The sequence below is a fragment of the Mytilus trossulus genome, chromosome 3, assembly GCF_036588685.1.
Source record: "Mytilus trossulus isolate FHL-02 chromosome 3, PNRI_Mtr1.1.1.hap1, whole genome shotgun sequence".
Classification (NCBI taxonomy): domain Eukaryota; kingdom Metazoa; phylum Mollusca; class Bivalvia; order Mytilida; family Mytilidae; genus Mytilus; species Mytilus trossulus.
The window spans coordinates 31,486,043-31,558,131 of NC_086375.1; the positions used below are offsets into that span (position 1 = coordinate 31,486,043).

At 31.4% G+C, this 72,089-nt stretch overlaps 1 protein-coding gene across 1 annotated transcript; it reads right to left on the reverse strand.

Annotated features, from left to right (window-relative positions):
• Positions 1-46,324: 46,324 nt before the first annotated feature.
• On the reverse strand, positions 46,325-57,581 carry LOC134710666 (dehydrogenase/reductase SDR family member 7-like). Its single transcript, XM_063571052.1, has 8 exons — positions 57,464-57,581; positions 55,072-55,224; positions 53,407-53,504; positions 52,494-52,668; positions 52,109-52,155; positions 51,093-51,212; positions 48,817-48,983; positions 46,325-46,531 (listed from the first exon to the last, which is right to left on the reverse strand). Exons 1-8 carry the CDS (start codon positions 57,579-57,581, stop codon positions 46,465-46,467), a joined length of 945 nt encoding a protein of 314 aa, XP_063427122.1. The 3' UTR covers positions 46,325-46,464.
• Between the last annotated feature and the right edge of the window lie 14,508 nt (positions 57,582-72,089).

Genomic DNA, 72,089 nt, shown 5'->3' on the forward strand with positions numbered 1-72,089 from the left:
TAAAACTTTTGTAAGTTTTTTTGTACCATTGAATAAATACGTTCGCTTATGTTTTCTGTGTGGTTTATTTACTAGAAACTTAAAATTTAGTCTAAGAAAAATTCGTCACTCTTTGATTGACTTAGTAAAAATTATCTTTTAAATGGATAAAAATACATGTGTCACATCCAAAAACTACTTGTGATGTTGTTTAAATGCAATACTGCAACTAAATTTCAATCTGTTCAATATGTATATTTATATATATATAATACAATAAATAAAAAAAATGATTTACGACATTTTAGCATTGTTCCTCGTAATTAAATTAACGGTACCAATTTTCTTGCACCAGATGCGCATTTCGACAATACATGTCTCTTCAGTGATGCTCGTGGCCAAAATATTTGAAATCCAAAGCTTATATAAAAGATGAAGAGCTTTAATACAAAAGGTCCAAAAAGTAAAGCTTACATATCAAAAAGGCCTTCATTTAACCCTCATCATCTTCCAGTTTTTCTTTTTTCCCTGAAAACAGGGAAAATATATAATTAGGAACAATGTTGAAAATTTGGTTTGAAATCAACTGTTAATAGTTTTTTTTCAAATATTGTTTACATTCAACGGATTCAAATCATATTATTGCCCACTGACTTTTAACACATCCTTACACAAAACAAAATGATTTGTAGGTATTCACAAATTTAAGTTGACACTCGTCGAAAGGTGAAATTGCTAATACAAAATAATTACTCATATACTTCTTTAAAACCTTGTGCACATTTTTCATCCTAATTGCAATTGCCATGGGCGCTTCCCGGAATGTTTCCAGATTATTTCAAGGACGTTGATAAAATAGATATAAAATAGAAAATTTGGTATAATTGCCAATGAAACAACTCTCTGCAAGACACAAACTGACAGAGAAATTAACAACTATTGGTCACAGTACGGTCTTCAACAATTTTCCAAGCCCATACTGCATAGTTAGCTATAACAAGTCCCGAAATGACAAATGTAAAACAATCCAAACGAGAAAACTAACAGCCTTATTTATGAATAAAACAGTGAACAAAAAATAGATATATAACACAGCAACAAATGACAACCACTGAATTAAAGGCAGAATCCTGGTTTGAGACAGGCATATTTAGAATGTGGCGGGATTAAACTAGTTTAAAGGCGCCAAGCGGGCCCCTTTCGAACCTGGGTCAGTGGTGAAACAGTTAAACAATAGAAACAACTACAAAAACTAGTTGAAAAAGGTTCAAAGTCATCAGATGGATACAAATAGAAATACATAATAGAGTTTATATCAAAGCTATAATGAGTAACATGACGAATCAAGATATCTGAACGGGAAAATATTTGAACCTTTTTTTACATTTTTACCTATTGTGTCTGTTTGTTTTGTTCACACATCGTACTCAATACAATTTAATTATATGCGACTGTCATAAAAGTTACAGGTTTAGTTAGTTGTGAAACCAGGTTGAATCAACTATTGTTTACTTAAGAAAATGTCTGTATCAAGTAAGGAATATCACAGTTGTTATCCTTTCGTTTGATGCTATTGATCTTTTGATTTTTGCCATTTGATTAGGGACGGTCCGTTTTGAAATTTTTCCTCGGAGTTTAGTATTTTTATGATTTTAATTTTAGGTATTTACATTTTTCCACTTCCTATTGGCTTGAAGCTACATATTCATTCGTGAAACAGTAAATAAACTCAATTGAAAAACAACCTCATTAAACTTTGAAAGAGTAAACCTGTTTTCATGAAAGTGATTCGTAATCAGTTAAACTTAAAGTTTATTAATGAATAAAAAAAATATTTAACACGAAGAAAGAATTTTTCATGCAAACAACCAATGACTCATTTTAAAAATGCAGTTGTAGTTTAGTTTAAACATATTTTATTTGCTCAAACCAAAAAAGGATCAGACACAAGTAGTTGTAGACCAGAACTGTCGTGACTAACACTCATTCATATAGTTTATCATCAAGACATTGGCTATTATTACAACACTGAAATTATATTGATGGATATTGAAAATCCTATGAGAATCTCCAAAAGCAATAAAATATGTATAAAACCGCATTCGCGTCTGGCCGAAATCCGATGACCGATTCGGTCTCTCGAATAAAAAAACCTCACAACTCTATTTTCGGCGTTTCCATGTGATCTGTTGCTAAACATATGTTTGGTCTTATTCATTTAGGCTTAAAATATGTGTTTGTTACTACAAGTCAAGGCGTTGAAAAAAGAGAAGAGACTAAAAAAAATGTTTCAGAGTATAAATAAATGCGGAATTTTATAATGCTATATCGTTATAGGCAAACAGATTTGCCTGGATTTGTCATAATGAGGCCGAACTATTCGCTGATTAGTTATTGACTTGTTAGTCAATAATTCAATCTGATCTGCATCTGTATTCATGTGACCTTCAACTGAACCAATTAGTTGGAGAAGGGTTACGTATGTAGTAGGCATAGTCAACTATTTTAATGAAATGAATGTCAACATTGAAAGTAAAACTAGGTTGAAACATTTTGTTGACTGATTCGATCCACAAGAAAAATAATTCTTATACAGGTAAAGATGATGATTAACATATTCATATAACTAACAGCATGAAATCAAACAGACCACAGACCTCGAAATTCAACTGCACGCTATCTGTTTATATCTATATTTATGTTTATATCGGGTCATATGACCGTCGGCAGTGCATGGAGACCACATTGGTGGTTAGTACGATTACTTATAGAGTAAAATACACAAGAAGTACTGATAATTTATCACGCCAATTTATGTTTTTCATTAAGAAAGTACACTGTGATAACGCTTAATGGATGTGTAGACTACAATTGATTTGTTTACTGTTTTTGCGAGTTAAACAATTTATGAAATTCCATTGATTACTTCACACTTGATGTTTATTGGGGCATTTACTTCACATGGTTCAACTTTCTTTTTCTTTATTTATCAGTTCCTTAGCTTCTTTCCATTCAATGAAAAATGTATGCGTAATACGAATTTTCTTGTATTAGAATGGAGTTATTCAAGGAGAATAAGTTAATTTTAGAAGGTTTCACAATGCACGCACGTTATATTAATGAAACTCTACAAGTTCTCGGCAGTTTTCTTTACTGGTTGAGTTGAATTACTATTTGTGTTGTGGTTTTTTTTTTATCTTTTATTACTTATTACGTTATTCCCAAAACTAACGTGTAACAGAGAAAACAAATAATACGAACAAAAACATATTTAAATAACAGCTATGCCCACAAGTGAAATATATACTTACTTCGATTGATTACGTGTTTGTGTTCAATAATGTTTGCTACCGATAAAACCAACTTAATGACGTAATTTCATGTTTACGACGCTAAGACTTATTTTCTTCAATAGAATCACGATTATAGTTAGGTTCTAAATAAATCCTTATACAGTTTCTATAACAAATAAACTCATCATAGATACAATCGACTCTTTGTTTAGCTAAATTCAGAAAGACGCTTTTATTTAATTTTGCTAATCTCCTGATAAGGTATAAACTGAAAACGGAATAAGGCTGCGCCTGTGTAACATTTTAACAAATAAAAGAAATCAAAGATTAGATTTCTCCTACACATCTATGTAAAAAGTTATCAAAGGTACCAGGATTATTATTTAGTACGCCATACGCGAGTTTCGTCTACATAAGACTCATCAGTGACGCTCAAATCAAAAATATTCATAAACCCAAACAAGTACAAAGTTGAAGAGCATTGAGGATCCAAAATTCCAAAAAGTTGTGCCAAATACGGCTAAGGTAATCTATGCCTGGGATAAGAAAATCCTTAGTTTTTCAAAAAGTTCAAAGTTTTGTATACAGGAAATTTATAAAAAGACCTCATTATTGATATTCATGTCAACACCGAAGTATTGACTACTGGGCTGGTGATACCCTCGGGGACAAAACGTCCACCAGCAGTGGCATCGACCCAGTGGTGTAAATAGTTATCAAAGGTACCAGGATTATAATTAAGCACGCCATACGCGCGTTTCGTCTACATAAGACTCATCAGTGACGCTCAAATCAAAAATATTCATAAACCCAAACAAGTACAAAGTTGAAGAGCATTGAGGATCCAAAATTCCAAAAAGTTGTGCCAAATACGGCTAAGGTAATCTATGCCTGGGATAAGAAAATCCTTAGTTTTTCAAAAAGTTCAAAGTATTGTATACAGAGATCAATTACACATGAAAATCAAACAAGAAGTTACTAGTACATTGTAGTTTAAAAAAACTACATACCAGTTTTTGAATACTTTTCAGACTAACGTCAAGCGAAGGTAAAGAAGTATGAACTGTTATTGAAACCGACATCCCCGTCCATGAAATAGCTCAAACTTATTTACTATACTAGCTAATCTCGTTAATTTTTAAGTTTGGTGAATCCTTGAATTACTATTTCACTTAATATTAGGGTGTCAGATTGGTTTTAACTAACTTCTCCTTTAGACTTATCAGATGATCATAAGACAGCTCATATGAATTCAAATGCAAAGCATATGGTTTTGTATGTGAGCTTTATATATTCTCAATTCACAAGCTTTGCTAACGATGATCTGACAACATTTCGTTTAGCTTTTTTCCCTTTTCGGGTAAACATTTCATAAGCAAATGAAAAATCAGCTTTCAAATTTTTGAAGGTGTATATTATTATTATGACAAAACTAGAGTACCTCGATGTGATATAAAAGAGAAAATGAAATAGACCGTTTTAAGATAATTGTAAGCAAAGGTTGTACAAAGGATCTGCATTTAAGATTGCAAAACAAATATGAAAACATACAAAGCTATAGCCAAAGTGTAGCACCAACTGTGAAGGTAACATTTTCTTGCAGTTGTTGAACATTAGATTATCAGAAATAAAAAAAAAATGAGAATAGTAATGGAGGTAGAAAGTATTTATGTTTCAGCCAAGTAGATGTTTTGGTCCAGAACTCTCTTCAACTTCGTACTTTGTTTGGCCTTTTAAACTTTTTTCGATTCGAGCGTCACTCATGAGTCTTTTGTAGACGAAACGCACGTCTGGCGTAAATACAAAATTTAATCCTAGTATCTCCGAACAGCGGTATACTACTGTTGCCTTTTTTTCTTTGCTATTTGTTTACCTAGACACACTCACATCTAAATGCCATCAGTAAAACCCTCGCGAGTTTTCAGTAAGTGCTCCTAACTCTCATATCAAGTCATATTGAAATAAAAGAACTTTAAATTCAAGCATATCTGTTTCTCTCTGGACTAATTTAATGAAATTAACGCTTGTTGAGAAATCCAATACCGGATACATGAAAAACATTGTGTTTTGTCACAATTTTCATATCATGGCCTTTAATAGCTGCCTGTACAATATGGGTTTTTATATGTTGAAGGCCACACGGTTGCCTATTATAACTGTCAAACAGTTTATTTTTGTTCTTCGATGGATAGATGTCTCTAGGTAAACATTTCACATCTCCTCATTTTTATGTATATGGAATGTATGACGCTAGTTTGTAAAGGAGTATTTCGTATACACATTAAGTAGGGATTGTTTATTTATGAAAGCTTAAAGTATCGTATCTTTGTGCTCATTAGATTTTGGAAGAGGTTTTTGCGGAAGTTAATGTTCCGAATAATGTGCTATTGTCAGATAAAACGTTTATTGAATTCGTTTTCAAAGTATAAATGTTTGTTTTTTTCTCTTTGCGTAAATGCCGTTTAAATTAAACACCCTTTATTATTAGTCTAAAAAAGACAGTTAATTGTCAGAAATTATAGTAAATTCCTTTCAATTATACCATTCGAACTTAAATTCTTCCTTTGGTAAATAGAGCAACCATGGATTTCATGCAATCATCTCATATTTATATAGAACTATTTCACTTATTTTATTTTCAACAACGGTTAAAACTCAATTAAACTCCAAATTGAAGGGTTCAAGTCTAAACCTCATAATTACATCTGCACAATTGCAACATATTGTTAAGATTGTTCACTACGTTAACACATCCTGAACACTGTCAACTATAATTCCCTACGCAAAGTGTTGGTCACAGGCGAAGTATCGTGTACATAAATCAGTAAATTAAGGACATAATTATACAATCTTTATGGATTCTGTCAAAGATTAAGACATTCACTATTCCTACTATATAACGACAGTGGGATCGTTGTTTCAAAAAATCTACGGGAGATAACAATTAAATATGATTCGGATAGAGAGACATACATACAAAAACAAAAAGAGAAATAACATTGAACAAAACAAAAGACATAAAAACAAAAACAAAATGACAAACAAGATCTCCATGAAAAGTGGGATGGATTCAGTTTTTCAAGAGTGGTAAGAAGTTAATGTTTCCGTCGTGGCGTCCATCTTGTCATTAATTACATAAAACTACCGGTTATAAGTTGACTTTCATAATGTCATTAACGAATAAGATAAAAACAAGATTGTGGTACGCAAAATGGTATATAGCCGTAGACATATATTATCTATGATACTGTAATGTAATGAAAATTGAATAAACACAAAAGAGGGATATGAACACTTCTGCAATATATTTTATCAAATATACTTAAATACTATCAGACACTTGATGTTCCTCCAGTACAAAAAAAAATGTTGCGCAGAAGGTTGAAGAATATCTTTTGTGTAAATAAAGGCAAAAGAAGTGTACCGTTATACAATAGAAATCACCATTATATATGCAAATTCTGACGAAGGATTTTTTATATTTGAAATTTATGAAAGAAGCCAACATCACCATATACCTCAAACGATACCTAATAAAAGTCCAACATGAATATTCAGAGCTTTTCAATTATTTGTTTGTTTTTATTTTTTTTAGAGGGGGGATATTTTAATAAAAAGAAGTGGGGGAAATCATGTGTGTTGACACCTAAATCAATAATCATACAATCAATATCATAATATTATCAGATTATTACATGGCATTTTTCATATCGCATGTATTATCAGCCCTAGGTTCAATATCAGCCCAAGAGCCGCATGGCTCGAGGGCTGATATTGACCGAGGGCTGATAATACATGCGATATGAAAAATGACATGTTATGATCTTTTTATCATATGCTTCAACAGTAGAGAAAAAAACCAGATTCATATATTGATCCTTTTACGTTAAAAAGAAGTTCAAAGAGTGAAAAGTTCACGGACATCGGACCCAAAATTTGATACATTCGATATGAAATCTTTCTATCATATGCCTCAACAGAGAAAAAAAAACATTTTGATATGGACGAATCGACAAAAAAATAATTCAACAATATACATAATGAACATTGTTACGAATTTTTTTTTAAAGTAACTTTCTTAATTATGTTTCAGTGAAACTTTAAAAAAAAATGCATTTATTTAATCATTTGTTCGGGTTCTTTTACCCTTTTTTTTAAATTGTTTTTTACAATATACTTTCCAGTATTCAAATAATTGTTTTGTACACTACTTAGTAATTGTTTTTTCACTGAAAACGTAGCATTGAGGTGTATTTTCCGGAATTTGCCGAGTATCACCAGAATGCCATGTGATAACGTTACGGAAAGGCATGTGATAACAATCGAAGCATGTGATAATCTTTTCATATCAGCCCGCTAAGCACCAATCCGAAAAATATCGATTGTACGTTGATTTAATGCTGTTATCATACGGTAAAAATCATATGTTATTTAGTCTAAGTATATGATAATAACGGTTATGCACTTGTATTAAAGAAATAGAAGAAACACTCTTTTATAAATATTTAACATCTCGGCAATTAGCAATCGAAATCGAAAAATCAAAATAACTGTACATACTCTATTTCTTATGGGATCTAGAATTGAATTATAAGAATCTAATAAATGAATAATTTAACTATCTCTTATTAACAAATAACACTCCTGCATCCCATTCAAACAGATTACTTACCGCCCAACTAAAATAATATTAAAAAGCTTGTATTTTATATTTCAACTGTCTAACAAGTTGGCGGTTTAGCTATCTATACAACCAGGTTAAACTCTTTATTTTCTGAAGAAAATGTCTGTTTCAAGACCAGATTATGTAGGGATTTTCCATTTTTGAATATTTTTATATAAAGATAATGCTATCAAGGAACCTACTAAACAAATTTTTTAACTAATGACAACACGACTCACTGTCCTGGAAATATTTTTTACAGATTGAATGCTGATATGTTCCATTCTCGTAGCTAAACACCCACACTTCAAAAGTCAAAAAGTCTGAAAAGACCAGTTTTTGTCTGAATTTGCATGAATTTTTACTTGACATTCTTAATTTGTCTGCATAGTTTAAAAAATTCTTGACATAGTGTTAGTTTGTCTAAGAAGGTTCTTGATTTTTCTTGACAAGTGTCTTGACAGTATTAACATTGTCTTAAAATTTCTCAACACTTCCTGTATCATCTGATAAGAGTCTGGGTTAGTCTCGATCAATTCTTGACTGTCTTAAATTTGTCTCGATCTGTCTTGACATATTCTTGACTTTTTTAATAATGTCTGAATATGTCTTGACATATTCTTGGCATTCTAAGTAATGTCTGAATATGTCTTGACACATTCTTGACAGTATTAAATATGTCTTGACACTATCTCAACAGTATAAATTTTGCCTGAAATGTGTACAGACTTATTGTGCACGGTTTATGACATCTTTTGGGTTTAAGTGGCTAAAAAAAGAGGAGGGGGGCTTTCGTGGTGGTAAAAGAATTTGTTCTCATCTGGATTCAAACTCTATTTTTTTTTAGAACAACCCAAACACATTTTTTATTCAAATTTGGGTGTTGAATTTTAAATTTTTTTATCAACAAAAATTTGTGATAACTCCTTCCTGAAAAGAGAAAAATGTTTAGAGATCTATATTATGTATGTATGTTTGAGACCAATGAAATCATTGATTAAAAATTATAAAATTCAACACTCAAGTTTGAATAAAAAATAGAAATCATTGATGGGACCCATTATAATTACTTTTTTTTATTATTATTCCTGGAGTAGATACTAGTTTTCCTTTAATCTTCGAAATCATTATGGCAGGTCAACTGATAAGTTGTACGGCTGCGTACATGTAAATCAGTAATTTCTATATGACAGTTGCGTGTATTTTTGGGTGTGTAATACCTTAATTTTATGGGGAACATACTGTCTATGTGTAATACTTTATACATATTCCAACAGATGATATTACACCAATTTTTCTTCTGTTAAATGACTGATTTTTATATCATCATAATCTGCTATTTATATAAACCACATTTTGTACAATAACTATTTACCATATTAACATTGGATACTATGAATGTAGAGTGAAATATGTCTACCGTATGATTGGTTTTAATCATTTAATTAATAAGATTAAGGAATCAAAATTTGTAACTTTTTTAAAAACCCACATTTAAATTGTTTTATTTCAACACACCCTCATTTTAATTGTTTTATTTTAACACACCCTCATTTAAATTGTTTTATTTCAACACATCCTCATTTAAATTGTTTTATTTCAACACACCCTCATTTAAATTATTTTATGCATTAGATTTCATAGCCATATTTGCATTTGTGAAACTATTTAAATACCCAAATTTTCAATTATTTTACATGCCCGACTTTCATATTTATTGTAAGAAGTGTAACTTGAAACAACAGTATATTATGTAAAAATAAATAAAGATTAAAGTTATATTATGAATATTGGTCATGATTTTCAAAACTCAGAACTGTCAAGTAAATTTAAAACACAATTTAAAATGTTCAGAGTATATCAAGCCATACTGAGAAAGAATACGAATACCGAGAATATGTCGAGAAATTTCAAGACAGTATTCAAATGTCAAGAATTTGTCAAGAAATTTTAAGACCATATTCAGAATGTCAAGAATATGTCGAGTAAATTTCATACAAATTTGATATAAATGAGAATTGTCAAGAAAAAATAAGACACGAGTCATACTTTGGTGGAATGTCAATTAAAAGTTCATGCAAATCAAGACAAAAACTGGTCTTTTCAGACTTTTTGACTTTTGTAGTGCCAGTTACTTTACCCCAAAAAAATTATCACTAGAAACACGACTTCCAGAGTACTGGAATAAGAACAGTTTATCCATATACTAGTATACGTAATTTCAAGTTTTGGCAAGGGTTGTAATGTTTGAGTTATGTTAAGTAGGCTATTACTTGTCTTTTCTCCCGTTTTGGTTAAGCCATGATTTTTCTCAAATCTAACTTTGATGTTTAATTGCAGTAATTACTTTTTCTAGTTTCGTAATAGTTTTATTTTTAGAAATTGAAAATTGAAAAATAAGTTAATATTTATGGTAAAGTGTTCTTCAGAAAACCTAGAATTGCTAAAAGAGTGTAATGATACTTGAATCATTATAGGTTATATGCAAACACACAATTACGAATTTGGTGAGATAATTAGACATACTATGATTTCCTTTGCGAGTGTTATCTTAAACAGACTGGACAAATTTCCTGAATACAATTGTTTCACTAATTGATTAGTTATCATATTTTCAGTAATTCCAGACTATACAAAATCAAATTATCTTAAAAGAATATACAGTACGTTTAGTTTACAGAAACAAAATGAATATATAGAAAAAGATTGAGAGTGTAATTATGATAAACTCATCATAGATATCAGGCTTAAATTTTGAAGCCTAGATGCACGATTCGTCTACAAGTAGCAAACACTCATCAGTGACGCCCGAATAAAAAAAATTAAAAGGCTTAATAAAGTGCGAATTTTGAAATCATGTGTGACCTCCGATTCCAAAATGTTTTTCCGGATACAGCTAATGCTACATTTGCTCACCTCAATTTGCGAATTTATCGATTCTCTAATAATATTAAATATGGATCTAGTTTGTATAATTCCAACATTTTTTTCTTTTAATTTTTGTTTTAACTTTGTATTGATCTCAGACAGTTTGAATATATTAGGAATAATACCCCATTGATTTTCCCTTATTAGTCTTTCTTAAATTTGCACTTTCAAAAAAAAAAATGCACAATTTATCTTTGTTTCAAATAAAGAAATACTTGCCCTTGGCATGAAAAAAGGTTTATCCTGTCCAGTATTATAGAAAAAAAAATCACATAACATTTCATTGCATTTAAGAAAAAAAACATCACTGGAAGTTAACAAATCGAAATTCTCTCCTTATTTAATCTGTGTACAAGGTTTAGCAACCATGCAACCTCAAGTTTATAAAATATTCTAAAGAAATCCCCAATAAAAAAAATGGTGCTTTGAAATAACCAAGACATATGTGTGTGACATAGTGATCTTTTATTGCAATAAAATGTAGGATAAATTACCTACAACTGTCAAATTCAACGGAATATTTTTGTAGACCTATTTTCGTATACAATCGGATGTGACATACCATGTTTTGGTGGTATTACACCTATAAGTGGAACAATTTGACACTTATATACCTTGCATCATTTAAGCATTGCTTAAAATGACAGATTAATACAAAATTTATGAAAAAGCAATTAATTTGATTTGCCAAATCTGAGAGCAAATGAGTTTTTTCGACATCAAACTATAGAATAGTGGCCTTTTTATCTATAGAATCCTTGTGACAAAACATCATTTGGCGCCAATGAAAGATATTAAGATAAACAATTGTCTGGTGTAAAATTATTGAAACAAACTGATTTTCTGAGATCCTCTACAGAACCACAGTTGTTATGAATGTAAAACGTGAAAGTAATAACTCATAGATCGTATCGAAATATCACATTATGTTTAAAGGAATGTTATGCATATTCTTCAATATTGATCAAAGTATGATCAATTCAATTGCAGTTTAAGTTTCTTGATAGTTTTTATTTTATTTGTTGAAAATTAGACAAAAATGGTATAATTGATAAAAACTATCAAGAAACTTAATCTGCAATTAAATGATCTGATAAATCCAAGAAAACGACAGTAAAACAATACACCAGTCATTCTTATTCTATTTCTTATGATAAAAATATAGGAACGTCAAATCGAAGGTATCCATATAATTGAAAAGTTGTCCCTTTTTATCTGTTCTTTAAAGACGTAATGAGAATAATTTTGGTGATGTTGAAAGTAAAAATGAGGAAGAAACTGTACATATGTTTTACGTTCCCAATCACGCATAAGTTGATCAATGTGATGCGTCGGTGCCCAACTCTTTTGCGACAGGTTTTCTATTGTTAAATATCAATACATTCGACGTCGTCTGGTCTAAATTGAGCCGATTGTTTATATTCCGTATCACGACACTTCTGAATGAGTTCTCACCATGTTTTTTAATATTATTATGTATGTCTTTGTATTTCTGTATACCATTGTATCAACATAGGTTCTTCAGAATAAAATATATATAATGAGTGAATTCGCATATCAAGTGACGTTGACGCTTTTGACGCACCAGTATGGCTTCGTTTTAGAGTTCGGATGATTCACTCAGTTTTTGTTTGTTACCTTAAAACTCTTTGTGATCGATTTAAGATATTTGAACATCGGATGACTTTGTGTTCGAAATTTACAATCTTTTATTATAAAATAAACTCTTGTGTTCATATTTAATGAAATATACTTTTACAATATCTCCCCATAAAGATACTTTGTAAATCGAATATTTCGAAACAAAGATGAGAATAGATCAATTCTTTGAACAGTTATGATAGCTAGATTATTTCATAAAGTTAAATGGGAAAGTCTTGTTAATCCTTTCCGTAGAAATCATTAATAATTTCTTACCCGATTGATTTTAAAAAAAATGATCAGGTTTATTGCTTATCGAAATATTTTGAATTTGCTTTCTTTTATTTAATATGTTTGGAAATACATTGCTTTTTAATAAAACCCAAAACATCTTTTAATTGCAAAATAAAATTCTATGGAAAATATTTTTACTTCATTCAAGGTCGTAACGCTTTCTTTATTACTGAGTTTTCTTTTTATTAACAGCCAAATGCATTTAAAACATGAACGAATTAGATGCTTGTGAATGCAACACATCCTGTCATATCAAGTTGTTAAAGATCTTCTCCTCTTTCTTCATAAATTAATATCCAGAACAATACCACTTAAATGCTAATTCGAACTAATATGTCGTCTGACGAGTTGTTTTTCATACAACTGCATGCCATTATTTGATATTGTGCATCACGTTGGGTTTGATTTCATCTGAAATATATAATTGACATACTATAATTGAACAATTTTTAGCTGACATGATGCTTATTTACGCAGAAATTTATGCTGACTGTACGCTGACGTCTTGAAAGAAAACAAAATCAGTGAAACTCAACAAACTGACATTTCATTTCAAACCCAAAACCTTATGTTGAATATTATGATACAATAACCAAAGACATGTAATTAATATATTTATATATCAGTTTTGTCAACGAAACAAACACTCAGATGGAAGTCTCATTAAGACAAAATGCGTGTCTGGCGAACCCTTAATACTATTATAGCAACAAATGTTAATACCGTTTGACGTGTCAATTCACTTCACATAAACGGTTTATTCGATTATCTTTATGAAATATTATCAATGTTAATGTGGATTAAATTTGTCATATAAAGAGTTCTCATCCTTAATCTGTCATCGCTGAATGGTGCTCAATGTCAATTAGAATTTTCATCTGAACATACGAAATAGACTTTTAAAGTTTCTAAATTAGACAGGAAACCCATTAAAAAAAATTGGAACAAAAACCAATATTTCACTGTAAATCAATAAATCTGTCCCAAATTAACAAAAAAACAACTGACTAAATGACTGAATGTCAGGTTTCCAACTAAAATCATAAAAATGAAAAATTTAAATCGACTAAATGCCAAAGGAGGATATTAACCACTTAAACAAATATAGGTAGCTAACTATCTTAAGCAATATTAATATTCTGCAATGACATGCATTCCAATCTTTCACAGGAAGGTATTGAAATAATCAATGAACAAGCTATGTTGTCCTTTGCCTATTCAGTCCAAATAGAGATATAGATTCCATAACTGCAACAAGTCTACTACGATATTTCTCCACTCGAGACAGTTAAATTTTAATATTATAAGCGAGAACAGATTTTTTACCAGTGAGGAGAAATATTTTCTCACACCAGTCAGGAAATATTAAAATAGCACAAAAATTAGAGAAATAATAATCATGATTTCACAGTCAAGAATCAGTAAAATTCGTTATGTATTAGATAAATGTGCCCCTTAATGGGTCTTTTCCTAACTAAACGGCTTAATATGGAATATATATTGGTTGTATTTATATGTCGTTAAAATATTATTGAAACATGGCTTTTTTATCAGCTGAATGCCAATAATAGTTATCAAAGGTACCAGGATTATAATTTAATACGACAGACGCACGTTTCGTCTAGATAAGACTCACCAGTGACGCTCAGATTAAAATAGTTATAAAGCCAAAGTGCTGACTACTGGGCTGGTGATACCCTTGGGGACGAAACGTCCACCAGTTGTGGCATCGACCCAGTGGTGAAAATAGTTATCAAAGGTACCAGGATTATAATTTACATTTGCTTGAACGGAACGTATAAATTCACCAGTAAATAATTGAATTAACTATTTTATTAATCAATCAATCAATCAGTTTATCAATCAATTTATCAATCAACCAATCAATAAATTTTAATGAATGTTCCATTTGTGTCACTTTATCACACCTTGATTTTTGATATGATACCTTAGTTTTAAGTTTAAAATTATAATTGCTATTTACTTATTGATGCGACGTTGAATTTGTATATTTTTGTCAAATTCGTTTTGATAAAAGAAGAGAGAATGATTACTTATGTACGATATAATTGTTTTTCAGAAAACGATAAAATAGAATAAGGAGAAATAAATGCACATTCTAATACAAAATAAGAAAAAAAAATATACAAAAGTTTACAAAGTCAGTTTGCTTAGTGGGTTATGCAAGCAAAGCAGGAGATGCTTTCTACTTGTATTTTTGATTTATCAATACTTAAAATCTCATCTGTTTTCAAATACAAAGATGTTTAGTTGCACAAACAACTTTAATCTAATTAAAGAAATACAGACCTTGAAATAATTCTAAATTTAAACATTAAAACAGTTATAAATAGGATCATTCATATCTTTCAAGATAAGTGCCTGTGTTTGTTTGAAAGAAGGGCATACATTTATAAAGAAATCAATGCTTTTTAAGCTGATTTGATAAGATAATATAACTTTTTTATTAACAATGAGAAAACTGCAAATATGCATAATTGATTCTAATGTTTTATTTCTCATATGAAGTGATAAACTTCATCCATTGATATTTCACTAGTACTACTGAAACTAATCGGATGCCATGTAAATCTCAAGGAAAACAAATAACGTTTACAATATCAATAGATAACATATAGGAAATAAAAAGAACACGGCTCTTGTTTACACTGAAAACATAAGTGACAGTATTCATTGATCTGATGGAAAATAAACACAAGATCAGAGTAAAGAGTAGTATACCAATGATAAGATCCCGCAAATCGATAAGAAAAAAACAAAACAACATTACACAACTCACTCAAACTGAGGGAAAGCAAATTTACAGATCTAACATTGTTGGGTTGATGTTTAGACGAGTTGTATATACATTATGTACACAGCCATGTATCACCATCATTGATGGCGATCCGATGGATACATCTGTTGTAGGGTTGTCACTGACTCAGACGTACTTATGAATATAATTATTTTCTGTGACTGTATCTTACATTAATTTGAAGGATCCTTTACTATAGATAATTTAGCTGATCTGTAACAATAACATCTTCACTCCTTATATATCATGTACTGTAGTACGCCGCTAGATTAAAACTGACGTGGAAAGGTAACACATGTCCACCGAGGGCTCTTTTTTTGAGAGCCCAGGTGGTCGTCTGGTCTAGCGGGACGGCTGCAGTGCTGGCGATTTGGTGTCACGATATCACAGTAGCATGGGTTCGAATCCCGGCGAGGGAAGAACCAAAAATTTGCGAAAGCAAATTTACAGATCTAACATTGTTGGGTTGATGTTTAGACGAGTTGTATATACATTATGTACACAGCCATGTATCACTCTGTTGTAGGGTTGTCACTGACTCAGACGTACTTATATATATACTGTAATATACATTGATGATAGTCAGTAAAGGTATTAGGCTTATAATTTGACATACTAGACGCGCCTTTTTGTCTTAACTGTGCTAAATTAATAAAACTAATACAATTTCTTTCAGTGTGCTTTGATTTAACAGAACAGAGGATTATCAACAGCGAAAAATTCAAGGAGAATTCCAGAAGTATGCAAGATTCAGAAGATTACAAGGTACACGATCACAAATTTTCTGAGAGTAAAGACCCTCAACGAAATATGCAGATAAATGATTTATTCAGCAATATAATAGACAAATTTAAGCTAGCTTTACAGGAACCAATGTATAAACACATAAACCGAAATGAGAGGTCAGTAGAAATTCAGCAAAACAATACAAATGCTACCAACATTAATAATTCTTCAGCAAGTGACTTTACATTAATAACAACAACAACAACAGGTATCAGACAAATTGTTGTTAAAGCAATTACGTCATATCCGTCGAAAGGAACCAGTTATATTGCTTCGGTAACACAAAATAAAAAAGTAAGAAGAAATGTGACAATGCAGCAGCGTGTTTGTATTCTTACGTGTCTTAGTTTGCGGGAATTGTAATGTTTGATTCACATATATTCTGCCGAAACACCATATTTATTAGCTAACGTTAACTCGCTTATAAAAATAAGGGACATTCATCACTTTAAACGTTGTGGGTATAGTTAAAAAGTTTGAGTCCAAACTGAACTTTAAATGAATGTCTTCACGTACCGCATACGAGAAAAATCCTTGGAAATCCAAAAGACATAAACCTTTTGAAACTTTTTACTTCAAAGCAGATGGAATTTAAAGAACATGTTTCAATATAAGATGGACAGATGGAAGTAAACTATTGGAAGTCTTAACAAGGGGGTAATTGACTGATCATTCTTATGCACTTGCAATTACTGACCAAGCCACGACATATCTTATACAATAGTTATCAAATGTTCTAGGATTATAATTTAGTACGCCAGACGCGCGTTTCGTCTACATAAGACTCATCAGTGACGCTCATGTCAAAATATTTATAAAAATGATGTGTTAGATGAAAACACAACCAACAGATGCTAAATGACCGCTTCAGATTTTTCAATGTCAGAATATGAAATCGAAGGTCAGCAACGAACACGGAGAAGCAATATAATACCACAATGAATCTTATATAGTTCAGAACCAATCCCGAACCTACAATTGACGACAACATTCAATAGAATAGAAGATACATTATTTACGTTCTAGTTTTTAGTAACAATGATTTTAACATTTTTCAAAGTCAATGTAGTTATTAACATTCAAATTCCATTAAAATGGATTGATTAACAATGGTGTATGAGTATGTCTTTTGTCTATATGGTTCAATAGCACAATATAAGAAGATCAGATTGCTTTTTTCTATTTCTAATCGAATCCTTTAATTCTCTTCCGGAACATATTTTACAAGAGTTATCCTGGTAAGGCGTATTACGTCATATTTTCTCTTCGTCGGATATTAAGACAGATGCCACATAAAAAATTGAATCTGTACATTATGTCATTTTGATCGAGTTGAACTGAACAACATGTCATACTGCATGTTTTTTACATCTAGATGAAATCAGTGTTTTCAATCATTAGAAATATATAAAATCAAGTTATAAAAAAAAAATAGAGTTGGATTATATAACTTTTAATTCGATGTGAATTTTTAAATCAATATCAATGTGAATACCCAAAATCAAGTTCGAACATTTAGAAAAAAAAACAATGGACTGATATCTAATATATATAATTTTTGAAATACATACTTCTTATTTAATAATGAGTAAGCTTGAAATGCAGGAGACACCGATCTTACCAAAACATCCAGTTTATCTTCTTTTTTGAGGCAATTTCGTCAGTGTTTGTTTGTCTGTTATTGTTTCTCTTCTTAATCCATTTAAAAAATTTAAACACCAATATAGTACTGTCGCCTTGATATATTGCTGACTAAATATTTTTTTAAATTTGAAATCGGTATGAGAAAATTAATTGTTTCTTTTTCCACTAGTGCATTTTTAGAAACCCCAAATGTATGCAATTTTAGCCTTCGGTGACGAATACTGGTCTTAGTTTGTACAAAATTTAAGGTAATAATTGGACTATATATATTAAATAGTCTTTTCATGATTATACCATGAAAGGGTGAATCATATTAAAAAGACACTTACTCGTTATTTTTCAAAATGATTCAACTATGGTATTTAAGATGTACAGCTCTTTAAACAATTGTGCATAATCATTTCTCGAATTTCATTTAAGAAAGGAGTAGGTCCAGTAAGAAATCAATCATACTTTTCTCCTTATTGTATTGACATAACAATAGTGCAACCACAACTAATCAGATTCCGTGTAAATCTAAGCCTGACAAATGCGGTATATAAATATCAATATGTCAGTTGTACTTTGTTTTTATATTGTTCCATTAAAAATATACCATCTTTAAAAAAGGTAATGCGAAAAGCAAACTGATGTTATTGAATCAAATCATTGAGGGGAACTTATTTGAATTTCTCTGTCAATAACACTGAAGTTCTCGTAAGAGAGGGACGAAAGCTACTAGAGGGACAGTCAAACTCATAAATCGAAAATAAACTGACAACGTCATGGCTAAAACTGAAAAGGACAAACAGACAACAATAGTACACATGACACAACATATAAAACTAAAGAATAAACAACACAAACACCACTAAAAACTAGGAGTCATCTCAGGTGCTCCTTGTTTACTTAATTTCAACATTTTACCGGGGAAAAGAAAGTCTTGATTAAGTCTGGATTTTGTTAAACAATTTTTTCTCATGTTTGTTCGTTTCTTTTAATAGAATTAGAAAAGCAAATGTGAGCTCGCGATGACTGTTATTGATAGATAAGATGATTGAAAGCCCCAGTCTAGTTAACCCTGCAAATATAACTTGATAGTTATCACGGTTGAATGAATAAAACAAATATGAGTCTTTTGCCTGATTTATCTCTCTGACATCGTTGCTAAATGATCAAATATATAAATATATAAATCGGAACTCAAGTCATTTCATTCATGGTATACAGATCTTTTTATTAGGTTCGTTAAGCTATTAATTATAAAATCTTTTCTCTAAATAGTTTATTGGCCTCATTTCATATTCTGAAGTAGTATGAAAGACCAAAACAGGTAATAAATATCATTGTGTTGTAAAACAATGCATTTTATAGACCGAAATACTGACTAACTACTGAGCTGATGATACGACCAGTAGCTGTATGGACCCAGTGATATGAAAAAATAAAAACAACACTTTACGAATATCATGCATCAGAAGCGCTTGTCTGGATTTACTTTCATCAGGAATTAAAGCCGAATATTTGAAAACCAATGTTGTCTAATAATAGAAACAGTTGAAGAGTTTTATAACTATAAAGGACATGAAAATATAGTCAAATCAATCTAAGATCAACTTTGTCTTGTGCACCTTTATTTGTCAGTTTGACTTTTTTCTTTTTTAGCCATGGTGTTGTCAGTGTATTTTGGATCTATGAGTACACATCGTTTAAAATGCTCTGTATTTTTTGTATGAAATGTGTATATATAAAAAAAAATATAAAGACTATGAGAATATGAGTTAAGATATTACGCCAATTCATGCGTCTAATATGAAAAATAAATTGCGATAGCTCTAAATGAATTTGTAGACTAAAAAAATGTTTATTGTTTTATATTATATGATTCCATTGATTGGTTTCTTAATATTTGATATTTATTGGAGCATGTTTTTCACATGGTTTAACTTTCGTTTTATTGAGTAATACGAATTAATGTTCAAGTTATGATAGGATAGTGAGTTTATTTTAGAAGTTTTTCTGAAGAATTAAGAGCAGTTCTCTGTAACCACCAAAGAAATTCTGATAGGGTCTGGCACACATGATCTCAGATTTTGATGAAACTTTTACATAATAGCCAGTACCATACCTAAAAGGCAATAACAGGCAACAGTTTGTTCCGGAATATTCCGGTTGCCATGGAAACAACAGAGGTTGATTTTAGCAATAAAAGGGCATATTTTAACTCTTGAAAAAGAGAAAAAAAAACACATTTTGCACTCTTTGGTACTTGATTTATGTATAACATAACCTTTTCTCTTAATAACATAATATAATTTTCTTTAAGCTGTTTGAAATTCACATATGTTTTACATTTACCATGATCAATAATTCTGCTACCAGCTAGTAAAGATATGGTAAAATGACAAATTTGGATTTCAGTGAAAAATGCGTAAATACAGGATACTCAAGTGGATTTTTTTCTGAAATGCAGCATCTCCCAGTTAAATGTGAGGTATATTTAGAAAGAACCTACAAAGGGCTTTCAAATTATAAAATAAAATCAGTTGGCAAATAATTGCAAAAAAATATTTTTTATGAATGAAAAACACAAGATTTTCAAATTCCGTAAATTGTATTATCTACAAATCAACAAAAATCCAAATAATTTACAAATTTACACAATACAAACATGACATTAAATTCCTTACAATATGACAAAATTGGTAAGTAAAATTATTGTTTTATTTGTTTTTTGTAGTTTTTTCCTTTTTTTATTTTATACCGAGTGGAAATCGAGAACGTGCGTGCATGAGAGAAAAAATAAATGAACAAACAGATTTTTTCGTTAATAAAAGCAAACCCTCTAATGGAAATATTCTTACTCAGTTAAGTTGATATGAGTGTGATCAATGATGTTCGGTTGTTTTACACTTACACTTACGAAGCCTATACTTATTTTCTTTACAAGAATCATGATTAACTAGGTTTTGAACTTAATTCCAGTTAAATTCTTATATAGTTTCTTTTACAAACGACTATTTGTTAAGTTTTTTTTTAGTATGAAGCTATCTATTCATTTTGCCATTTTTGAGCTAAGAAAAAACGGAAGAAGGCGGTGCCTTTTTAAGAGTTAAACAATAACATAATATAAAGGAACAATTTCTCCTACGCGTCTATGTAAATAAAAGATCAAATCGACTTACTGTTAAGCTTTTTTTAGAGTGACGCTTGTTATTGTACAATCTTGAGATAAGGTAAAAAAAGAGAGGGAAAACGGCAGAAGGCTGCGGCTTTTTAATAATTTGACAATTACATGATAAATATACCTTGTTTAATTCCTACAAGAAGGTAACACCTCAATTAACGAAGCTTATTTTTATAAGCTAGAGTAAGAAGAGGGGGTAAGGTCTCTGCACAATGCTAGGCGGTATTGTCGTGGAAGTTACAAACAAAAAGTACATGTTCCAGCCCCGGCGCCGGGAAGGAAGTTACGAATCAAATCTACTCTAGCATCGTTAGGTTGATTTTCTAGGCACTTTATATATGTCATTGTCAAATCTACACGTCTATATAAATAAACTCATCATAAATACTAGGATAAAATAAAATTGAGAATGGAAATGGGGAATGTGTCAAAGAGACAACAACCCGACCAAATAAAAAAACAACAGCAGAAGGTCACCAACAGGTCTTCAATGTAGCGAGAAATTCCCGAACCCGGAGGCGTCCTTCAGCTGCCCCCTAAACAAATATATACTAGTTCAGTGATAATGAACGCCATACTAATTTCCAAATTGTACACAAGAAACTAAAATTTAAATAATACAAGACTAACAAAGGCCAGAGGCTCCTGACTTGGGACAGGCGCAAAAATGCGGCGGGGTTAAACATGTTTGTGAGATCTCAACCCTCCCCTATACCTCTAACCAATGTAGAAAAGTAAAAGAATAACAATACGCACATTAAAATTCAGTTCAAGAGAAGTCCGAGTCTGATGTCAGAAGATGTAAAGGATAAAATGTATATTTACGCCAGACGCGCGTTTCGTCTACAAAAGACTCATCAGTGACGCTCGAATCAAATAAATAAACGTTTAAATACAAATTAAAAGCAAACAGAAATTTACTAGTGCTTTGTACCACATACCAGTGTTTAAAAACTTTCAAGACTAAGTCATCTTTTGGTATATTGTTAACATAAAAAAAAGAGAGTATTGTAATGTGTTCCTTGATATCATCAAATTACAAAAAGACGTATGTATGACGCTGGGATCTTTATAGGTTGTGCGCAGACAAAAAATTGTGAATTTGTTGAGACAATTACGAATATAACAATAACAATTTGTAAGTGTAATCTTAAAACCGCCTATACTAATGAATGTTTCATAATATATATATTCTTATTGAATGTTTCCATTTGGTATGTTTTTCTCTGGTGATTAGTTTCTGAACAAAATCACTTATTAATGATTTATATGGAAGACAATGTTTCCCACTTGGTAAGAAACCTTTTCATAAAGATTGCAGAATCTAGCCATATTGCCTAACTAAAAAAAAAATGACGTGTTTTTATGAATGAATGCATTTGAAGTATTGAACTTCTTATGTTGTCATGATTTCCCACATATGTTCGTGAACTGGTCTAAACATGTGCGTCAATGAAACAACAACACACTAATGACAACTCATCCAGAACGATACATATAGATTACTAGTACAGTCTGTTATTAAGGTATTATACTGATGTCCAATATAACTCTCATAAGATCAAATTTAAAACAGAAAAATATCGGAATGAATATAAAAGAAATGTAATATATTCACCCTGAGCGGAAGCTATGTATTGACAGAATAATCAAGTCCTGCTATTCATATATTACACATCACACATCCCGTAGTCACATTGAGTAGTAAATGTCTCGATAAGAACGTTAAAAAAAATGATATTGCGAACCAAATGAAACTTTTCCAAATATTTATCTCCTGTTGGTCAATCTATTTAAACTTTTAAAATCTCTTTTGTCCCATTGATTAAGTACAATAGCTATTGTTTTCTATGTACTAGTATTTTTTTGTCCACTGGAAACTTTAAAAAATTTATTAGAGAAATTCGTTTTGATTAATTGACCTAAGTAAAAATATCTTCTCGTTTCCAGTTTTTATTTGTCAAAACACAAAAAAGAGAAAAACAGGAACAATGTGAAGTTTTTTGTCAGATATCAACTCTTAAATAATTTGTTGAATCACTGTTTACATTCAACAGATTGGAAGCATATTATTGCCCACCGATTTTCAATGAGACAACTCTTTACAAGAGACCACAAGACACAGGAATTAACAAATATGGATCACCATGCGGCCTTCAATATTGAGCAAAACCCATACCGCATAGTCAGCTATAAAATGCCCTGAAATGACAAATGTAAAACAATTCAAACGAGAAAACCAATGGCATGATTAATTTACAAATAATAAACGAAAAAGAAATATATGACACAGCAATAAAATAAAACCATTGAATGACAGGCTCCAGATTTGGGACAAGCACATACAGAATATGGCGGGGTTAAACTATTTGGAAGGCGCCAAGATATCCCTCCCCATTTTAACCTGGGATAGTGTTGTATCCGTACACCATTAGAAAGAACTACAAAAATCAGTTGAAAAAGGCTTAAGTCATCAGATGGATACAAATAAAAAAATATAATAGAGTCTATATCAAATAGTTATCAAAAGTACCAGGATTATAATTTTATACGCCAGACGCGCGTTTCGTCTACATAAGACTCATCAGTGACGCTCAGATCAAAATAGTTAAAAAGCCAAACAAATACAAAGTTGAAGAGCATTGAGGACCCAAAATTCCAAAAAAGTTTTGCCAAATACGGCTAAGGTTATCTACTCCTGGGGTAAGAAAATCCTTAGTTTTTCGAAAAATTCAAAGTTTTATAAACAGAAAATTTATAATATGACCATATAATTGATATTCATGTCAACACCGAAGTGCTGACTACTGGGCTGGTGATACCCTCGGGGACGAAACGTCCACCAGCAGTGGCATCGACCCAGTGGTGTAAATAGTTATCAAAAGTACCAGGATTATAATTTTATACGCCAGACGCGCGTTTCGTCTACATAAGACTCATCAGTGACGCTCAGATCAAAATAGTTAAAAAGCCAAACAAATACAAAGTTGAAGAGCATTGAGGACCCAAAATTCCAAAAAAGTTTTGCCAAATACGGCTAAGGTAATCTACTCCTGGGGTAAGAAAATCCTTAGTTTTTCGAAAAATTCAAAGTTTTATAAACAGAAAATTTATAATATGACCATATAATTGATATTCATGTCAACACCAAAGTGCTGACTACTGGGCTGGTGATACCCTCGGGGACGAAACGTCCACCAGCAGTGGCATCGACCCAGTGGTATAAATAGTTATCAAAAGTACCAGGATTATAATTTTATACGCCAGACGCGCGTTTCGTCTACATAAGACTCATCAGTGACGCTCAGATCAAAATAGTTAAAAAGCCAAACAAATACAAAGTTGAAGAGCATTGAGGACCCAAAATTCCAAAAAAGTTTTGCCAAATACGGCTAAGGTAATCTACTCCTGGGGTAAGAAAATCCTTAGTTTTTCGAAAAATTCAAAGTTTTATAAACAGAAAATTTATAATATGACCATATAATTGATATTCATGTCAACACCGAAGTGCTGACTACTGGGCTGGTGATACCCTCGGGGACGAAACGTCCACCAGCAGTGGCATCGACGAATCACGACGAATCAATATATCTGAACGGGAAAATATTGTACCATTTAGATATTCATATATTTTTCTTCTAAATTGTTTTTGAAGCTATAGTTTCATCCAACCGACAGTAAAAATCACAACTGAAAGATGACATAAACAAACGGATAAATCTGTTTTCAGGAAATTGATTCTAAATCAAATAAAGTAACTTAAATTGATTAATAAACAAAAATAAAAGTAAACTCATTTTCATATTGAAACTTTTTTAAAAAGACATTACTCAACTGTTTCAAATCGTTTAAAAGAATTTGTCATGCGAACAACCAATGACTCATTAAAAAATTCAGTTGTAGACCAGAATTGTCGTGACTAACAATCATTCATATGGTTTATCGTCCAGCCATTGGCTATTATTATATCAGTGAAATGTTATTGATGGATATACAAAATCCTATGATAAGCTCCAAAAGCAATAAAAGATGTATAAATCAGTATTCGCGTCTGGCCGAAATCCGATGACCGCTTCGTTCTCTCCCTGATGAAGTAACCTTAAACTTTTTTAGGGTGTCCCGAGATGATCTGTTGCAAGTCAAATGTTTGTCCTTGTCAATTTTAGCACGAAATATGTTTTAATACACGTAAAGGTGTAATACCACCATTGATTTTCCCTATTTGTTTTTGTTAAATTTGCACTTTTCAAAAAAATTTGCAGAATTTATCTTTGTTTCAAATTAAGAAATAAAGTTTTATCCTGTCCAGTACAAAAGAAAAAAAATCACATATTATTTCATTGAATATAAGAAAATAACCATCATTGGAAGTTAACCAATTTTTGGGAAATACCCAAGACATATGTTTATGACACAGAAATGTTTTACTGCAATAAAATGTAGGATTAATTACCTTCAACTGTCAAATTCAAGGAAATTTTTTTTTCGACCTACTTTCGTATACAACCGGATGTGACGTACCATGATTTGGTGGTATTACACTTAAAGCCGTATACATGTAGAAAATTGGAATACAGTGAGAGCAATTTCCAGGATATCAACTACTGTTATTTTCATTAACACATTAAATAAGCTCCTATTGAGACAAATTTTGAATACGATTATTATGATTTCAATCATTGATAAAAGAGAAATTTTAAAATGATATGCAAACAGTCTTGCCAGAATTTGTCAAAATAAGGCTAAATTACTCGCTAATGATTTGTTGACTTGTAAATCAAAAAATCAATCTGGTTTAAATCTGTATTCATGTGACCTTCAAATCAATCCTCTAGTTTGAGATGGGTTACGTATGTACTAGACCCGTTCGAGTATCATAAGGACAAAAACAAATCCCCTTGAAAGCGTAACTTAATTGAGCCATTTACCTTCATTAGTTCCAACCACAAAAATAAGATCATTTGTAGACAGGTAAACACGATGATTAACATACAATTTTAAATTATAACATGAAACCAAACAGACCTAGAACAATCCAATAGTACTTGCTTACTATCTATTTGTATCTATTTTCATTAGTGTTGTCAAATCGTACATTTACTCGGATAATTGTTCGACCGATTAACCGGTTAACCGGTAGTTCAAGTTGGTGTTTGAAAGCCTTATCAATAGTACCCTACACATAGATATAAGATGTGGTATGAGTGTCAATTTGACAATCTTTCATCCAAGTCATAAATTTACATTTTTTTAATTGAAGTTTGTCCTTTGGCGTTTTAAGGTTTGTCTGTGATGAGTCTTGGCGAAGTTTGACTTTTTATTTAAGAATTGAATGCTTCTTTTTGTAACTTCATTGGGGTGTAAAAGCGTTGACCGAAGTACATTTTGTATGAAGCGCGGAAGCGCTTTATTCTAAAAATGTGCGCACGGTCAACGCTTTTACAACCCTATGAAGTTACAAAAAGAAGCATTCAATACTTATAATTACATTTTTTTAGCTATGATCATGAAAACACGCATTTTATAATTGTTTTATTTAATTCACCTGTGCACTTTATTGTGGGACCTCGTGTCATCATGAATGAAAAGTTTTATTGAGTAATGCAATTGCTTAAGGAATAACACGTGATGTGCAGTTAGCCAATCAGAATAAAGTATTATGATGAAACATACATCTAATGTAATTATAATCAAATACACCGTATCAACCAAAACGTTTGTATCAATTTCAGATTGAAAAATAAAAAAAAACACAATATTGATTTCGTAGAATGAGTATGTCTGAAACCGATCATTCCTTCCTTTTCTCTTGTTATCTCCGAAAATAATGTGGATTGTTTCAATTTAAAATGACTAATCATAAAAATAAGAAGATATGGTATGATTGTCAATGAGACAATTCTCCACAAGAGACCAAAATGACACAGAAATTAACAACTATAGGTCACTGTACGGCATGTTTCTTTACTTTTTGCTTGTTTCTTTAATCATGTTACTCGTACTATCACGTATACATTGAATTCATTCACATTGGTTTGCAATTCACAATTTTTGAGTTAGCATTACTCTTAAAGTAAGATTAAGCCTTGCACGACGGAGGTTGCACAGTTAGGTTTACACAATATTAGAACAAAACGAATAAATGAAGTAAATCGTAAAATTTAATCGCATTACTGATTTAAAGTTACTGTTGAAAAAACATTTATACTAATTATGTTTCTTTAAGTTCCTGCCCCGAGCTGAGAGACAAGTTCTTATTAATTCTATGTTTTTTTGGATTAACAATGGCAATCAATATACTGAAAAAATTTATCTGTCAAATTAATTACCACGACGACATTTTTTAATAAAACATAAATATTTAATCATTTCAATACAAAATTGAAAAAAGTCCGGTTACGCAAAAAGTGCTCCAACAAAGTTATGAGGAGGACAGATTAAAATTGACCCTCCGTAAATTTTATGGACACCATCACGAATTGGGGGATCCTTACGATGTGTCTTTGACCAAACTAGCTAAGGACATTTTTACCACATGGTAGATTGTGGTTTGTCATTATGTCGTCTAATCTTTTAATTACCAAACGTGACTTATTCCCAATTGTAACTGTTTTGCTGAGTGTGAATTCGCATTACTATAAGACGTGTTACGGTACTTGTCTATCCCAAATTCATGTATTTGGTTTAAATGTTTAATGTTTTATTTGTAATTCTCATCGGATTTTGTCAAATGTGTTGACGTCTTTTTTATTATATTTATGTGTTATGGAAAGAAAAATTAATCACAGTCTTCATTTATTAGATTTAATTTTGTTCAACGTAATCTGTTCCATAATTTACGTTTGAAGTTGGATTCATAACAAACTGGACATATATATATTATAGTTAATTGCTATTAATAAGTATTGCAATATGCATTGTGTTTAAATGTAATATCAGTATTTAGTTCTAATATAATCTTAAATCAATCTTAATTCTATCTTACTTTTGAGATATAGTTTTTCATATGTGACGTCATTTTTGTGCTGTTTCATAAATTTCATAAATTCAAATGTGACGTAATTTTTGTGCCTTTTCACCATCGTATGTGACGTCATTTTTATGATTTATTGCGTTGAGGCCTGGACTGAGTCTGGTGTGTCTATTCTGTGTTGGTCTTTGCATTATGTATTCGGGTTTTGTTTTCTGTAATTATTTAATACTTCAGTTTCATTATGTATATCTTTTATATTTTTATTTGATAAAATTTACTGTTTGCTATAGCATTAATTGTTCTAAATAATAAGGATGTTCTTATCCCAAGCATAAAAACATAGCCGTATTTGACACAACCTTTTTCAACTTTTGATCTTCAGTGCTGTACAACTTTGTACTTTTTTTCACTTTCGATCTTTTATATCTGGGCGTTACTGGTGAGTCTTGTGTGGACGAGGCGCGTTTTTGGCGTATTGAATTTTAAACCTGATGCTTTTTGTTATTTATTAATCATGTGTTTCTTTGTCTAATACGTTCTCCTATTTATTTGTATTGTAGTCCTGTAATATTATGTTGTCATTTCAATGTTATATTTAACATTGCCATTAAAGTGCGAGGTTTGGCATGCCACAAAACCAGGTTCAATCCACCATTTTTTTCTTTTAAAATGTCCTGTACCAAGTCAGGAATATGGCCATTGTTATATTATTGTTCGTTTCTGTGTTACATTTTAACGTTGCGTCGTTTGTTTTCTCTTATTTTTTAGTGTAAATTCACATTGCAATAAGACGTGTCACGGTACTTGTCTATCCCAAATTCTTGTATTTGGTTTTGATATTATATTTGTTATTCTTGTGGGATTTTGTCTGATGCTTGGTCCGTTTCTGTGTGTGTTACATTTTAGTGTTGTGTCGTTGTTCTCCTCTTATATTTGATGTGTTTCCCTCGGTTTTAGTTTGTTACCCCGATTTTATTTTTTGTCAATGGATTTGAGTTTTGAACAGCGGTATACTACTGTTGCCTTTATTATTTGACCGATTAGCGTTTTTGGTATTCGGTATTCGGTCGTTCGACCGGTTGACCGGTTAACCAGTTAACCGTTGACAACACTAATGTTTATGTTTAAATCGGGTTATATGAACGTTGGTTGTCAGAGATCACCTCGATGGTTGATTAGATTGTGTCTTGAGTAAAATACACGCAAATTCTAATATATATTATCAAGTCAATGTATAGTTAACTGTTATTTAAAATCTTTTGCAATTTATATATCTTTATTTCTTAACAAACAAATTACATTTGTATAGAGATACACACAATACATATTTCATAATGTATATGTACATTACATACAAAAGTTATTTGGATATATAATTAAGTACGTTGAAAAACAAACAAATATGAGAATTTGAGTAAAATCGATAAACATAGTTTTGACAGATAATGACCCTTTAGACAATGAGAACGTTTACGTTATTAGAATTATAAACACGTACAAAAATTGAAAAATTAAAATGAAGATCAATGTCCAAAGCATCTTGATCTTAAAAAACAATATCTGTTAAGGTATTACGTCAACTCATGTATTTATAAGGAAAGAACATTTGATGTTTATTAGGGCATCTCTTTCACATGGTTTAACCTTCTTTTTCGTAACCAATCATTCCATTGACTACTTCCCATTTAATTAAAACAAAATATGCGTAATACGAATTTCTTGTCTTAGAATGAAGTTATGCATGGGGAATGAGTTTATTCTACAATGTTTTACAAATGCACGCATGCTATTTAATTGTAGATCCACAAAAGTATTCTAAAGTATTATTTATTGATTGTTTTAAATTACTTTTTGTTTTCTTTCTACATTAATTGTAAATAGGGTAATTCCAAATACTTATGCTTAACAGTGAAAAGGATAAAGCAAGCAAACAAAACGAACGCAGCAAGTTTAAATAAAAGCTACGCCTAACAAGGAAATATATACTTAGTTAAAGGTTGATTGTGTGCATGTATTTCAAAGAATATTTTATCTTTTTGACTTCTTCTGGTAAAACCATCCTGTTGACGTAATTTCATATTTACGAAGCGTTGGTTTATTTTCTTTAAAAGATTCATGATAAGCCTGGTTCTAAAATTAAACCTGGTTAAAGCCTTAAATAATTTCTATCACAGTCGACTCTTTGTTTAGCTCCTTTTAGAATGAGTTTTTTTTTATCTATATTCCAAATCTAGATAAGGAAAAAACGGAAAAACGGAAGAAAACTTCGCCTTTCTAACATCTAACAATAATTTGATATTGTACTTTACGTGTATGTAAATAAAAGATCAAATACACATTAAAACAAACATCAATTTACAAGTCCTTTGTAGTTTGAAAAAAACCCACAAACCAGTGTTTGAATAACACCGAGGAAAATACTTAAAGGAAAGTCTCTAAGCAAATAGTAAAAATCAAAATCTTAAACACATTAGAGGAATGGATAACAATTTTCATATTCATGACTGGCTAATAACTCGTTTCTGTGTGTGTTGGCGTATGTTTTGTTCCACTTTGGTGTCCCTATTGTTCCTGTTGTTCCTTTGTTTTCCTCTTATAGTTATTGTATTTCTCTTAATCGATTGATGACTTTTAAACACCGGTATACTACTGTTGTCTTGACTTGGTACAGATATGTATTTTATGTAGAAAATGTTGGATTGAACCTGGTTATATAGCTAGCATAACCTCTTACTTGCATGACAGTCGCATAAACTTTTGCGAGTTTAAACAAGTATGTGAACAGTTTCCTTGAAATAGCCCAAATTTATTTACCGCCTATAATACACTGGCTCTTTAACTGTTTAAAAACTAGTTTGTTTTGATAAACCCATGAAGGGCTGTTTCACTTTTTTATTATATTTGCAGGTTGTTTTACCAAAGCCTCTTTTACTCCTATCAGTTGATCTAAAAACAGCTTCAAATACATTGCATGCCATTTTGGTTTATAGATTCACTAAATGAATGTCCAATGCGCAAGCCTAGCTTACAATGATCTGACAACACAGTTCAGCTTTTTTCTGGTAAACATTACATCTGTGAGTACTATATCGTGTTTCAAGTGATGTTGAAATTAGGGAAATTTTAAAGAAAAGCCTGTCTATTTTATGGGTGGAATTAATAAAATTAAAACTTATCAGCTTATGAAATCTCGGATCTATGACAAACCTTGAATTGTTTCACATGTTCCATGTTGGGGCTTGTAATAGCCGACTAAACGATCCCATATGCAATGTATGACGTAGGTAAATAAAAGAGTATTTCGTATACAAAGTCAGTAGTGATCGGGTTTTTTTATGAAAGCTTAAAGTATCGTTACTTTCCTTATCTTATTTTCAAAGAGGTTTTGCGAAAAGTAATGTAACGATTGATGGTCTATTGTCAGAGATTACGTTTATTAAAATTCATTTCGAAAGAATAAATCGATATTTTTTATCTCATTGCTTAAATGCAGTTTAAACTAAACACACTCCATTATGAATCTGAATAACCAAGTTAAGTGTCATTATTATTAAAGCGATTTCCTTCAAATTATACCAGTGAAACCGAAACTCCTCCCCTCCAAACAGGGCAACCATGAACTCCTGCAACCATCTCAGATTTATATACAAATATTTCATTACGTTTTTTTCAACAACGTGTAAAACTCCAAATGGTAGAATTCAAGTCCAACCCTCATTATTGCATCTGCACAAAAATTCAATATTTTGTAACGATTGATCAACACGTTAACCCATCCTTAACCCTGTCAATAAAAGTTCCATATGAAGAGTGTCAAAGGCGAAATATCATGTACATAAATAAGTAAATAAAGGACATACTTATACAATCTTTATGGCTTGTGTCAAAGATTACGGGAGTCAATATATACTATTCCTAATGCATTCATACTGTAAGGTCGTTGATGCAAAAGTATAAGAGAAAAAAGCAATGCAATCATGATTCAGATAGAGAAACATCACCATGACTTAAACGAAAAGAAAAATAGCATTTAACAAAACAAAATACATAGATAAAAAAAAAAGATTCACATGAAAAGTGGGATGGATTAAAGTGCTCAAGAGAAGTAAGAAGTTCCTGTTTCGTTCTTGTCATCCATATTGTCAGTCATTTCATAAAACTTCCGGTTATATGGCAACTTCGGAAATTTCATAAACGATTAGAATAAAAATAGGATTGTGGTACGACAATTTGCACATAGCCGTAGACATCTATAATCTGTGATAAGATAATGTAAATAAAGAAGAATATGAACACTCTTCATCCCTTCGTACATTTTACGAACGCTATCACTAGTTGGTTGACTGTCATAGAATATCCGTTTTACAGATGATATCGGATATGTTCCGTATGTCGTAACTACAATACCCTTCCCTTTTCACGATTACCTACCAAATTAGACTTTTAACCGGATTTGTTATAGCATAAGCAAATTGACGGGAGCCACATGTGGAGCAGGATCTGCTGACCATTCCGGAGCACCTGAAATCACCCCAAGTTTTTGGTGGGGTTCGTGTTGCTTAGTCTTTAGTTTTCTATGTTTTGTCTTCTGTAATATTATTTGGATGTTTGTCTTTATATTTTTAGCCATGGCGTTGTCGGTTTATTTCAAATCTATGAGTTTGACTGTCCCTCTAGTATCTTTCGTTCCTCTTTTGCAACATCTTTTATCCCATATACTTAGATACTATTAGACACTTGTTGTTCCTTGAATATAAAAAGATTGTCGTGCAGATTAAGGCAACAGTAGTATACCGATGTTCAAAAGAATTCAAAATTTTGATACACGATTATGATGTTTGAATTTTATGTTAGAACATATTATATACATAAACCTCAAACTATACTTTATAAAAAGTCAAATATGAATTAGTAAATGTTTTCATTTTCACTTTTTTTGGGGGGAGGGGAGTTTTATCAAAACAAAAATAAGAAAAACGTATTTCTTTACACTAAAGTTAATGTTAAACATATAAAGCAACCAGCCATCAAAATCGTGCATCAAAGTAACTGTGAATTTACCTACTTTAATTTCGCTGTGATACTTGTCAAAATCTAAAAAAAAAAAGTATCAGTTAAGTTGTCTCTTATTATCACGCAACATTCCAGCAGCAAATTCATACAGTTTTTGTTACTGCCAGACTATAATAATATGAAAGAGCATAATTTTCTTCAGAAATTGCTGTACCAAGTCAAAATTATGGCAGTTGGGTTTTACTAGTTCTGTTCATATATTTCGTTCATTTTTGTCAGGTTTTTAGGATTTTACCTTTTTTTTTAATATTTGCCTTGGGATTCCAATAATTGTTTTATTTATTTTTTCATGAAAGGATTTTTTAAAGAACGTTAAATCTTCGGAACTTAGTTTAACAATGCCAGCGCGACTTGGTTAATTGTCATGGAAAACAGTATTTATAAAATAAATGCTGATTTGTTCCATTCTCGTAGCCAAATACCTGTTTCCCTTTTCCTCCAGAATAAATTATCCCTTGAAACACGACGTCATCAATACTTTAAGAAGAACGTTTATCCATATACAATTAATTTCATGGCGAGGTTTGTGATAAATCAGATTTAAATGATGTGAGCTATTGCTTGTCTTCTCGTCCTCTTTGTGTTAACCATGGTTGTCTAAATCGAATTCGACTATGCTTATTCATTGCAATTGTTAACTTTTCTAGTTTCGTTTTAGTTTTTTGTAAGCTATTCTTAAATTGAAAAATAAAATGATATGATAATTTGTTCTTCAGAAAACCTAGAATTACTAAAAGAATGGAGAATCGTTACGTATGTAGTTATACTGGAATCGTGATAGGTTACGTACCAAAAAAAAATACGAATTTGTTGAGATAATTAGTCATACTATGATTTCCTTTGCGAGTGTAATCTTGAACAGACTAGACAAACGCAAATTTCCTATATATACAATTGTTTCACTAATTGATCAGTTATGTTATAATATTTTCCAGTGATTCCAGACTATACTCAATCAAATTATCTTATCAAAATATCTAGTGCGCTAAGTTAAGAATGCTCCTGATATTTGTTATACGAAATGAATATATATATAAAAATTGAGAGTGTAATAATGAACAAATCTATCACAGATACCAGGCTGAAATTTTGAATGCCAGATTAGCAATTCGTATACAAGTCGCAAAGACTCATCAGTGACGCTCGAATAAAAAAGTTAACAGGTCAAATGCAGTACGGAGTTTGCAAGCATTGATGACCTCCAATTACGAAAGGTTTTGCCGGATGCAGCAGAGGTTCTCGAATCCTAGGTAAGAAAATCCTAAGTATTTCAAAAATTCCAAGTCCAAGTATGGGGTAATTTTGTTTTAAATATTTTATGGTGAAAAGCATTAGAAATATAATTTTCTCTTGTAAAATTTTCGATTCAAAGCCATTGAGAAAGACACCTCCTTAAAATTCAGAAAATTTGAAACCCATGGTGTTACCATGTATTCTAGTATAACTATCTCTGATCATCTTAAACAAAAATGGAGTCGATTTAACTCCTTTGTGCAAAATTCATTCATTCTTTTTAAACTTTGAAGTGTATACAATTCTTACAACAATGATAAAATAAACATTGACCATAATCGTTAAACATATTTTATAACGTCGAAAAAAAACAGTTTCGGTCTCTTCGATTTATGAATTAAGGTGGTAGACCTTGGTTCAGGGAGATAACTCTTTAAATCAGTTATGTGTTTGTAAAAGTCAAGTTTCATCAACGTATTTTAAGCATTTACCTGAAACAGATTGAAAATAATCTATGTAACATAGAAGCTTAGAATATATTTATGAAAATGGTTGACACAAACGTACTGATGATTTTAAGAGTTATTTCCCTTAACCTAGGTCTACCTCCTTAAGCAACTCCATGAAATCTTTAAATATTGAACAAAGTTTGTGTACTCTAAAATTCCAATAATTGACTTTCAACAATTTTCAAGCTTTGAAGTGATCAAAGACAGTTTGAATATTTAAATGTAACAATTAGAAATTAATATTTCTGACATCATTTAGGCACTGCTTAAAAGGGCAGATTAATACAAAATTACATCGAAAAGCATATAATTTTATTCCCCATATGAACATTTTAAATATCATTTTATTATTTGTTGTTAAGGAACGGAATTTATTAAAAAAAAAAAATCCAAAAGCATAAGAGAAAAGACAATAAAACATAACAGGAGGCAGTATACGGTAGTAGAAAGACAAAAAAATCTGGGAGTAAATCAGTATTTCCGACACCAATCAGAGATGAGTGGTCTTTTAGATCTATACAATCCTTATGACAAAAAATCATTAGGCGCCAATGCAAGAGATTTAAAAATATAAATTAATGAAACGAACTGATTTTCTGAAATCCTCTGGAGAACTGCATTTATGCATAATGTCAAACGTGAAAAATAGTTCTAATAAAATTGTTTCCCTTCGGAATATCTCGTATAAAGCATAATTTTCAAGGGAGAGTTATGAAAATTCTTCAATATTGATTTAGGTACGACTTATTCAATTGTAGATTGAGTTACTCATTGCAGAAATATTTTGATATCTTTAAATAAAGGAAAATAAAAACAATAAATAACCTGATAGAATCCACAAAATGAAAGTAAAATAATGCACAAGTCATTCTAATTCGCTTTCGAGTTTTTTTGGGTTTTTTTGGCATATAGATGCGAACGTCTATTCGTAGATATTAATTTAATTGAAACATTGTCCTTTTTCATGTATTTACAAAGCAAACTGGATATTTGTTTAGCGGTGATACAAAGTGAAAATGAGGAAGACACTACAAACATCACTTCATATGTTTTACGTTCACCATTACGGGTGAGTTGACAGATGCGATGCATCAGTGTCTAAACTTACTAGCGGTATATTTTCGCGGGCTTTTTTATATACAGATACACTTGTCTGATCTGCATTGAACCGATTGGCAAACTATTGTCGCCTGAATTTTTAATCTTTTTATTGTAATTTAATATTTGTGTTTTAATATTTAATGAAATTTATAATACTTTTTACAACATTTTCATATAAAGACACTTTTTAACTTGTATATTTTGAACATTTCTGATAGCATAATACTTTGATAAAGTTAAATGGGAAAGTTGTGTTAATCCTTTCCGTTGAAATCATTAATAACTTCTTACTCAATCGAGTTGTAAAATAATGATCGGTTTTATTACTTGTCCATTATTCTCATTTGCTTTTTTTATATATGATTGTAAGGATACACATTTCCTTTTGATAAATCTGGTATCTTTTAATTGCAAAAAAGAATTTCATGTAAAATGTTTCGACATTATTCTTAATGAATATTGATGTATTCGTTATTGGAAATATTTTTTTTAAGTCACACCCAATGGATTTAAAACATGACAGAAGAAGATACATTTGAATACAACACATCCTGTCATATCTAGTTGTGTAAAAAGATCTTCGACAATACATTTACAAGTTTATTTCCTAAACAATACCATGTGAATGTTAATTCGGACTAATATGCCGTCTAAAGAGTTGTTTTTCATAAAACTGCATGCCATTTTTTGATATTGTGCGTCATGTTGGGTTGTATTCTATCTGATAAATAAAATTGACAATTATATAATTGAGAACTATAGCAGCTGACATGCTGTTAAATTACACAGAAATTGGCTCTGGCGTTTTAAAAGATAACAAAATCAGAGAAACTCACCAAACTGACATTTCATTCTAAAACCAAAACCTTTTGTTTAATGTTGTGTTACAATAACATTAGACTTTTGATAAAAGGCAAATGGTAATAGATTCATTCCAACCATTCCAACAGTTTATATGTCAATGTTCATTGTTCTTTCCCATTCCCAGATTGAAGCAATGTAACGATTCTATAATATATGTTCCTATTAGAAAATATACAGTATACCTTTTATTATGTCAGAAACAAAACTAAGATATTGTTTTAAGAGGAAAATTGTATTATAGAATGATTCTTTTGTTTGAGACTAATATAATCTAAGACATGACAGATATACAAAAAAAAAGAAAAAGAAAAATCTAATTCAAAAGCATGATTATTTATTATTGCGGTACAACTACTATTCAGTGGTACACTTATGATTTATGAGTAGCACAAAAGTGTGACAAAAAGTGAATAGATTATATATTATCAATTAACTAAGTTTCTTCTGAAATTGTTTAATATAGAAGAGGGACGAAAAATACCAAAAAACAAACTGACAACGCCATGGCTAAAAATGAAAAAGACAAACAGACAAACAATAGTACACATGACACAACATAGAAAACCAAAGAAATGTTTTCATTACGATCTTATATTTCTGAAAAAAAAATAATTGGTGAATAATCTTCTTTATCACATATTTCGTACTGATATGTACGTTTTTGCATGGCCAATAATAGCCGGAAGTCAAGGTTGGTTATCAGCCCTCGGGGCCGATATCGATATCAGCCCTCGAAATCCATATCAAGCCCCCGAGTTTAACTTCCGGTAAACTGTCAATCAAAGACTATTTGTAAACAAGTTGAACACAATGAAAAGAAATTTAGAAATTTACGAATCTGCTGTAGAAGAAAAAAGTAGAAATCAACAGTGAAAATCACAAAAGTTCCCGTAAAATTTTGACGTCATAAAGAACTTATAAAATATATGACGCCACACTGGAATGAGTAGCGATATAGGATTCTTCTTAAGCATTTTTTTGAACATTTGTAATGTAACATTTTAAAGTCGTTTAATATTTTCAATTCTTAGAATTAATATATTTATTGTTAATCATTTCTGAAACTTTTCACAAAACGTTGTTTAGCTACTGTGATACGAACTTTTTTAAACTGACAGTGATACATTTTTTATTTTCTTATCGTTAAATATCTTTTTGATTTTTGATGAAATATCAAACATGATTTGGTGTAAGCTATTTGTTTTCTCTTGCGTAAAAATATGTGATAAATAGATTATTACATGTCATTTTTCATATGGTCCCTGGTATCAGCCCACGACCCATATCAAGCCCTCGGGCTAAAGCCCTCTGGCTTGATATGGGAGTCTAGGGCTGATACCAGGGCAATATGAAAAATGCCATGTAATAATCTATAAATATGATATGTTATGTTTTCTCCCTTAAAGAAATGCTATCCAATTTTGTTGTAGAAAACCCTTATTAATTGAAATAACGTATTGGACGTTGTAGAAATAATTCAATACTTGATTCATTTTGAAATGAAATTGAAGTATTGATATAATAACAATCAATTGGTATTCTAACTTTTCAAACTTCTTACTTTTTTCTATTTTTTTTAATCTTATATCATGGGAATCGTTCAGAACTCCGGTATTATACTTTATAAAAAGAGTGTGTTCTATATATGAAGTCCTAGATGAATGGTTTTAAACGTGTTGCTAATTCATTGACCTACACGTTTACATCAATTCATGGCCTATCTCTAAATTCGTGACGAACATGTTAGTTCAATACCAAATGTATTTCCTCATAAAACACCCCATCATTTTCATCCTTTTTGAACTATGTGGAATGGCTAGACTCTGCAATCACGATAGATGCATTTAAATGTTGAATTATTCGAGGGTTGTTGGGTTGATTTTTTTTGGGGGGGTGCAATTTTTCGGAACATTTTGGTTTTAATGCTCTACAACTTCCACTTAGTCTTAACACTTTTTTGATTCGAGTGCTACTGATGAGTCTTATGTAGACAAATCGCTTGTCTGACGTATCCTTTTATACGATTGAAGTCGACAGTAGTGTATACCGCTTGCCGTGTCATATTGCGACACCTAAACTCTTTATTTGATTATCTTTCTAAAATATAATTAATGTAAAAGTGGATTGATGTGCCATATAGAGAATTCTCATCTTTAATCTGTAATCGCTCAATAGTGCTCTATGTCAATTAGAATTTTCATTTGACAATTCAGAATAGAATTTAGAAGCTAGTATGCTTCAAAATTAGACAGGAAATGCATTAAAACGTTTAGGAACAAAAACCAATATTTCACTGAAAATCCAATAAACCTGTCCCAATTAAACAGAAAACAACTAACAAAATCTCAGGTTTCCACCAAATATCATAAAAATTTAAATCGACTATATGCCAAAGGAGGATATTAACCACTAGACCAAATATAGGTAGCTTACTATCGTAAACAATATTAATAGTCTGCAATGACATGCATTCCAATCGTTTCCATGAAGGTGCTGAAGTAATCAATGAAAAAGTTTATATGTGTTCTTTACCTATTCAGTCTTAACATATATGATAACCAGGAGTTTACAATCTGTTATCAGTATAATTCGTTATGTATTAATAAATGGGACCATAATTGCTCTTTTTCTTGGTATTTTTCTGTAGTATTATCTTCCTGATTTGTTTGAATTATTGTTTGTTCACATTAATTAATTCACCCTTTTGTTTAGCATAGTGTTTTTTTCTTCTCAAAGAGCATTAATAGTATGAGATCTGTTATTAAATTTCCATTTACTTAAAATAAAATCATTATCATGCATGTGTATACTATTTATGGTATGTACTGTCTTCGACAAAAACGAATTTTGTTTTATGTTGTTGATGTCATTGTCTCTTATCTGTATTTGGCAAAACCTTTAGGAATTTTGGTCCTCAATGCTCTTCAACTTCGTACTTTATTTGGTCTTTCAAACTTTTTTGGATTCGCGCGTCACTGATGAGTCTTTTGTAGACGAAACGCGCGTCTGGCGTAAATACATAATTTAGTCCTTGTATCTATGCTGAGTTTATTATATATGAAATGCGCGTCTGGCGTACACAATTTAAGTCTTGTCATCTATGATGAGTTATTACTTTTTACCATATCTCTTTTATTTGCGTCTTTGTTTGATAAATTTGCATGATTAATCAGTATGTGATGAAACTTTTAACAACTGGAAACAACTGTCATACAATTGGGAGGTTAGTTATCTATACAGCCAGTTTAAGCCCACCATCTTTCTTTGAACATGCCTATACCAAATCAGGAATATGGCAGTTGTTTTTCACTTGTTCCGTTGTTTGATAACATTTGATTTGGTGAGTTTATATCGATTCCTTTTTTTTAATTAGCATAAGAGTTCAGTTTTCTTGTTATATTGTTTTTTTAATCTTTTGGAGCAACTTTTATAACATTAGTATTGCCGAGACACCATAATTTAAAATATCACATGTTTTCAAATTCAAAGATGCATCATTTGTTGTTTTGTTACACACACAACTTTTCTCATATTGAAGAAATACCGACTTTGAAATAACTCTAATTTAAACAGTAGTTCTGGATCGGACCATTAATATCTAACAAGATTAATGCCTGTGGTTCTTTGAAAAGAGGACATACATTCATAAAGAAATCAAAGATTCTCTAGCTGATAGGATAAATTTATAAAAATTAGCTTACAATAGTTAAACTACGGATACGCGCAATTGATTTTTAATGTTTTAATTCTCAAATAAAGTGAGAAACTTCCACCACTGGTATTTGATATCTTTGCATTGATTTAGTTTGATTGATCATATTTTAATTTATTGGCACAACACTAGTACAACCGAAACTAATCGGATGCCGATTAATTCTCAAGCATAACAAACATATTTTAACCATATCAATAAATAAAATACATATGGAATAAAAGGAACACGACTCTTGTTGACACAAAAAAAGAGTCAAGTGAAAGCTTTCTTAAATCTAATGGGAAATGAACACAAGATCAGAGTCAACATTAATAAATCCATGTTTGGATCTAATAATGTTGATAAGAAATAACTAATCAAAAAGCAACACACACAAAGTAAGGGAATCACATCACAAAATACCACATAAAAAAATCTAATAAAATGTTGAAGAAAAAAGTTGGTGTTCAAACTTGTACTGACATAGTTTAATCATTGTCATTTGCATTCAGACATTCTGACAGTTTTGATAGCCAGTCACTTACTTACAAAAACTAATGGAGAATGTTTTCATGAGATGCAGATGATGCTCCTGCTTGCATAAAGCATTTTAAAGTAGCATAACTCGGGAACGGTAAATTTAAAGTCATTTCACAAAATTCGAAACTTGCTCTGAGTTTTGTTGTGATGATCATTGTATATAAGGTTCATATCATTTGGTTGAAATAAAATTCGAGAATGGACACTAAATTTAGGGCGACTATTTCCAATGTATGTATTTCGTAGCTATTGTCCCTTTAAGAGCATATACATGTAAAGAAGAGTTTCATTATTTTTACAAAAATCCGGATGTGTTTATCTGTTGTTATAAAAAAAGTTAGGTGGTTTATTCAAAAGACAGAAATGTCCAAAACACTAGATTTTGAGTAAATGTCTAAAATTAAAACCCCTTTTATCTCTTAAAGTAGCACATGAAGGTATACATTTCATTTCATATTTGTACTAGTCAATAGTTGGAAAATAACTTGTATGCAAATGTTTCGTAAATCATTCATCATGGAATCGAAACTGTATCGTATGCCCTGAAGATACAAAAAAACCGCTTTAGAAATGTCAATGTCATACTTCTCAATCGAAGGTCAGCAACGTACAAGGAGAAGTAAAATAATACCACAATGGATCCAAATAGAGTTCAGAACCAATTCCAAACTTACAATTGAAGACAAAATTCAATAGAATAGCAGACACATTATTCAATTCCTATTTCATAGTTACAGTCTTCATGTTTTTTACATCTTTCAAAGTCAATGTAGTTGATAACATTCAAACTCCATTAACATGAATTCATTGACAATGTTGTATGAGTATTTCTTTTGTCTATATGGTTCAATAGCACACTATAAGAAGATAATATTGTTTTTTTTTCTATTTCTAATCGATTCCTTTAATTCTGTTCCGGACAATATTCTATAAGGGTTATCCTGGTAAGGCGTTTTACGTCATATTTTCTCTTCGCCGGATATTAAGACATATGACACATACAAATTTTAATTTGTACATTCTTTCATTTTGTTCGAGTTGAACGGAACAACATGTCATACTATGTGGTTTTTTCTCCATCTAGATGAAATCAGTGTTTTCAATCATTAGAAATATATAAAAATCAAGTTATATTAAACAAGTTAGAGATGGATTATGTAATTTTACATTCGATGTGAATTTTAAATAACTATCAGTGTGAATGACCAAGGTCAAATTCGAATATTTAAAAATAAAAAAATGGGCTTATGTCTAATACAATTTTAAAAACTACATACTTCTTACTTTCTGATGAGAAAGATTAAAGAACAGTAGACACCGATCTTGCCGACGCATCCAGTTTCGCTCCATTTGGAAGCCATTCCGTCAGTTTTTATTTGTACCTTATTTTTTCTCTTCATAATCTATTTACAAAATTTGAATGTTGTAAGAATCTTTAATCTCAGTTAACGGAGCATTAATAATTTGATTGTATTTTACTTTTTTGGGGATCTGTGTTTTAAAATGCCGATGTGTTTTTTATATGTGCCGTAGAAGTAGAATTGCTCACTAAATTCTACTTTCATTATACGCTTGACCTGATTTCGCATTTATATCATTCTCCTTTTTCAAACAAATAAAGCCCTAAAAAGGCTAAAATAGATATAGGAAGATGTGGTGTGAGTGCCAATGAGACAACTCTCCATCCAAATAACAATTTAAAAAGTAAACCATTATAGGTTAAAGTACGGCCTTCAACACGGAGCATTGGCTCACACCGAACAACAAGCTATAAAGGGCACCAAAATTACTAGTGTAAAACCATTAAAAGCCCGTTTTATATCTAATGTTCGACCAATACAACCTTTGACATATACCGTTTATCTTAATGATACTACTAGTAACATTGTTTATTTTGATCGGCAGTTTAATACATTCCATCCAATGTTCCTTTAATGGAAACAATCAATGCATCTCAAGCCGATGTAACGAGTTTAGTTACAATGATTCAATTATGAATCGGCTTGACTTTTTCCAGTATGTATACCTATATGGCATAGAGAAAATTATAGAATATCGATGTTAGATTTTTCCCCCGTTTCTATTTATTCCTTATAAAATAAATCATAATTTTCTCCTTAATGTATTAACATAAGAACAACCACAACTAATTAGATTCCGTGTAAATCTAAGCCTGACAAATGTGGTATATAAATATCAATATGTCAGTTGTACTTTGTTTGTTCTATTTATTTTTTTTAAATACCAGCCTTCAATAATAATCAGAAAAGCAGACTGATGTGCATCAATCAAATTATTGAGGGAAACTTTTTTGAATTCTGATATCAATTATACTTGTACGTGCGCGACTTTTTACGGGGAAAAGAAAGTGCTGATTTTGTCGTCCGGTCCATAGTAGAAGATTTTTTATCATGTTTTGTTCGTTTCTTTTAATAGAATTAGAAAACGCGAATGGTTCCTTCTAATAATAGCTCGCGAAGACTGTTGTTGATAGATAAGATGATTGAAAGCCCTAGTCTCGTTAACCTGGCAAATATAACTGAGTGATTTCAGGCTTCAATGAATAAAACAAATATGAGTCTTCCGCCTAATTTCTCCGTCTGACATCGTTGCTGAATTATCCAATATAAATTTATAAATCTGAATAAGACATTCCATTCATGGTATACAGATCTTTTTATATAAGTTTTGTGGAGCTATTTCTGTTTAAATCTTTTCTTTACATAGTTTATTGGCCACATTTTCACAGTTCATATTCTGAAGTAGTATTAAGACCAAAAACAGGTCAAAGATAACATGGTTTTTACAAAAAATGCGTTTTATACGCTGTATTTTTTTTTAAATTATTCTAAAGCGTTTGGGCATGGAAAGGGAAAATAATGTTGAAGGAATCGATAACAGCACATTTTTACATGAAGTATGAAGTAGCAAATCGAGCACCACCGGTGTTTAAGAGGGGTAGAAGTAACTAATCCACTCGTGAAACTCGACGAGTTGCTTATGTAAAAATTCAATAATTAAAGAAGTAGCGATCCTTAGTGTTATAAACTGCCTGTATTGTAGACTACAATCCCATACTGATTAGAAGAGTTTAATTACGTTTACTTTCTTTCACTACCACATATTCGACACTCCAGCTGCATGTGAATAGATATTCATCGAAGATATCATCCACCCAGTATTAAATATTTAGGTCCTAGTGGTAAATTGTTACTATTGGACCAGGTAATAATTAATAACTAACAGTTTGTATAGATTTTCAGGTGTTGATGATAAAGATTTTTTTTTCAGACATTATTACTATTGGCTTTATAACTATTTTGATATGAGCGTCACTGATGAGTCTTATGTAGACGAAACGCGCGTCTGGCGTACTAAATTATAATCCTGTTAACTTTGATAACTATTTACTAGCAAGTTTAAGTTATACAGAGTATATATCTCCCAATTTATACGATATTCCAGGGCTTGTATTTCCTATAATTACGTCGGATCAACACAAATTGTTAATGCTTAGAATAAAATAGTTCCTAACAGTTTCTACATTAATTTCATTAAAAAAAAAGCCATTTGCAAATGCAGTAAAAAGAATAACTTATCAAAGAAGTCAGATACTCGTGACCGAATATATAAAAAAGAAGATGTGGTATGATTGCCAATGAGACAACTATCCACAAAAAAACCCAAAATGACACAAACATTAACAACTATAGGTCACCGTACGGCCTTAAACAATGAGCAAAGCTCATACCGCATAGTCAGCTATAAAAGGCCCCGATAAGACAATGTAAAACAATTTAAACGAGAAAACTAACGGCCTTATTTATGTAAAAAAATGAACGAAAAACAAATATGTAACACATAAACAAACGAAACCACTGGATTACAGGCTCCTGACTTGGGACAGGCACATACATAAACAATGTGGCGGGGTTAAACATGTTAGCGGGATCCCAACCCTCCCCCTAACCTCGGACAGTGGTATAACAGTACAACATAAGAACGAACTATGAAAATCAGTTGAAAAAGGCTTAACTCATCAGATAGACAAAAAATACGTGTGGACGTGGCCGGGTACTTATACAGCCCGACACAAAAAGACACAATGAACAGATCTGAGAGTACTCGCAGTTATCTGACAGCTAGTTTAAAGCCACTAACAACTAATAAAAAAATCATGCCTCTAAGACTAAACACTCAATCCGTACACATCCAACATACAATGGATTTAGTGTAAAGACGTCATAAACAGCCAGACAACAATGATAATTTTAAATGCATGCGCAATGCGCATACGCGAATGAATGTGTTGTTCAGTCACTCGTTGAATATTGTTCGATATTTGAATTCTTCCATTAATTATTCTATAAAGAATATACGTAAGACACACTTTATTACGTAAGAAATCAAAACCAGTCTATTTAAAAAACCCTGAAACTGCTCAATTTAGTTTAGTGTGAACCGAACGATGAGTTCTACTTCACATGCAAACACTGCTGTGCGGTCAAAGCAAATAATGAATTTAGTCAAATTGAAAGGGTCAACATCAGTTAAAATACATCAGTCACTGAAGAAAATATGTCAAGTTTTTTAACAAACTGGTCAGATAATGATATGCATTTTCATATTAGGGACTGTACAATCTGTTACTTGATGATTTCAATTTAGAATGAATCAACTGGGGTTATGCAGATTATGTCATAGGAACTATGCTCTCTCCCGGTTTTCAGTCACACTTCTGCAAGGGGCTTTGTACTAAAAACAAAATGATTTGGACGAATGTTATACCCGTATTTGGTTTTCAACTATCTTTGGATGAATCATAATTTCGAATTTCAACATTCCTGTAGTCCAATACTCTTTGGTGTGTTATATTCAAATTAGCCTGAAAGATTTCTTGGAGATTCCACGATGAAGGAAAACACATTTTGCATACTAAATTTGACTATATTCCACTCCTTAATGGTCCTCAAATAAAATGTCGTGTTTGCACATTAGTGATAATGTACGTGTATTGAAAAACTTCTCATGCTGCATGTGCACCATATCACTCTTGATTTCATTGAAAAACAATTGGTTAAGTTTGATATTTTTTAATTCCTTTTAAGGCAAAAAGAAACTTTTATATTTTCTTTATTTAAACTATAAAAACAACCTCAAATGTCTATCAAATCCATTATCTAAGTGGCCATACTTTTCGGTACCTTCAAAGATACGATGAAACAAACCACATACAAAATGTATTTCTGCTATTCCCATGATATCTTAGTGTAAATTTGTCATTCCAGATTGAAGCTTCTTGACACGTTTGGCACCTATACGTCTTCCTAATCTGTTGAAAAAATAACTGACATAAAACATTACAATATTTACAACCGTTATATTCATTTTGAAGCAACATTGAATCGGCATAATGAGTAAATGTCTCAAACTTATATAATATCGATATTCAAGACATTGTGTTCCACATTCTTTTTTTTCTTACAGAGAGTGGATATCTAAACGAAATCTGCTTATGCAATAATTAATCCGTGTAAACATGAATGAATCTATTCAAAAGTGCATTCCACTTTTGTTTGCATAACTCAACTAAAAAAAAAATGGCTGGTGTCACCATTCAAAAAGGAAACACTAACGTACCAAAGGCGCCAGAGGTCAACGCGGTTATATTTTTGCGGTATCTGTTTGTGCCATTTACCGTTTAAAAATTGTATTAATCACTACACTGTCTATATTTTGATGTTATTTACTTCGTTGATAAACGGAATCAAATTGTGTCATATCTGCATGTGTAACTACCACCCTAACACTCGCAATAACATAACGTTATCATTGTTACTGCACAAGGTGTCCATTTGTTTACCAACAATAACTTTCTTTTCAGTGAAGATTGATTCAAAAAGCGGCATAATCTTATTTGGAATTGAAAGTAATTGATTTTTTATTTATTTGGGGAGAGGAGGCAAACATGAAAAAAAAAATCTCAGAGTGAAAATGAATAGTCAAATTGGTGATGTTTTGATAACAAGTACGTTAATTTACCTTTCAACTTTGCAGTTAACTGAACATTCGTCTAAATTAAGATAACTCATCAACAAATTAATGTTCAGTAATAGAATTGTTCATACATGCATCCTCGTTGTTAGAGATCAGAGATTCCGTTAATCAATCATTGACAATTTACTGAAACAAGATGAAGATGTATAGGAAAGTCTTGTTCAGATGTGTTAATTTCGTACATCTCATTGAAATGATTTATAAGACCCTGAACATGAAACAGTTCAACAAAACTAGAAAGACAGACTTTGAAATATCATTCATAAGAAAAGCAGCGATTATGCTATCTGAACAACTTTCAAACATGATTATCTCAAATAAAGGCAACAGTAGTATACCACTGTTCGAAATTCATAAATCGATAGAGAAAAAAAAAATCCGAGATACAAACTAAAACTGAGGGAAACGCATCAAATATAAGAGAACTGCGACACAACATTAAAATGTAACACACACAGAAACGAACTATAATATAACAATGATCATTTTCCTGACTTGGTACAGGGCATTTTAAGGTAAAAATGGTGGGTTGAACCTGGTTTTGTGGCATGACAAACCTCTCGCATTAATGGCAATGTTAATTATAACATTATAATGACCACATTACATGACAGGACTACAATACAAATAAATGGGAGAAAATATAGGACAGAGAAACAAACGCTTAATAGCCAACAAAACGTACTTTGTTAAAAAATTTCAAGCTCTTCATGATTGATTAAGAATTTTACATAAAGGTCTGAAATATATTCACCAATAGATGTAAAGGGGAGAAGGAAACTGTATCCAGCTCAGAAAAAAACTAACGGAATTCTCCAGTATTCTTGGTGATATTGTTATGATAACGAACAAAGACGAGGACTGTGCTATGTAGTTATTTGGAAAGCTGGATAATCTTTTTTTGGATGTGAAATCATTTGTATTTTTTATTCGTAGAGGGAGTTCATTCATTAATAATAAAATAACTTAATAATTGAAGAATTTAAATATAGAAAAATATGCAACGAATGACCGAACAATACACTAATTTACGAATACACGTAGCGCATAAGTTAAATGTTGTTCGATCACAAGTTGAATATTTTTCGATATTTGAATTCTTTTTCGATTAATTAAATTAAGTTAAATATAAATACAATGTACATGAATACACAAAATAGAAATAATATTGTAAAACCCCTCTTTTGTTCGAATCGCCCTTCACAACCGACCTACACCAGGAACGCTAACAATCAAAACACCGATGACAGGATGAAAAAATTCCAAATCACGTTGATAGTCATACGACCAAAAAAACATAATATCACAAAATCAAATAACAGAAAATATAAAACAAAAAAAATAAAGTCTATAGATGCAGGTCGCCTTGTATTATTTGTGAAGAAGAAACTTCATATCAATTTATTAGATCTTAGTACTTTCCGATGAACTTTTATTAGAAAAGAACGAGACGTTCTTTGACAAAAAGAATCAACCAATCAATGAAAAATGGCTATTTCGAGGCGAGAAGTTAATAAAGTGGACATTTTGCAATAAAAGTAAATAAGTCTATTAATATACCTTCTTGTTATAGTAGGAAAATATTGGTATAGATATAGAAATAACAGTTCTGGGTTTCCTGATAACCAAACTTCATCTAAATCATTTTCCATTGCAATAGACATAAGATAAGCGCATCGTTCGGCAGTCATTCTTTTTTCTGTAGGTTTCATTTCCACTCCTAATGTCTAAAAATCAATACATTAATCTTATAACAAATGGTTTATGTTTTCAACATTGAACCCTTATATTGGTAGGTCTTTATTAATAAATCACTCTTTATCTAACAAATGCTTTTTTAATTTGGTGTAAATAACACATAATTCATATTATCTTATTTCATCGACAATGTACTTTTCTGCTGGGCATATATTAGCTGATTTATTTATTCATGGAGTAACGTTATGTAGTACATTCGGAATTTATTTTGAAATGTGTTTCAAAGTTCCTTACAGTTCTATATTGTTTTCATTGTTAGGTATAAAAGTGTATGTTCAAAAACAAAAACAAAGTTAATTAACAAAAATACCGACTCCAAGGAAATTCAAAACGGAAAGTCCCGGCTTATCAAAGGCAAAATCAAAAGCTCAACCACGTCAAATGAAAAAAAAACTGTCATATTTTTGATTTGTTACATGTATGTCATTGTGTAGAAAATGACGGATTATTGCAGGATGTGAAGAGAGCTAAACATCCCACTTGTGAGACACTTGCATAGAAATACATCATTATGTCATAATGTATGAGCAAAACAAACAGACAGTATTTGGGTACAGAAGTCAACATGGTGTTATAATCTTAATCGTTTATTGTGCAAAACCAGATTTTTTAATTTCTTTAGAAAATCTATTTGTTTGGGAGCACTCCTTTTTTCGCCAATTACTGTTTTTCAGGGGTATCATTTGCGCCAAATTTTTTTTTCCAAAATGTATCAATTGCGCCAATATTCGGAACTCATTTGTGCTAATTTACCTGTACACATATCCATCATAAATAACAATGATTTATATATGTATTCTTATTTTTGGCTTAAAAAGTATCATATGTTCGGAGATATTTCAACATGATGAGCATCTGGAGAGAAATGACTTACAATGCATTAGACACAATGTACAGAGAGAGAATAAAACGTATTGCATTGCTCAGTATTTAATAAAAAGATATGCAAATAGAGAAGAAAATAGAAACTTTTGCTGATTTTGTTTTAGTCACATATATTGATGATACAGAAATGTGTTCCCACCATGCATATGGGTTTTATCATAATTAGGAATTATTATGAACTGTTTTATATATTTCATCCTTCAGTTTTTGCATTTTTTGACAATTATGTGACGTTACAAACTACTACATACATTAACTTGGTATTAATATATCTACTTTTTACATGCAGCAGCAGTAAGAAAAGGAAACATCTGCCGTGTAAACTGCCAGTTCCAAGTCTGAATAAAGGAGTAAGGAAGTCATTTTTCTTCTATTTGGCGCAATCGTATGTTTTACTTTTGGCGCAAATGATACCATGTAATTTTAAAACATGTGGCGCAAACGTAGCATTTAAAAAAAAATGTTGTGGCGCAAAAGGACGCATTTTTGGCGCTAACGGATATCTCCCATTTGTTTAAGGGCATACGATACAGTTTTGATCTCGTATTTACAGTTTGATGAAAATTGCCATATAGACTATTTTTTGCCTGATTAAATCAAATATGTCATAAAAAATATACCTTCATTGCATACTTTTTGAGTTAAATGAGGTCTGAATTTTGTCCCCTAACATTATGAGCAAATACGGATTTGTGGCCGTATTTTTCCTTTCGAAAGAATGCCATAACTTTTTTAGTTTTAAAAGATAAACACAAATTGTTTTTTTGTTAAATAATTTGTAATTTCTGTATTTTATAAGTATCCTTCAAATTTATGCATTTTTTTCAGATTTAACTCATATTTATCAAATGGTCATGAATTGAAAAAAAAACGTAAATTTTTGCTGTATATTTATCAACATTGAAAATTGCACTATTTACAGTTTTATAAAATTTGGTTCACATAATTTTCCTGCAAAATGTAACAAAATGTCGTTTTAAAGAATAGGGGTTCATGCATTCGTTTTCAAATTAAATCATAAAAATCAGTCGGAAAATGCATCTTTTCTCGGTATGTCACAGTTTAACGTCGTGAAAATAGCATTTACGTTAGCAACGTCATTAGCTCCCCTGTAACTGTATCGTATGCCCTAAATACCAAATAAATATAAAACATAAGGAACCCAACCGCAGAAAGATTATTCATGATCTCACCTTTTCGCCACTTTCAGTAAACGCATGCAGCAATGCCTCTGAGAACACTGGACCTGGACAAACCATTGTTACATCAATATTATAGTTGTATCCTTCTATACGCAATGCTTCAAACCAACCCTTCAAAAAAATTAATCATAGGCAAACTATCATTAACAATTACGTATCGAGGAAAAGTTGCAGTCACTTTATAAAATTGGTGAGCATTCTGCGCTATGAAAAATAATAAATTATGATAATACTTTGTATCTTAAACCCTTCAAACAAGATCTTGGTCTCTCGTGTAAAAAGTTGTCTCATTTAGCAATCAAATCGCATCTTCGTATACTTATATTTAACGAGTAATAAGCGTAAAGGAAACAAAGCTAGGGTGATGTAGTACATGTCGACGACGAGGGAACAGGGTGTGCTAGTCTAGATTAGAAGGACTATAATATGACGCGGAGCAGAATGGTGTGAAAAAATCAAACATAACATTAGGATAGAGACATTACTTAATCGAACTTTGCTTAATGTAGAAGTTTATCTCAACAGTAATTACGTGATAGTGTAAAGAAACTTCTCTAATTCTATGGAAATTTATCCCTTTCCGATCCCATTGTAAAAATAAATTACTCAACGTGTGGTTGCCGGTGATCTCAAAAGATCATTGGATGATGTTAAGGGTCATAACCTCTTTAGCTAACTGAATGAATCAAAATATGCTAACAGGTGTTAATGAAATTGACAACTTCGTGGAATGTGAAAGGCAATATTGGGGATTTTCTTTTAACAAAAACAGAAAATTATTTTTTTTTAAGATTAGAGAAACAGATTCTTACATGGTTACTCATGGATTTTCGGATTTATCTAATCTCGATAGTTCAATTACAAATTTTAGAGTCCTCGCCGAGGCTCGGACTTTTAAACTGATAACTTAACTATCTTGATTGGATAAATCCGATAATCCACTCGTATCAACAAGATCAATGTAAGAATCGGTAATCAAAAAGAAAGTATCAAGGATTAAGACTTACATGTAAGGCATGTTTTGATCCACTATAAGAACCTAGTCCTGGTGCTCCTTAAAAGAAACAACAAGAAAACAAATAAATTTAATAACAATATTCTAGAATATACACAAGAAAAACATTTAACATATATACACATGTAGACCTTTACGTGGTGTTTGATTCCATGCAGTTTTAAAAAAGACTACTTGGAATGAAAAGTGGTAATAGCTACAACAACTAGGTACAGTTTAATTTGATAATCTAGTGCAACATAATAACATTCTTTAAACGAAGCTTATATAACTCTACTCAAACAATAAGTTATCTATCTGACTTTATTTTCAAGGGGAAAGTGTGGGGAAAAATACATGAACATACATCATCTTCACACATAACTTTCCTGCCAAACTACATGTAATAACAATCCTTCCGTAGTTTTGTTTAATCATTTCTGGTAAGATACATTTTGTTAGTGACAGAAGCCCGAGAACATTTACATTTAACATTGCTTTATCAACTTCAAGACTTGTTTTCTCCCATAAGGCTCTCTGTGATCGACCAGCATTATTTACAAGCACGTCTATCTGAAAAATAAAAAAATATCCAAGATTGCTTTTTTTTTTTTTGAATATTTAGCAATTCAAATGCATAGCCATATATTAATTTGTATTGTACTATTTTATCTTCAGTTTGATTCAGTAGGAATTTGCTTCAAATTAATCATGTGCACATTGGAAATAGTCAGAGAGCATTAAGAATATCAAGTTAAGTAATGGTGCTTCTATACCTTATATGAAATATGATCCGACCTGTCGAAATCTAATTGATTTAAAAAGATTGATTTTACATTCTGCTCAGGAATATATGTTTTGTAGACTTAACATTTAAATTATGAATATAAGTTAGTTATTCTCTTTGCCGACTATCTAAGTTTTCATACTTCAAACATATGAGTTAAATTATGAATAGTTGCATAGGACAATTACTGATGTGAGTTTTGGACAAGATTTCCCTAAAATATATGGAAAAAAGGCAGTCTTAAATAGATAAAGGCAACAGTAGTATACCGCTGTTCAAAACTCATAAATCCACGGACAAAATACAAAATCGGGGTATCAAACTAAAACCGAGGGAAACGCATTAAATATAAGAGGAGAACATCGACATAACACCGAAACGTAACACACACAGAAACGGGCCAAGCATCAGACAAAACACCACGAGAATAACAAATATAACATGAAAACCAAATACATGAATTTATAGAAAAATATCCAAATACATAGAACATAATAGACAATAATTTTAAAATTATAATAAACCTTTTTAAATACAACTTCAACTGCATTTGCATGACTTCCAAAATCCAAAAGATCAAGTGGTAAAATGAAGATGTCTTCGGTCCCAATTCCTGAATATTCTGAAATTAGAATAATGATGGAAGTCTAGATGGGTATTTCGTTTCTTTGTTCATTTGCTTATTTTACTATTTTCCCTTTCTTTATTCATTTGCTTATTTTACTTTTTTACCTTTCTTCATTTATTTTTACCCTAATATCTATTCCTCGGCATTTTTACGCTCTATTATTCATATAAATTTCTGTTTTTGCTTGTTTTTTTAATGGAACTATTGTAATTAGTTAATACTTCAGTTTCATTATATATATCTCTTTCATATTCATTTGATAAAATTTACTGTTTACAATAGCATTAATTGTTCTAAATAATAAGGATGTTCTTATCCCAAGCATAAACACTACGCCGTATTTGGTACAACCTTTTTCAACTTTTGATCTTCAGTGCTGTACAACTTTGTACTTTTTTTCACTTTCGATCTTTTATATCTGGGCGTCACTGGTGAGTCTTGTGTTGACGAGGCGCGTTTTTGACGTATTGAATTTTAAACCTGATTCTTTTTGTTATCTATTAAGCATGTGTTTCTTTGTCTAATATGTTCTCCTATTTATTTGTATTGTAGTCCTGTAATTTTGTGGTGTCATTTCAATGTTATATTTAACTTGGCCATTACAGTGCGATGTTTGGCATGCCATGAAACCATGTTCAACCCATCATTTTTATTCCCCTTTAAAAATGTCCTGTACCAAGTCAGGAAGATGGCCATTGTTATACTATTGTTCGTTACTGTGTGTGTTGCATTTTAATGTTGTGTCGTTTTTTTTCTCGTATTTTTGAGATATTAAGATAAGACGTGGCACGGTACTTGTTTATCACAAATTCATGTATTTGGTTTATATGTTATATGTGTTATTCTCGGGGGATTTTGTCTGATGCTTGGTCCGTTTCTGTGTGTGTTGCGTTTCGGTGATGTGTCATTGTTCTCCTCTTATATTTAATGCGTTCCCCTCGGTTTTAGTTTGTTACCCCGATTTTGTTTTTTGTCCATGGATTTATGAGTTTTGAACAGCGGTATACTACTGTTGCCTTTATTATTAAGCTACATATTGTTTTGTAACTGTAATTTTGTTTTGTTTGAAATTTATTGAAACGAAACAAATGGAACATTACAAAAATTAAAACACTTGATATATGTTGTTAAAATGATTACTGAAAGCATGCGTCAGGCAAACAAGATTATACAAAGTACCGTAAAAGAAAAATACGATCTAGACATTTATTTTTTATCTTATGAGTATCAAAAGTTATTAAAGTTGAAATATCAAAAATAATTCACTATTAAAAGAGAGCTGTGATACAGTATTTCATTTTGTCTACTAATAGATCTATTTTATGATAGCATAAAAATAGAAATGATACGGACTACCGCAAACACTATATAAATACATACTGGGACTATTATTGAGCTACATATCGTTTGGTAACTGAAAATTTTGTTTCGTTTAAAATTTATGTTTACGACAAAAATGAAAATTTACAACTAAAACACTAGATATATGTTATTGGAATGGTTACATTGAGCCATGCGTTAGGCAAACAAAATAACAAAAAGTACTGTAAAAGAGAAATACGTTTTAGACAGAGATCTTTGACTTGTTTCAATCTATCTTCTCTTCTTGCTGATAATATAAGTTTGCATCCAACTGATGATAATTTGTAGGCTAGCTCTTCTCCAATGCCACTGGAGGCACCCGTTATCCATACCACTTTGCCTTTCAGTGAGGCTACAATAATAAGAATTTATTTCAGATCCCTCAAACAGTGACAGCTTTATTTAGATCTGTGAATAAGATAAGGCTACAGATGTATAGAAATGTCTGATCATTTTCCATTAGCTTTCCAAATTGATTTGTATTTTCAATTTGTAAATTTCAAGATTGCACGTATATTCAAGATCTTTCAGAGCTAAACCAATTTCACTATTACATAACAGATGAAACAAAAATGCCGTTTGATTTACAACTTGATGAAAATAAATGAATCACCCACACCCAAGTATAAATAGGATAATAAGACATGAAAAAATCTAATTTGAATGAGTTGATAAAAGTCATATTTCACGATCTACCTCCTTCTCATAACAGGATTGTCATCATTAACGACATTTTGAATGTCAAACATGATTTTTACATACTGTACGCGAAAGTTTGCAAAATTATTAATCTAAACAAAAACCAAAGGATAAAATAACAAAAATTTCGAACTCTTACGAAAATTCAAAATCGGATAGTCCCTTATCGTTCTCCAAGTGCTCTATACAAAATAATACCATTGTATTTCATTGTTTGAGTGTACTGCTTGACCCTCATAGGTGTAATTTTGCAATAAAGATTATATAGCAGTTATATTGCGAGTTTATTTTTAACTGCACTAGGATTACGCTGATCACTGTTAATCTTCTAGATCTAAATGAATACTTTCAAAACAATATTTCAGATATGTTCTTTAAACAGTGTTGAAAGAGATTTCTTAAAAAAATCAGAAATTATAACTCAATCCTTACACACAATTAGCATATCATATAATTTCTTTCCATGAAGATATACAGAAAACCCTTCTTTTGAACAATGGGGATCCGGTGACCATGTCCAAATCACCAAACGAGGAAGCACATGCCAAATAAAAATATTTTAGAACATTTCAGAGTAATATGAAAGAAATTTCATCTAGAAACCTTAGAAGAATGTCATGCTAATTAAGGTTGTCCTTAGCAACTGGCGATTTGCTTTCGTTCTTTCTTACTTTCAACAGCTAGAATAAGTTGGGTTTTTTTCAAATCAAACAAGGGTTTAAGAATTCTTCTAGAATCAACAGATTGCAACTAACATCTATTTTTCTGTCTATTCAAACAGCTGTGATAACGACCTTGACCTTTTAACCTGAAAATGATACAATTTGTTCCCTTCCGTATAGGTTCGTGCACACGAAAATATGGCGTGGTAAAACAAGCGGCATTTTTATATATAATAGTTATAGTAAGATGTGGTGTGAGTGCCAATGAGACAACTCTCCATCCAAATAACAATTTATAAAAATAAACCGTTATAGGTCAATGTACAGCCTTTGGAGCCTCACACCGAACAACAAGCTATAAAGGGCCCAAAAATTACTAGTGTTAAACCATTCAACGGTAAAACCAACTGTTTAATCTATGTAAAAAAACGAGAAACGAGAATAACGTATTAATTACATAAACAAACGACAACTTCTGTACATCAGATTCCTGACTTAGGACAGGTGCAAACATTTACAGCAGGATTGAACTTGTTAATGGTAACAAACCTTCTCCCCTTTACTGAAACAATAGTATAACATCCCAACATAGAAAAACAAACGATAAACTATCAATGGAAGGCTTACGATTACTGGATTAACAAAACACTAATCAAAGAAGTTAATATCAAAATTAGTACATGAAATGAACTAAACTATAAAACAACGGTATAATAGATAACAAAAACACAACATACATAATTATTTATAATACAAAGGTTTAGAAAAATCTTTTTGCGATGATTTCAGACTTCTATTGTGCGAAAAGGCATTATTTTGATAACGTTCTGAAGAAGGTTATTTTACTTAGAAATCAAAATCAGAAGATGTGCCATTGAGACAATTATCCACCCAAGTCACAATTTGTAAAATTATGTGTCAACGTACGGTCTTCAACACGGAGCCTTGGCGCACACCGAACAGCAACAACCACTAAAAATGAGGTTCCTGAATTAGGACAAGTGCAAACAAATGCAGTAGATTTAAACGTTTATAAAAATAGGTACCAATCTTAATCCTTACCTGAAACAATAGTGTAACACCACAACCTGAGAAGACCCATTATAAAATATCAAATGAAATGGCTGAACTCAATCAAAAGACATATTAATAAAACAAGTGAACATACAATGAACGAATAAACGAATAGAACGGTTCTGCTGTAATTAACATGTGTAATAAACTATTTACCTGGTGTCTCTCCGAACTTACAGTACCATTGTAAATGAAGATCACAGCCGCTTAATAATATTCTTATTATTTGTATGAATAAAAATGCCACTCCAAAAACAACTAACAAGTCAAACATAATTTCTGAATTCATATAAGGAATGATCAAGTAAGACGAAGATGCAGAACATTTTAATCCTTGTATCTATGATGGGTTTATCTACTGACAACTATACATTACACTGAGTATATGACTCTGCAAGTTGAGTTTTAGTACCCAATGGTATTGTACTAGTTATTGTGCGTCTGTGCTGGCACGATTTATCATTAATATTATCATGATTATAAATTAACTTGGAATTTTTCGGAATAGTACTAAGGATCTTCTACCACAGGTGTTGATTACCTTAGCTAATTTGAAAAAACACTTTTGAACTTTGGGTCATCAAGTCCCTTTTACGTTTCAACTAGTTTGATTCTAGCGTCTTTCAGTGGTAAGACGGAAAGGTAGACTGGCGTACAAAATTCAATCCTGGTATGTACGTTGCGTTTATTTACAACCACTATATCAATATATGTCACTACTGGAAGTACGGGGCGCCGAACAGGACTCTTGTGGTTTTATACTCGAAATTCGATTTTATACGGACAATATTCATCTTTGTGAGACAGAAGTCAATTTTGTGCGACAAAATTCAATTTTGTCAATTTTGTCTCACAAAAGTCAGTTTTGTCTCACAATTAGTGAAGTTTGGATTCTGTGAACTAATTTGCATACAAAATTGACTTTTGTGAGACAAATTGACTTTTGTGAGACAAAATTGACTTTTGTGAGACAAAATTGACTTTGTGAGACAAAATTGCCTTTTATGAGATAATTTTTTTTTTGTGAGACAAAATTGAATTTTGACCCCCAAAATTGAATTTTGTCTCACAAAAGTTAATTTTGTCTCTCAAAAGTTAATTTTGTCTCACAAAAGTTAATTTTGTTTCACAAAACTGAATCCTGTCTCACACAATTGACTTTTGTGTTTTGATTACCATATCAGGTAACAAAAGTCAATTTTGTATGCAAATAAGTTTATATTTGCATACCTTTTTTGACAAAATTGACTTTTGTAATCACAAAATTGAAGTTCTCATAAAAAAGTCTGCATCACATAGTTTTGTAAGTCAAAAATTATTTTGTTATGATAGAATTGAATTTTATACAAAACCACAAGAGTCCCATTTGGCGCCCCGTGGATAGAGGTTTAGCAAAATTGATCAGAATTTGGAGTCGCAAAGGCTCTTCAACTTCGTATTTTAATTGGCTATTTATTAACTTGTTTAATTTGAGCATTGCTGATTAGATGTTTATAACGAAATAGGCGTACAAAATGTTTATCCTGGTTTCTATATGACGAGTTTATTTATGACGTTGGGTATCTTGAACAGCACTTTAGTAATTTTGTCAGTGTAATTGACCATAACATGTTATGCATTTCGCTCTATCACTCAATAATTCAAAATTTGGTGACTAAGTAGCAACATTCCAGCAGCACCTGCATATAGGGTATATATCTCCCAATTGATACGATATTCCCGTGCTTGCATTTCCTATCATGATTTTCTTGATAGAGGGTTGCTGCTCACAAGGAAGCTATTAAACCAAGAGTTCCAAATGTTGAAGTTGAAATCATCCCTTCGTAAGTTTTATGGACGCCATCACGAGTTGGTTGATATCGGATATGTTCCTTACGTCGTAACTACAATACCCTTCCATTTCATGAATGTGACCTACCGAATTAGACTATTTACCGGATTTGTTATCACATAAGCAACACGACGGGTGCCACATGTGGAGCAGGATCTGCTAACCCTTCCGGAGCACCTGAGATCACCCCTTGTTTTTGGTGGGTTTCGTGTTGTTTATTCTTTAGTTTTCTATGTTGTGTCATGTGTTATATTGTTTGTCTTTCTGTCTTTTTCATTTTTAGCCATGGCGTTGTCAGTTTGTTTTAGAATTATGAGTTTGATGTCCCTTTGGTATCTTTCGTAGACATACAAACCTAAATATTACAATATGGAATGTGCAATCTCGTCTGATCAATACAGTATTCTACTGACAATCATGATTTGAATTTGCTCAGTCACAGGTCCAACATGTTCACTATTGTCCGTTTGGCGTTACTGGATATCACTTCAGTATAGGTTACAAGAGCGCAATTATTTGTTTACATTTTACCGGCAAGTTTTTTACTCAGAACATAATCGTATACGGCTTCTGATTGGTTGATACAGGATTTGAATTACATTTAATCGAAAAGCTATCCAATTAGGGTTAAAAATTGCCGAAAATCATATTCATATTTTACGAAGTATAGAAAATATCTTCCATTTTTACGCACATCGTGGCATTTAAAAATATGCCTTTTTTATTAAGCGAAAAAAGTTGACGATTTTTTTCCTCTGCATTTAAAGTCAATTTGAGTCGCATGACCCTATATTTTTTTGGTTGTAATGCAACACTGGCATTTCTAGTAACAGGAATTGGCACCCTTTTTTGCCTAGTTTGTGTAGTCTTCGAGAAAAAAATACGGAACACTAGTGATACCCTATAGAAAATGCATTACGAATTATTGCGCTCTTGTAACCTATAGTAGATCAAAGTATAATAATTAATGCATATACATAGCAGGGTTTTTACCCAAAGCCTAGCCTTCATCCAAATCCAGTTCATATGGTGTTTATATATATATATGTATATTCGCAATTATAGTATTAAATCTATCCGACGTCTATGACTATTTCTACCATGTCTGTCTATTCACATAAACTTATTTTATAATACATGTAATACAACTGCATTCAATCGAAAAACTACCTTTGAATTTAAAAGGCAGAGTACAAATATTGATCTTGCATGATTATAAATGTCCTTACATCAACAGATATTGTACATGGGCAAGAAAAATATCATTTCTATACTATAAATTTAGTTTGTTTACTTTCGTCGTTGCCACATCAGTTAGTAAATAAACACTGAGTTATCGGTCATGGGTTCAATGTGATATAATTCAAAGTTTCTTTTCCGAGATTTACGAATTTACCACAGTTGTTTATTGATACTAATTTTTACAATTTTATTATAATGATTTCAATGAAATATATATATAAATATAATTATAAAAATAAAGCTTAGATAAGTATGATTAACTTAAATAAATGTAGTTATAAGTAACCTAGACATATGATAAAGCCATTAACTGTTGTCCATATCAATTTAAAAATACGTAAAAGCGAGATTACGGTTAAATATTTACAATTATTTACTGGTTTTGAAAACTACGGAACATAAAAATATAAAAACAAATTAATTAACAAAATTCATAAATATGCATACTGTTCAAATGTATCTTAAGGATGTACTTGGGTGAGGTTTTGGAATTTGTGTCAAATGTTCGGACTCCTTGGTGTTTTTCTATACAATACAATGTAAAATATTTTGCCCCATAACACCCATTTATTTTTTCAGAAGTCAGAGTCAGCCTTTTCCCGTCATATTTTAAATCTCAAATATCTCGAAAAGGAGGTCTATGACCTATTAATATTTTTAGCTTATTTTTATCCTTTATTGATGCTCTACCAGCTTATAGTATCAATTTTAACTTCTTAATTTATTAATTTTTACCTAACCTCACCTAAGTACCTCCTTAATCTTCTATTCATATCTTTACATTTGCACTATATTTATAAAGGCAATTATTCTTGGAGGACATACTTTTTTTATCAGAGGTTATTGCATTTAAACTATGAAGTTTAAACAATTCAAATAATTGATTATAAAAGGAAAGCACAAACCATTTCAAATTTGCTGAGAGATATAAGGTTATGTATCAGCCCCAGAATTTGAGTTTTATCAAAACAAAACATAAAACATAAAGCTCATCATGTGCAAAGCATAAATACTGTAATCAAGTGCTGCATTTTGGTACAATAAATAAGGAGTTTAGGTAAGGCCAAATCTGTTTCCTTTTACTGCACCATCTCTATTTTTACAGTTCAAAGATGGCCTACCCTTGTAAGAAATTACTTATCAGTATTCAATAAGTAGATAAAAGAAGATGTAGTATAAGTGCCAAAGAGACAACTCTCCATCCAAATAACAAGGAAACCATTTTAGGTCAAGGTTCGGCCTTCAACACCGAGCCCAGGCTCATACCGAACAACAAGACCCAAAATTGTAATGTTGTCATTCTTTTTCTTTAAATAACTTTACACATACAATTCACGTCGTGAGGTATAAATATTTATATTTTGAATAATTCAAAATCAAGGATTTTTTAGCGTATTTTGACAAAATTGAACCATACTGGCTGCTAAAAGCCAATTATTATTACACAATATTCATTTCATTATTGATTATGCAAATAAATTTAAGACATTAGATTTTTTATACATCTCGTGGCCCTTTAACGAATTCAATTTTATTTTATTTGTCAAATTATAGTAATCAACACATAATAGAGATATAAAGAAATATTTTTTTCATGAAAACGAAGTAATATTGTTTTTCTATTTTGTTCATAGCAATATGCCTGTATGCAGCTTTTTAAATGATATTAAATAGTTCAGCAGATAAAAAATAGCATTGCTTACTTTTTCGTGTATGTAAAATTATGCATTGTACATTGATAAAATGCACCTGGTATGATCTTTTGAAAGAATTGATGACATATGTGCTACTTCGATTAGAGTGCAAATTGGAACAACTTCAAAAAATGAAGTTCGTTGTTAGCCTGTACAACTAACAGATATGGTTACAAGTGTGTCCAGAAGTGTGTTTATGAGTAGTCACAATACAATACAATAAAGTACAATGCTAATTTATTAACATCTCACCATCAATAATACAGCATACACATTTCACATGTCACAAAGGTATATATGTTCATTAAAATTTGACAACTGTACATAGTAAAAGAGGGACAAAAGATACCAGAGGGACAGTCAAACTCATAAATCGAAAATAAGCATTCAGGTATCGCAGATCAAATTTATTTGTCCATAGTATGATTGTTTGAGTTAAGCCTTCCAATAGATATTTTATCGTGTGGTTTTCTATGTTGTGATGTTATGCTATTGTTTCAGGAAAAAGGGAGAAGGTTTGGTACCACGAAAACGTTTAATCCCGCTACAAATGTTTGCACCTGTCTTAAGTCAGGAATCTGATGTACAGAAGTTATCGTTTGTTTATGTAATTTATACGGGTTTCTCGTTTCTCGTTTTTTATATAGATTCGACCGTTGCATTTTCCGTTTGGGGCCCTTTCTAGCTTTTTGTTCGGTGTGAACTTAGGCTCCGTGTTGAAGACCGTACATTGACCTATAATGGTTTACTTGTTTTTAAATTGTTATTTGGATGGAGAGTTGTCTCATTGGCACTCACACCACATCTTCCTATATCTATTGACAACGACATGGCTAAACCCGAAAAAGACAAACAGACAAACAATAGTACACAAGCACATGGCACAGCATAGAAAACTAAAGAATAAGCAACACGAACCCCACCAAAACTTAGGGGTGATCTCAAGTGATCCGGAAGGGCAAGTAGATCCTGCTCCTCTTTATGCACCCGTCGTATTTCTTATGTGATAACAAATCCGGTAAATAGTCTAATTCAGTAGGTCACATTCATGAAAGGGAAGGGGATTGTAGTTACGACGTGAGGAACATATCCGATATCATTTGTGATACGGTTATTCCATAACGGGGAACCAACTTGTGATGGCGTACGTAAAATGTACGAAGGGATGATTTCAACTTCACCATTTGGAACTCTTGGTTGAATAGCTTCCTTGTGATCAGCAACTTTCTATCAAGAAAATCATGATAGGAAGTGCAATCACGGGAATATCATATCAATTGGGAGAAATATACCCCGTATGCAGGTGCTGCAGGAATGTTGCTACTTAGAAATGGAAAGTTCACAATTGGAAAGCTGAAATCTCGTCTGGCGTACTAAATTATAATCCTGGTACCTTTGATTACTATTTACACCACTGGGTCGATGCCACTGCTGGTGGACGTTTCGTCCCCGAGGGTATCACCAGCCCAGTAGTCAACACTTCGGTGTTGACATGAATATCAATAATGTGGTCATTTTAATGAATTTCCTGTTACAAAATTTTGAATTTTTCAAAAAACTAAGGATTTTCTTATCCCAGGCATAGATTACCTTAGCCGTATTTGGCACAACTTTTTGAATTTTGGATCCTCAATGCTCTTCAACTTTGTACGTGTTTGGCTTTATAAATACCAATATTTTGATATGAGCGTCACTGATGAGTCTTATGTAGACGAAACGCGCGTCTGGCGTACTAAATTATAATCCTGGTACCTTTGATAACTATTGTCGTAAAGATTTGTTTTCAACCGACCCTCATTGTCAATTTCTAGATGTAAGTCTACATGTGAGGCCGACCTAATTGTATCCTTTATCTCTAGTTCGATGGTATAGATGCGTTCAACATAGTCACCAAATTTTGAATTATTTAGTGAAGGAACATCATCTACATAGCGGAAAGAAGAGTTAAAGAATATTGCTAACTTCTTATCTTTTATCCTAAGAAGTTCCTGTATGAAGTCAGCCTCGTAATAATAAAAAAACAAGTCAACAAGTGATTGCACAATTTATTTCAATTGGAATGCCGACAGTCTGTTGAAAAACACGTCATCCGAACGCAACAAATATGTTGTCTATCAAGAAATCAAGCATCTTGATAATGTCAGTTTCAGAGAATTTTTGTTTGATCCTTTATAAAGTAGGATTTATCCCTCTCTAAGACAAGATAATTGTATCTACGTTGGACATTCTTTTTTATGAAACAAAGCAATACCAACTTTTTTTGTCTTTTAGTTTGGAATGTGGAATACTTGTGTAAAATGTACAAAAGTCAAAAGTTTTGATATTTTTACAAGATGAAAGATTGTATGTACTCTAAGAGATCTTTGGAATTTTCAAGTATCCACATCTGATTCACGCCACCTCTAGAATAGGCAGTTTCACAACAACTTTGAAGCCCTTCTTTTAATGCTGGTAAAATAGATGTTAATAATTTAGAAAGAGGTTTCGTGGAGCACTTGGAGACCCAGCAGTATATCGTTGTTTGTAAGGACACTTATGTCGTTTATGTATCCAATACAGTGATGGAAGATTCTGTTCTTCATCATTGGTTAAAATTCCTAAGGAACATAGAAGAGACCTATGGTTATCCAGTATTTCCTCTTTGGTAGGTGTCGTGAGAGTATATGTTGAGTTTCAAATTGTCAATACCTAATTCGTTTATCAAGCAGTTAATGAAATGAGTTTTATACACAAAAATGATGTTATTTGGGGCTTTATTTGCTGGGTCAACAACATATTTATCATGGAGGTAGGATAAGTGTTTGCATCATTTGTGTCTTTAAAGATTGACGTAGCATTGGTATTGTTAGATAGACCCATTCAGTTTCTTAATTCTGATTTGTATCAACGACCTCACGGCCTTAATCCATTCTGAAATACTGTCTACGTCTTCCTTGCGATAAGTCCACTGCCTGGCAAAATCCTCGACTAAATCAATCAAAATGTTAAAGTTGTATTTCCTATTGATTGTTAAGGCTCACGATATTTCGGACCTTTGATAACACATTTCGTAGGGGAGTGTTATTAACAATGTTGAGGTCACCGGTAATAACGTGGCCAGTCGAATTATGTGTGAATTAGGAACTAGCAAAAGTGCAATCAGGAGGTTTTGACTTGAAGTCGTAAATATTGAGATCCTACAAAACCTGTTTGTAATTGAAAATTTGGTTTGGTAAAGGTGTAAGAAATTATTGGTACAGACTGGTCTTTGAAATTAGGAGGTATTTTGAATTGAACTAATTTATGATGAAGGACATTGTCTAAGTTGACGCCATCGAGACCTGTGTTGGCAAAAGAAATATTAAGAAATGATCTTTTCTCTTTTTCATCTTTTCCAATGCGGACTGGCTTGAAAAGTCTGTGACTTGCAATATCCGAAATTATAGATGTAAGTTTGTATTGGTTTGAATGAGGGTTTGTAACAGTGGTTTCCAAACATAAATTGAACAGAGAATGAAGTTTAGAAAGGGATAATGAATAAATTTTCGTGAGAATGTGGTGAATACCTAACGGCTTTTGTATAAATGGTTGCAAGTCATTAATAGACACAACATGCAGAGTAGTAGATGTATAATGACGATAACCATGACTGCGTCTACGTCGAGGAGTAGACTTGAAAATATTCATCACATTTAACGAGCTACACGAAGGCCTAGATAGAATACATATACCATCTATTTTGTCATTGCAACCATAAGGAGTCGCAGTTCCCAATTGTCTAATCCAGTAGTCCTTTTTGTCTACGGAGAGGCGTTGTAAGATTACGATTGTAAGCGCTATGGTATATTTTTTTTAATAATGCAAATTGTCATAGAAGCGATGTAATGATCGGGCTGGTTAAAATGCTGGTAAAGAATGTCGTTCGCATGTCTGATCTATGACCGCACAAACGTTTGTGTAGCCTTCCTTTCGTTTTCGTTTTACCGACCAAAGGGTGCACTCTAATCTGTAGACGACATTTATCGATTTACAATTTAGATCATTATAACTTCTGGTAAAATATGACTTTGGTTAAATTTCTAGTGAATTAAGCATATTTTAGTCAACCTTAAGTCTTACACTGTAACTTATTTCAAAAATCGATCATTTTAGAGCAATTGGCGCAAAAAGATAAAGAGCATCAGAAACTAAATTTCAAAAAGAAAACGACTCAAGCAAAATTTCTTTTAAGGTAGAAAGACACCTTATAATTCCTTAAATAATAGCTTTATTTTTTTTTTTTTTTTTTTGTGACAATCACATACTTGTTGAATCATGTAAACCTACAGAAGAGATTCTTGTATTACCTCCTTTGTATTGTAAACTTGTTGTTTTTCATCATTCTTTGTTGTAACTAAGTAATTAATTCTATGCAACAGTTGTGATGCTAAAGTAGGATGTATTCCTGACACAAGAATCACGAAATTTTTTACAAGTTAGCATTGCTGTCACCGAGTTTTCAGAAACATTGTTGTCTTTACTATTATTTTATTGCTTCTTTTTTCTTTTTTGTGTGACATTTTTTTCAAAACAGTTCATTTTTTTACATAAATAAGGCCGTAAGTTATCTCGTTTGAATTGTTTTACATTGTCTTATCGGGCCTTTTATAGCTGAATATCCGGTATGGGCTTTGCTCATTGTTGAAGGCCGTACGGTGACCTATATAGTTGTTAATGTTTGTGTCATTTTGGTCTTTTGTGGATAGTTGTCTCATAGGCAATCATACCACATCTTCTTTTTTATATGTAGCACATAAACACTATGACTATATGTGCTTGTGACAAGTGGAACTTGATGATAGATATAATCAAAATTATCAATATATCAGAAGTCTTTTGTTTACCATTTCTAGACGGTCGTTTTTTTACACTTATTTTTTTTTTAAATGAGCGATTTAATTCATTGAAAGGTTTAGACACCCACACAAATATACAAAGATAAATACCCCAGCAGTCTGTCTTTTGCTATTCAAAAAATGAGGCCCATCAAGAGTGTTCGGTTCAAGATTTGAATATATATATCTACAACATGCCTATAAAAAAGTTTATTTTTATGGAAAATAAATAAGGTAGTTGACTAATTTATGCCAGACCACTTTCTAATGGTATTCTTAATCAAACAATCTAAGCGATGCCTTTAAATTGGGTAAATGTCACACAATTACCGTAGACTGCATACTCCTTCCTATAAAGCACGGACACGGAATATAGTATGCAAAGGAATCAATCAATTGTATGGACACCTATGATTATCATTTATTAGGGTCTTTTCAATATTTTTAATATAAAGATAATCAATAGTATTTTAATTAATTTTTCATCATAAATTATACATGCAAATGATTTAAGTACCAGCATCCGTTGTTCAATCCTACTTCATTCAACACCTGTTTCGATGCGTAATTATAATTAATTATATCTACTTAACAACGAGTGATTTAAATATTTGTCTGAGGGTCATTCCTGAAACAATTCCTTTCAATCTTGTAAATTACAAATGAAGCATCAAGTGATATTTTTATTTATTTGTTGGGTAACATATCAAATATGTGATACTTGGAATGTTTGTAAGACAAAAGCAGGGTGAGTATTTGGTATTTTAAGTGTAATTTTCATTTTGAGTCCACTTAGCTGTGTATGTCTAAAAAAAGGCTTTGAAATAAAAGTTTGCTTTTTATATGTTGCAACAAACACGGGTTATTAGATTTTTTTTATCTATTTATAAATCTTTTTATCGCCATTGTCAGTATGAAAATAGTGCCATGTACTATCACAAAATAACAGGATCATAGTATTTAGTCCTGAAATTTCATTTGTGATGCATCGTCGACCTCATTTATTCATTTTAATCTGATCATATACGATTGTTGTATCATTATTATATTAGCTAACTTTCCTACATGATATGAGCGATCTTATTTCAAAGATGTTATTCCGAAGAGGTTATTTGACTTTTGTATTAACTCCTGAAAACACGTGTCAGTGGCCATAAACTGATGAAACAATTGCACAAGCAAACAATCTACACAAAATAACTTCTTTATAGAATAACAATAATCAATGTTCTTGAATTTAAAGAAGTACAGGAATACGGTACGATATTGGAACAACGATATATACGTCTCATCAATGCTTGTGTGTACATCACGGCTATACTGTCCGTTGGTGAACGAATTCATTATCTCTACGTTAAGGGGATTACCTTACCAACAGCAAAAAATATTTCATTTCATTGTTTTATCTGGATTAAAAAAAACGAATTGAAAGTGTGTAAAGTGTTGATCGAACAAACTTTCAGTTTTAATCCAATCATTAAGTTTGAAAAATGAAATACATATGTGTGCTATAGGTAACGAAGATACAAATGTGTCACATTTTTTTATTGTTTTATAAGTATACTAAACAGTTTGAATTTCTATAACTTTAAGTACAATTGATCAATTCATATATATATATTTTTAAATTGTAGTGCTTTTACTTGCTGCAATAACTTCGAAATGATCAATTACCAGTGCAGAGGTAACTCTTTACATATACTTCCACACTTAAATTATATGTGTACATGTATATTATTTTATTAAAAGCAAAACATGAATATTAATGTATCCTTTTCCCTGTGTGGTAATCAGAAAAACCGTTCATAGTAATATGATTTTTTTATATAAAGTTCCTAGAACCTGTTTAAAACAGTTTTGATAACATATTGAAAGCATATCAAAATACTATAAATGCAGCGTTTAGCAGTCAACCATTACAACATTCAAGATTATATTAAGTATCCAATCCTGCGTCTGTCTCCAGTCCACATCTCACTGTATGCCTATTTGTCAATTAAAGTTCACATGTTCTACCTCAAATAGTCAATTTAGAAATCTTGTCACAGCAGTATCATTTGTGACCATATACAGGGGCGGATTTAGGCGGGGGCGTGGCAGGCGTGCGCCCCCCCTAAAATTTGCAAAGCAGGGGTTGACTTCAACATATTTAAGTATCAGAAGGAGCCATTCAATCTTTTTTAACATTGAAAGTATATAAAACAGTCAGTTGCTGCGTTTGATGACAAATATAATAGGTTTTAAGCTGTTAAAGTAAAAAGGAATGTTACATTGTATTTGCGGTTTTTATAATCAATTTGTTTGATAATCGAAGTTCCAAAACACCCCTTACTCACTTTCACAATTTCATCATGAAACAGTCGGGAGGTGAGATTCTTTTATAATATCCGTAATGAAAGATAGAAATACTGTTTCAAGCGAAAGGTTAGTTTATTAATTTGTATCTCTGTGTCTTAGTTTGTCTTTATTTATTTCTCACTTGCAACCTAAATATTTAGCCGAATTCTGTACCGTATTACTGTATGATTGGGATCCCAAGAAAATAAATATAACTTCGTAAATGCATCTCATTCCGATTTTAGTTGTTTGTGGCGAACACAGTAAAGTCTGGCACGACCTCCGAAAATCAAAAAAGTAAAAAACAGAAAGTATGAAAGGACAATTAAAAATCCCTGGTAAAAGTAGAACTTTTCGTTTGAAAAATATATTGGTCAGGAGAGCAATTGTGAACTGTCTCGTCTCACTTTACGTCCGCCCGTCTATCTGTAGATTGTTGTCAGTTGTGGATTAAGGCGGTGTCAGCTTGAAACTTTTAATTCCTCTCTAATTTTAACATACAATAGTTCGAGATATCTACATTTCACCCCTTTAGAAGATTATTTCTAGAGTTTTACCTAAAAAAAAACACCAAAAATTTTTCGCCTCGCTCCGCTCGGCAGACATGAAAATTTGCGCTCCCCCTAATTGCAAATCCTGGATCCGCCCCTGATATATCTGACACAATTTACCTAATAAAAATACTAGAAGTGTTCAAACAAAGTCATATTTGCAATAGTTGTATGTATGCAGATACCAGTCTGAGATATAAATTCCCTTAAAATGTAATAGAGATGGCTGATAACCTCTGATTTTTGCATAACTTCCAAGCATAGTTATTGTTTTCTATATAAACAAATTAAAAATCATAAAATCATAGCATTTACAAGTTTTATTATTTGTTTTATGACCCAGGGGGTAGGCAAGTTTCTATGTTTTTTGCCCCTGAGGCCTCAAATTTAATAAATTATTCTGCTGTTTCTAGCAATTTACAATATTTAGTACATATTTAGGATAGAACACACTATTGTAAGTTTTTGTTCAGATTTTTTTGTATTTCTAGCTTGTATTTTTTATGCCGTGGTGACAAAAAAGCAGGTTTAGGTGTTACGGCTTACTTTTGGGTTATCGACAGGACACAAACACCCCTTAAATAATATTCAGAAAGAATCGATGAGTTTCGATGCCTGTGAAGAGTATATATTAGCACTTCTTAACAATTTAACTTGCGTACTAGTATATGCAAATATTATGACTTAATTTTGTTTTCATGACTTTAAGTAAACTATGCATAGTATAAACTGTGAATGTATGTTGAGTCATCATATCTAAGGCCCAGGATTCTATCAATCTTCATGAAATATTTATAAAACTTCATATTTGAGTTTATTTCTTTAAAATGCTTTGGAAAGAAAAATGATAGAGACACACGTTAACAGACAATACAAATACTGACCTATTTTGTTATCCGACAACTTGGGATGACCGTGATTGCAGTTACGGTCACCAGCTTAACCCAAGTGCAAAATGAACTTATGTAGACATCCTGGTACATTTGATAACCTTTTAATATGTTTAACTTATTGAAAATATCTTTTAAAACTTTAAAGCTTGTTGCATTACAATTCTTGTATTCTTTTCGTCTGGATTCAACATTTTACCAATGTAATTTCAACTGATCGGGCGACGCTAACATTTTGATTTGCATAAGAACAGTCTATTTGAAAGTGTGTGTGATAAGGATGACTGCCGTTATAATTATTTCTTATTTCTAATCACCTATCAGTGTCATCAAAGGAATTTACAAAACAATGACTGACCACTTCATTGATGAGTTTATCCTTTAACACCTATCTATAGATGGAGTGGTTTATTATGAGCGAACCGGTTAAACTTCGCCCAAGTCAAGTGAAATAAATCGAGTAATAGCATTCGTGAAATCTCCTGAAAAACTTGCAGTTTTAATTTTCGATGCGGCTCTTCCTGGTTGTTATATATGACGTTATAAAGTCAAATTTTAAATTAAGTAAGATTTTCATATTGACCACCAATATACGTATAAATACAAACATAGCGTCAATATAAGTAAAAATAGAAAAAAAAGAGTCAGATACATAAAATAAGAGAACCTCTGAGTATAAATAAAGTCCTTAGCCATACATATGATTGAAACAATAAAAATACAAAATAACTCTGTATCTGTCTCGTCTACTCAACTATTTTCAAGTGAATCAGATGTTTCCTTATTTTTTAATCACATTGCATACCTTATTTAATGTATAATGTTTGCGACAATATCTTATTTGCTTGTACCATTTAATTAGTTCGAATTTAATCAAATAATATGAAGTACTTTGATTTCCGAAATGTTGATTTCCTGTCAACATTGAATAGGGATGAAAAATTCAAAATAGTGACAAAAAAATATATTTCAAATCTTAGAGATATTATTTTTTAAACGTTTCTACATGTAGCATGAATGAGCAAAAATAACTCCGAGGAAGACCCTTAGTTAACAGGGGGATGGGAGTAGAAAATAATTTTAGTATAAGTTCAGACCCTAAACGTACAGGACATATGAATTTTGGAGATATACCGCACAGCCCTGTATTCAAACCTTAGTACTAACAGTAGTGCATATGAGCTTTCCATTTTAGGATACACATTTTTACGAAACTTCATAGTACAGTCATTGTCATAAAATGAGTCATAATGTGAAATTGCGTTTCAGTTTATAAACATGCAATGTATATTGAGTTAAGAAAAAGAACATGTAGAATTTCACCAAGCCTGGTTTATCTTCAGAGTCGAAATAAAATTTCCCAAATATAAAGTAATTTGGATAT

Bases quoted from the DNA above. Each gene is read 5' to 3' on its own strand.
- LOC134710666 (XM_063571052.1), bottom strand. From the start codon at position 57,581: ATGTTTGACTTGTTAGTTGTTTTTGGAGTGGCATTTTTATTCATACAA. The intron at 55,225-57,463 runs GTAAATAGTTTA...TTATTATTGTAG, and splicing joins TAAGTTCGGAGAGACACCAG to CCTCACTGAAAGGCAAAGTG. The intron at 48,984-51,092 runs GTGAGATCATGA...ATTGATTTTTAG, and splicing joins TTACTGAAAGTGGCGAAAAG to ACATTAGGAGTGGAAATGAA.